This window comes from Schistocerca cancellata, chromosome 1 (genome assembly GCF_023864275.1).
Source record: "Schistocerca cancellata isolate TAMUIC-IGC-003103 chromosome 1, iqSchCanc2.1, whole genome shotgun sequence".
Taxonomy (NCBI): domain Eukaryota; kingdom Metazoa; phylum Arthropoda; class Insecta; order Orthoptera; family Acrididae; genus Schistocerca; species Schistocerca cancellata.
Window position 1 is genome coordinate 572,946,220 of NC_064626.1, and position 72,089 is coordinate 573,018,308.

General features: G+C 42.3%; 1 protein-coding gene across 1 annotated transcript; it reads right to left on the reverse strand.

The window, feature by feature from the left end:
- Window positions 1-3,421: 3,421 nt before the first annotated feature.
- LOC126181654 (dipeptidyl peptidase 1-like) lies at window positions 3,422-57,144 on the reverse strand. The gene is made up of 9 exons (XM_049924788.1): window positions 56,969-57,144; window positions 41,494-41,645; window positions 41,261-41,413; window positions 36,111-36,253; window positions 24,323-24,448; window positions 21,790-21,976; window positions 20,050-20,161; window positions 14,912-15,072; window positions 3,422-3,902 (listed from the first exon to the last, which is right to left on the reverse strand). Exons 1-9 carry the CDS (start codon window positions 57,129-57,131, stop codon window positions 3,717-3,719), a joined length of 1,383 nt encoding a protein of 460 aa, XP_049780745.1. The 5' UTR covers window positions 57,132-57,144; the 3' UTR covers window positions 3,422-3,716.
- Window positions 57,145-72,089: the final 14,945 nt, after the last annotated feature.

Sequence of the window (72,089 nt, forward strand, 5' to 3'; positions counted from 1 at the left end):
CGTGGCCGTGAAGCCCCACCATACGGTGACACGTTCACCATACAGAGGAACTTCACGCCCACTGACTGGAGGTGAATATCCCCACACTTGACAATTCTGTGTGTTCACCTCAACCGTCAGAGAAAAATGAGCTTCGTCTGTCCATAGGATGGTCCAGCGCTAGCCTTCGTCAGCTTCAGTCCTTGCGAGAAAGTGGAGAACTAAGTCAACAGGACTTTGTGAGTCCTGTGGTGCAAGCTGCTGTACGGTGTGGATCTTGTAGGGATACAATTTGAGAATGGTTCGAAGCACCTTATGTACAGTGGACCACGGGATGTTCAACTTTTGTGACACGGCACGCGCACTGCCTGACAATCGGCAATTGCTCGCAGCATTGTCTGCCATGACAACAGCTATTTCATCGACCACCTGTGGTGCAGTCGGTCGTCGGCCTCTTCCCGGAGCGACGCCCATTTCTCCAGTTGATTCGAACATCTTCATCGTACTCCGCACAGCAGGTGGAGAAAGAAGACCCTTCCGTAATCCCTTCAACCGGTGCTATTCTCGAAGTGCAGACGCAGCTGTTGTTTTGGTAACAGAGCTTCACCAATAATGCCCTGCTCCTTTTGTCCAAGCTTATATTGACACATCAGGAAACGCACTGCGACTAATCAGGTGTGCGAGACTATGAATCACGATGAATGATCACGGCACCTGGTGGCCATAGTTGGAATCGGACGGTGGCGCTGTGACACATTGAAATCATGTGCCCCATACTCTGGACATTAATGCTACCAAGTTTGGTACTCGTGTAGTAATTAGTTTCCACGTTATAACGTGTTAAATAGGGAAAGTTTAATTAAAACCATCCGGTATTTGAATCTGTTGGATTATTGAATTCTCGACGTGTCTCTTGAAAGCCTAGTGGAAATAACTTTGCTTACTTAATGCGAAGTTAATATAGATCATTTAATTACATTTGCTGTTACTCTACTTTTCTAAGTTATTTTTAATGTTTTCTTGTGTATCGTGTTGGTCTTTTCTCTGACGCCAGCTTGTGTGCATATGTTACAAGGCACCCCCTTTTGTCTGTTTATCAATGCAAAAAGTGCAGATGATAAATTAATTTTTTATTCAGCTAGTTTTCCCACATTAATCGTGATAAATATCCTGTTCTCTGCACGCAAATTTTCAGGTGTGAAGTTAAGTTTCGTCGTCGATTGCTGAATATAGAATTGCTGTGGCAGATTTCCTACAGCTCTTGTTCATGTTCCATTAAGCAACTTGCTCAGCGCATTGCATGGATGTGTTCAGTATTCAGTGATAGTTCTTGTAGATTCAGTTCTTTTGAACCACGTCGTTATTCAAATAAGCTGAAGTATCATCGTCAATTAGTATAAGGGGTGATCAAAAACTTCTCGTTTGACGGCGTTGCTGCAGCCTGTATGCAACGTAGCGCGACTTTGATGAGGATATATAAGCAACGACATGCAGGTAAGGGAGTAGCGTAGGGGTTATAACAATGGGAGATGCCACTTCCTACGCAGAGCATAACCATCAACTGAAGCCAGGGGCAGCATCTCGGTGAATGCAGGAAGTGAGTTTCTCAGTTAAATACCGTGTGACGTTTGCCCTCTTAGCTTTCGTACACCTAATCGGCATTCATTCCTGAATACGTATATTGATACAATATAAAGTATCGCTCCAATGCAGTATGAATACACACTCGACACTTACTGTTATGGACACACCAATATGGCGGCGGTGGCTTCACTTTTGCGACGTAAGGGCATCTACCTTATTCTAACCTCCTTGGGAATTAATGTGACTTTCATGTCTTTCCGACGCGCATGCGGTAAATGCTGAAACGTGAACTATGGCGATGTTATTACCAAATGTGTCAAAGCAGGACCAACGTGCTGTCATTCTTTTCTTGGCTGCTACAAAACCCGGTAGACATCCGTCGGAGAATGAAGAATATGTATGGGCCAACAAGTTTGTCGAAGACCTCACTTGTGGGATGGTGGACCAGGTTATTTGATGGTCGCGATGGGATACAAGACCCCAGTCGATCGCAGAATCTACTCCCGCTCAAGTGGAATCTCGAGCAACCGCCCTATAATCCTGATCTCTGGGTTCAAATGGCTCTGAGCCGGGACTTAACATCGGAGGTCATCAGTCCCCTAGAACTTAGAACTACTTAAATCTAACTAACCTAAGGACATCACACACGTCCATGCCCGAGGCAGGATTCGAACCTGCGACCGTAGCGGTCGCGCGGTTCCAGACTGAAGCGCCTAGAACCGCTCGGCCACATCGGCCGGCTCCTGATCTCTCCCCGCTTAAAAAAGGCGTTGAAGGCTCGACGATTCCTGTCGACTGAGGATGTGCAGCAAGCTGTTATGGATTTTCTCATGCTGCTGGAACACGGTGTTTTGTCAAACGAATATTCTCAACCTGGTGCGTTGGCGGGATGATTGCATCAATGCTCACTGCGATTTTACCTGATTGGCATGCTCTGTGATCGGCCCTTATAATTTTCATGTTTAAGGGTACAATGGTTACAAACAGGCACCAAATCCGCATTCCACACTTTTCAACTACAGGTTAGTCACGATTACACTCGTGTAGTTTTTATACAATTTTACTAGTCGTTTTTCGCAGGGGTTGATGTTCAGACATACAGGGTAAGATTGAATTTTATTAATGTGCGATTTCTTGTAAGTGTGAGCTGCAAAATTAATTTGTTAGCGTTTTCCAAAGTCAGATTACATTATGAAATTGTTTATTGGATCATGCATTGGATCAGGCATAGTTTCACCTAATCATCGTCTGGACATACTGCTTGGATTAGTAGTTGAATCTCCTGAGATAGCAGCCCATTTGCAAATTGGTGACACTTTCCATGATTCTGAACTAATATTCTATTGATTCCTTTACTAATTACAGTTGCAACTTCTTTCAGTTAACTGTAATGGAACTCAAGTTGGAATGTACTTTACACAGACATGCTGCCTTTCAGATCAGCCATCGCAAAACTGCAAATTCATTTAAACACAATAGAAGTGCTCGTAGGCTCGCCAACAGCTAACCAAACCACTCAGTTCGCGGCCACTATTCACAAGAAACATGTGTGGAGAGACATCTGGTACTATTTTAACATACTAGTAACCATTTTCTTGCCAAAGTCAAATTTCTAGAACTTTCTGAAGTTATCTCGTATCTAAAACAGTCCTCCAAAGTGGAAGTAGTGGTAGTGAATTAAGATCGGCATAGTAATATTGTAATAAACCATGTTCACAACATGAGAACATTGGATGAAACATGCTGATGTTGAAGGTACAATATTGAAGCTTTGACCTTCATTTAAACTGACTTAAATCTGTAAAGAATGAAGACTAAAGGAATAATATTGCATGCGTAAGTGTTAATTGCGGTCTCTTTATTTCAGTCACTGCTGTACCTTGAATTCTGTCTTATGTGACGGGAGTGCTTGAGTCATTTCGGGAAACATAATAGCGTTTGATGAAAATATATTCAAATAAATTATAGGCATAAAAAATGCAACTTTTATCGTTGCAGTAGTGGGAGTGGTAGTTCAGAAGGGACAAATGTTTAATTCGAGAACACTCGTCGTCATACATATTTCCAACCCACATGTTTATTGATGATAAACAAATCTTCGTATTTATTGAGTGATGTCCATGTCAAATGGCAACAGTTACGAGAATAGCAGTTCAGGCCGGGATGGGGGTCGCCTGGAAAGCAATGCTCTCGATGCCGCACTCGTTGGTCCCCCTCAGGATCTTGAAGTAGCCGGCGTCTCCCCAGTCGCCGCCCCAGCTGTTCTTGACGATCCAATACTTCTCTCCAGAGGCCTCGTCCACTCCGTATCCCACCAGCAGCACCGAGTGGCTCACGGACTGCACAGTGTGTGACACAGACATTTAACCACTAACAAATAAATTATTCGTAATTACCTGACATTGCCAGTAGGAGAGTGATCTCTCTATCATTGTAAAAACGCTTCCAAAATAGAAGTTTCATTGCCCAGATCGCAGTTGATACATACCCTGATCATTAGTTTCAGTGGAGTTATACTGCCATCTTCAGGTAATGGGATACATGAATTGTAAAGCACCTATGTGTGGTATATTTCCATCTGGCCATTGAAAACATGGAGCTAAACTCACAAAAAGACAGTCTCATGCAACAGAAAGTACACTAAAATGGAAGCCATAACTATATCAGCAAGTCACAAAGGTTTCATATACACTGTGTGATCAAAAGTATCCGGACACCCCCAAAACATACGTTTTTCATATTAGCTGCGTTGTGCTCCCAGGTACTCCATATCAGCGACTTCAGTGGTCATTAAACATCGAGAGAGCAGAACGGGGCGCTCCGTGGAACTCACGGACTTTGAACGTGGTCAGGTAATTAGGTGTCACTTGTGTCATATGCTTGTACGCGAGATTTCCACACTCCTATACATCCCTAGGTCCACTGTTTCCCAAGTAATAGTGAAGTGGAAACCTGAAGCGACACGTACAGCACAAAAGCGTACAGACCGATCTCGTCTGTTGACTGACAGAGAGCGCCGACAGTTGAAGAGGGTCGTAATGTGTAATAGGTAGACATCTATCGAGACCATCACACAGGAATTCCAAACTGCATCAGGATCCACTGCAAGTATTATGATAGTTAGGCGGGAGGTGAGAAAACTCTGATTTCATGGTCGAGCGGCTGTTCATAAGCCACACATCACGCCGGTAAGCCAAACGACGCCTCGCTTGGTGTAAGGAGCGTAAAAATTGGACGACTGAACAGTGAGAAAACGTTGTGTAGAGTGTCGAATCACGGCAGACAATGTGGCGATCCGATGACAGGGTGTGGGTAAGGCTATGCCCGGTGAATGTCATCTGCCAGCGCGTGTAGTGCCAACAGTAAAATTTGGAGGCGGTGGTGTTATGGTGTGGTCGTGTTTTTCATGGAGGGGGCTTGCACCTCATGGTGTTTTGCGTGGCACTGTCACAGCACAGGCCTACAGTAATGTTTTAAGCACCTTCTTGCTTCTCAGCGTTGAATAGCAATTGGGGGATGGCAATTTCATCTTTCAACACGATCGAGCGCCTGTTCCTGCACGGCCTGTGGCGGAGTGGTTACACGACAATAACATCCCTGTAATGGACTGGCCTGCACAGCGTCCTGACCTGAATGCTATAGACCACCTTTGGGATACTTTGGAACGCCGACGTCATGCCAGGCCTCACCGATCGACATCGATACCTCTCCTCAGTGCAGCACTCCGTGATGAATGGGCTGCCATTCCCCAAGAAACCTTCGAGCACCTGATTTAACGTATTCCTGCGAAAGTGGAAGCTGTCATGAAAGTTAAGTGTGGGCCAACACCATATTGACTTCCAGCATTACCGATGGAGGGCGCCACGAACTTGTAAGTCATTTTCAGCCAGGTGTCCGAATACTTTTGATCACATAGTGTGCATCAGATAGAGCGCATCCTCTATTATCAGATGCGCATATGCTGACAGCCGGTTATCAACATACACACATCTGACTGCAACGGACGTGCTTTATCTGATGTATCTGACACCTCTGTGCCTTGCTGATACAGTCATGACTTTCACTTTAGTGTACTTAGTGTTGCATGAGAGTGTCTTTCCTATGAGTTTACCTCCATTTTTTCAATGGCCGGATGAGAATATACCACACATAGGGACATCATAGTTCAAGTATCTGAAGACCTGAAGATGGCAGTATAACTTCACTGAAACTAGTAATCACGATATATACCAACTGCGGTCTGGGTATTAAAACTTCTGTTTTGGTCGCCATTTCACATAACTAAGTTATTCGTATTTGCTTATAGTATTTTGGTTCCTTCCATGCAACTAAAAATGCTTAACTTTTCAGTGCTAGGGTTCATAGACAAATAAATTGTTTTGAACGTTTTCATGGTCACCTTTTACTGTAAATACTATTTCTTCGTAAAATCCACGGTTGTGATTTCGGCCATGCGGCCATTACCAAATGGAGAACAGTGAAAATTGTGCTGCCGTACATACCAAAACTTGCAAAAATATCTGACACGCATATATGTCATCATCCGTTTAATACTAAACGTATGGACCATATGATGACATACATAAACTTCAGATATCTTTTAAAGTTTTGAATGTACTGAAGCATAATTTTCTCAATCGTCCACTTGATAATGGCCACGCGGCCACAATCAGAATAGTGTATTTCATGAATAAATAGTTTTTGTTGTAAATGGCAACCATAACGTCTTATAAGTAATATTAAGAATAGTGTGTTCTTTTTTTTTATGCCTCTCTTCCGCACTCGCAGTTTTACGAGTAGTGTGAGGGATATTATGTTTTTAGTAATTGTAATAAAGTCTTATTTGGACCAGAGGCCTTTTTCTTTATTTAAAAGGTCCTCTGTGATCTCTGTAACAACTATAGCTTTGCTTATAAATCGTTTTAACAAGGTCATATACAGTTTTCATGTTTAGTTTTATACTCACATGTTTTGGCCCCTACAGTAGTTCTACATGTTCTTTTACACACAGATGTTATATTTTTAGCACACTACAATGCACTGGCACACAATATCTTCTCGTTTTCATGTTACTATTAATCCACATTCACTTCATGTACTTTGTGTGATTTGTATTATCGCGCGTCTTTTATTTTCTTTTTGTGGTTGTGGCAGAGTCTGCTATTCCTCTTTTTTTTTTTTGTTCCTATGGGACCAAACTTCTGAGGTCATCGGTTTCTAGGCTCACACACTACTTAATCTAACTTAAACTAACTTACGCTAAGGACAACACAGGCACCCATGCCCGAGAGAGGACTCGAACCTCCAACGGGGGCAGCCGTACGAACCGTGGCAACGCGCCTGAGACCGCGTGGGGTAGAGGCTATTCCCCCGTTTGTGTTTAGAAACACACAGGAGAGTGGTAGACACTGCACATCCACAAAAACATCCATTTAAACAAAAGGTTTCAGATGTCATTAGATCGATTTATAAGCAAGGCCACGATTGTTACAGTGTCCATTGAAGTCTCTTTCAGTAAAAACGAGAAGCATATGGTCCAGACAAGACTATTATAGTCGCAAAAGACGGAATAGTACCAATGTAACTTAAAATGCGTTTTCATTTCGACGCACGGGTTTCGTTAAATTACTTTAAACGTCGTTGGTGTAGAATCAAACATTGGTTTGTGTTGTGGATTTGCAAGACAGCCACCCCACTATGACAGGAAGCCGAAAGGCACGCGTTTAAGCTCACGCAGGCTGGCGTGAGGTCTGGAACATGACAAGGAATTGAGACTAGCAAAAATAGTACGTATCTGTTGGAATACTTAACTTTAATCCATAATTGGTGAACATCGCTCTTGACGGTACATGTTTTACAGCATCAATAGTAACTGGTAATGGCGCCTTGCTAGGTCGTAGCAGATGACGTAGCTGAAGGCTATGCTAACTATCGTCTCTGCAAATGAGAGCGTAATTTGTCAGTGAACCATCGCTAGCAAAGTCGGCTGTACAACTGGGGCCAGTGCTAGGAAGTCTCTCTAGACCTGCCGTATGGCGGCGCTCGGTCTGCAATCACTGATAGTGGCGACACGCGGGTCCGACGTATACTAACGGACCGCGGCCGATTTAAAGGCTACCACCTAGCAAGTGTGGTGTCTGGCGGTGACACCACAGTTTGGTTGAATATTCAAGAACAGTTCGTTCAATAAGTTCTAGATGTATGATGAATTACTGCATTTTCGTCTGCTTTCCGTTTATGCCAGGAAATGTTATCTGCTTGCATATTTTTCAAGTATTCTTGTAGTTGCCTCTGGTCTTTTTGACCTTGTTTCACGTTCACTTGCAGCACTACCCATTTCATCTTGTAACATCTGAGTAAATGTTTTATTACTCCACAAATCGAACCACAGACCCGGCCATAGAGAAAACTACACGACCTGCTCGAAAGTACCTAGACACCTGTTAGAGGATATTAATGTCGGGTGTGTCTACCATTGAACTCTGCTGGTGGAATGGCAGCCCATTCATCCTCAAGACCCGAAACCAGAGAAGGAGTCAAGCTGGACGCTGGAGTCTTGAGCTAAGTCGACATCCTAACCAACCCCAAAGGTATTTCTTTGGGTTCAGGTTGCAGCTCTGGAGAGGCCAGCCGATTTCAAGGTATTATTGTCCACAAACCAATACCTCACAGATGTTGCTTTACGATGCAGTGCATTATCATGCTGATACAATCATTGCCTCCGAACTGTTGCTCTACTGTAAACAGGACGCACTACTGGAAAATGTGATCACATCCTTCCGCTTTTAGCGTTTTCTTAACTGCAAGAAGGAATCGACATTCTAACCTCGAAAACTACCCCCATACCATAATACCATCTCCACCACACTTCCCTGTTGGCACTACGCATGATGGCAGGTAACGTTCTCCAAGCATTCGCTACACCCAACCTATTCATCGAATTGCTACAAGGTATAGCGTGATTCATCACTGCAAATCACTCGTTTTCAGTCATCCTCTATCCAGTGGCTTCGCTATATACACCATCTCAAGCGTCGCTTAACACTGACCACAGAAATGCGTGACTTAACATGAGTTTCTCCACCACTGTACCACGTTCATTTTAACTCCATAAACATACCCACTTCGGAACTGAAAAGTGATTCCCTCGGCTGATTTCATGTGGTTTTTTTACCCTACCCCTGTCCGTTAGTACACGAGGTCTACCTCCTCTTGATTTAGCTGTGGCTCGTCGTTAATACACTCCTGGAAATGGAAAAAAGAACACATTGACACCGGTGTGTCAGACCCACCATACTTGCTCTGGACACTGCGAGAGGGCTGTACAAGCAATGATCACACGCACGGCACAGCGGACACACCAGGAACCGCGGTGTTGGCCGTCGAATGGCGCTAGCTGCGCAGCATTTGTGCACCGCCGCCGTCAGTGTCAGCCAGTTTGCCGTGGCATACGGAGCTCCATCGCAGTCTTTAACACTGGTAGCATGCCGCGACAGCGTGGACGTGAACCGTATGTGCAGTTGACGGACTTTGAGCGAGGGCGTATAGTGGGCATGCGGGAGGCCGGGTGGACGTACCGCCGAATTGCTCAACACGTGGGGCGTGAGGTCTCCACAGTACATCGATGTTGTCGCCAGTGGTCGGTGGAAGGTGCACGTGCCCGTCGACCTGGGACCGGACCGCAGCGACGCACGGATGCAGGGCCAAGACCGTAGGATCCTACACAGTGCCGTAGGGGACCGCACCGCCACTTCCCAGCAAATTAGGGACACTGTTGCTCCTGGGGGTATCGGCGAGGACCATTCGCAACCGTCTCCATGAAGCTGGGCTACGGTCCCGCACACCGTTAGGCCGTCTTCCGCTCACGCCCCAACATCGTGCAGCCCGCCTACAGTGGTGTCGCGACAGGCGTGAATGGAGGGACGAATGGAGACGTGTCGTCTTCAGCGATGAGAGTCGCCTTGGTGCCTTGGTGCCAATGATCGTCGTATGCGTGTTTGGCGCCGTGCAGGTGAGCGCCACAATCAGGACTGCATACGACCGAGGCACACAGGGCCAACACCCGGCATCATGGTGTGGGGAGCGATCTCCTACACTGGCCGTACACCACTGGTGATCGTCGAGGGGACACTGAATAGTGCACGGTACATCCAAACCGTCATCGAACCCATCGTTCTACCATTCCTAGACCGGCAAGGGAACTTGCTGTTCCAACAGGACAATGCACGTGCGCATGTATCCCGTGCCATCCAACGTGCTCTAGAAGATGTAAGTCAACTACCCTGGCCAGCACGATCTCCGGATCTGTCCCCCATTGAGCATGTTTGGGACTGGATGAAGCGTCGTCTCACGCGGTCTGCACGTCCAGCACGAACGCTGGTCCAACTGAGGCGCCAGGTGGAAATGGCATGGCAAGCCGTTCCACAGGACTACATCCAGCATCTCTACGATCGTCTCCATGGGAGAATAGCAGCCTGCATTGCTGCGAAAGGTGGATATACACTGTACTAGTGCCGACATTGTGCATGCTCTGTTGCCTGTGTCTATGTGCCTGTGGTTCTGTCAGTGTGATCATGTGATGTATCTGACCCCAGGAATGTGTCAATAAAGTTTCCCCTTCCTGGGACAATGAAGTCACGGTGTTCTTATTTCAATTTCCAGGAGTGTATTTCCGCTTCCCAATCAGAAATAGCTTACTTCGGCACTTTAGAAGAGTTTAAATGTCCCGATTAATTTTTAACTCGGGTGACATCTAGTGACTAGTGCACGTTTGAAGTCACTGAGCCTTCCTGAGCCGGCCGCTGTGACCGAGTGGTTCTAGGCGCTTCAGTCCGAAACCGCACTCCTGCTACAGTCGCAGGTTCGAATACTGCCTCGGGCATGGACGTGTGTGATGTTCTTAGGTTAGTTAGGTTTAAGTAGTTCTAAGGTCTAGGGGACTGATGACCTCAAATGTTAAGTCCATAGTGCTCAGAGCCATTTGAATCATTTGAGCCGTCCTGACCTACCCATCTTGCTGTTCCTGCTTCTAATACCACCGCCTCCACATCTAGTGGCCGACTCCTAATTACATATGGGTGTTTGAAGCCCTTCATATTTCTTAATGCACTAGAACAATTTTTCACCTCCAGTTCTGCATCCCTTAACAAAATTATCTCTGACAACCTTAGATAACATATTGCATTAATGGAACGATCCGTTATTTGACAACTGTCAAAAAGTAACACGACATTTCCATAGAAGGTAAATATTGACCTATATAACAACGCAGTAAATAAAAATAATTATGATTCAAGATGATGTATGGACGTCACTCTATCTAGACGTAAGTATAATATAAGATAAAAATCTTATAGAACAGTTACATAGACGTAGAATTAAACGCTTCTTAAATGTAATGTTTTGACGCCTCTGTAACTGAATGATAAATAATTACTCAGCATTTTCGGTTTGTTGCCATATGGCAACACTATGATCTTGCCAATGTAAACATAACCATTTTCCACATGGGCGGATTCAGTACAATGCTGTTTATTACTTTTATTTCGTAGACATAGCGTCAATTCCAGCTTCATGCTTCTACGATGGCATACATTCAGCGGCAATTAGGAATATTCCTGAAGAAAGTGACGATTCGAAATCGGGCAATACCGACAGTGAAGAAGTATTTGCATATGATTCAGAGGATGAAAGTGATGGACGTAATAGTCCTCATGGAACTTCGCTATAGTCGTTTCTGAGACTGACGATGACAGTGAAGGAGAACAAGAAGAAGAGGAAAAGGAACAAGAAGAGGAAGAACATGACGAAAATAATGTGTTACACTAAAAGGACATTGTAGCGGCAGCAGAAAATAGTGCTCCAAAACCAAATAAAAGGTCTGTACATGCATGTAGTTGGAAGAACTGCCGGAAAGTACTAGTCATGCCAGAATGGACTGTTACACTTGACATCCCTTCTCGTGTGAGAATATTTTCCTATGTTTCTTGGAAGCCAAATGTTGGACATTATTGTTGAGGAGTCAAACAGATTATCCGTTCAAAAAAATTCTGCAAAAGGGCTGAAACTTGACAGACAAGAATTAGAAATTGGATAGGAATGGTGTTCTTTATGTCTGTGATTAGACTCCCTTCTACTAGAGATTACTGGAATCTTGAGACTAGAGTTCCCATTGTAGCTGATACAATGCGTATACATCGCTTTGAACAAATAAAAAGTAACATACATTTTGCTGATAATTTGAGAACAATACCCAAAGGAGAGCCAGGGTATGATCCTATATACAAAATTAGAAGCCTTATTGACCATACTGTTTATAAGTGTAAAGTGCTTCCGAAGCCGGAAATTTCAGCCTTGACGAGCAGATTATACCATTCAATGAAACAGTACAATGCAAAAAAAAAAAAAAAATGAGATGGGGCTACAAAATGTTTGTACTATCTGATGTGAATGGTTTAGTATACAACTTTGAACTGTATATTGGCAGAAGTAACCAAAATGAACATCTTCCTGATAATGGAGCAAGTGGAATTGTTGTGCTAAGGCTAGCTGGTGTAATACCTGAGCACAAAAACTGTAAAATATTTTTTGATAACTGGTTCTGTAGTTTAGATCTGCTAATGAAACTGACAGAGAGAGGAATCTGCAGCTTAGGCACTGTTCGTTCAAATCGTGTAAAGGCATGTGTGTACGACTTTGAAAAGAAAATGAAGAGATCTGGAAGAGATGCAACAGATTAAGGCAGTGTTCTATGGGGAATATGCAGTTTCTAATGTAAAGTGGCATGATAACACTTGTGTGATATTACTCAGCAATTTTGTGGGAGCAAATCCAATGACTGAAGTGGAAAGATTTGACTAGAAGTTAAAGAAGTCAGTCAAGGTGTCTTGCCCCAGGGCAGTAATTGAGTATTATCAGTACATGGGAGGTGTAGATCTTGTGGATTCAGTTCTAGCATTGTATAGGACCAGATACGTTCCAAAAAATGTTATCACAGAGTATTTTTTCATATTCTAGACCTGATGGTAGTGAATGCATGGTTTCTTTACAGAACAGATGCACTATCAAGTGGAATGCATTGGAAAAGCACGCTTGCTTTAGTTGAGTTCAAGAAGGCCGTGGGTAGAGGTTTGTTGTTCCAGGGGAAAAGTGAGACAAGGAAGCAAGGAATACCTAAAAGTAATTCTATTGAGAGAGCTACACGGCGAAGAAGAAGAAAGGACCAACAGCTGCACTGCCTGAAAAAGATATGTGGCTAGATGGCATAGGACATTTGCCTATTACAGATATCAAAGGAAGGTGTAAAGTTCCATCATGCAATGAAATTTCGAGATTGAAGTATTTGAGATGCAAAGTACATTTATGTTTCACTGCATATAATAACTGTTTTTTTGAAATTTCACACTGAGTGATGAAATGAGGTATCGACCTGTTGAATAATATTACAAAATATTTTTTTGAAAACAGAAAAGTAGCAGTTTTTCACCAAAAACTATTCATAAATGTGTGTAGAATCACATTTGTGTGTCTTTCTTAAGTCATTTTACACATGTATGTAAATGAAAGTGTAGTGAGTCTTGTGGGAAGTGTGACATACACATGGTGTTACCATATGGCAACCATCCTAAATCATTGAATAAATCAAAATTACATCAAAATTTCTATGTTTAACCTATTACACAGTATTTTGTGTGTCAGACCCTACCCCCCAGATATGTATTTATTGAAATTGGTTTCCTAGGGGAAAAAAAGAGTCATGCAATAGAGAGTTAAACACGTGGTACTGAATTCTCCCAACTCAGACTGATATTCCTGTACATGGAATTATATTTGAACTTGATACCTATTTTGTCATCGCGAATGACTAGTTTGCGTATTAATTACAACAAAAATTATTCTATACTTATATATTAGGTACACTGAAAAAGTAATGTATTGAAGGTCCGTTTCTTTTTCTGTACAGTTCTGACGAAGCTGATTTGTCGTGGTGACTGTTAAATAGTTTCTTTCATTTTGTTCACAAGCTGCCACACCTTATAAACTTATTTCTTTTTAAGGCGAGAGAATCACGGTCTTTCTCGACTGTAATTTTGTCCAAAAAGCCATTCTGCATTCATAATGAAACATTTTTATAAATCTTTTCATCCCCTATTTCACCGCATTAGTGGCTGAATTTCCAGAACTCTGAGGCATGAGGCATGTATTTTTTTTTTTATTTCTAACCGAGAATTCAAAGATCACTTCTCATAGATATAGCTTTAGAAATGTCTTAGTAGTTATTTAATAGTGATTCATTTTCAAAAATATCACCCACAATTTCACCACCCTTGGGGTTGAATTTCCAAAAATTCTGGAACGTATTTTTTATAATTTCTGTCCGAGATATCAGATACTAATTTTCGTATTTCTAGCTTCAAAATTATCGTAATAGCGACATATTTCCAAAAAACATTTCATCCCCTGCTTCGCCATCTTGGGGGTGGAATTTCGAAAACTCTGTTGTTAAACGATGCCCATAGTGTAAGTTCAACGTTCTCTCCAAATTTTAAGTTTCTATCTTTAGCGGTCTGGGCTGTGCGATGATGAGTCTAGTAGTCAGGACGTTTCCTTTTATGTATAAAAAGTACCAGATTATTGAGAAAAATACCCTGTGTAGAAAGAATAGTATATAATTCTCTCTATAACGTTATCTCTGTTGACTACATGTAAAAATAACTATATTACTTTTGTTTTTGTACTTCCGCTGTTCTGAACCTATACTGTGCACAGTAAATTGTATGTGATTAACATGTATAAGTTTATTTGTAAGTGGACTACAAGAAAATCGTAAATAAGAGCTTTTTTTCCAAATTCGCCGTGAACTCTATATCAAGACCGATCATTACTTATAATATTGCTTTCGTTTATACAGGGTGAACATAATAAAACCGGCAGACTGCAGGTACGAATTCCTGACTGGAAATGGAGAGAAAATGGTCCTATGAACATGTATCCGGAAATGTGTCGTTGCCCAGTAGATGACGCTGATGAATGAAATAAACCTGTCCCTGCAGTTCGTCGGTTTTATTAGTATATTACAGTATATTACAGTAAAGGCAACAGAATAATGCAGCAGCTCACACATCGAAAACATAACGGACAAATTACATTACACACGAAAAACGCACTTGAAATGGAAAGCATGCCCAAAAACGCTTCGTGCAAAAGACAAATAAGAAGAAAGATTTGACTGGTAGCAGAAAAACGTTATTTTATAAACAGAAGATACCACCTTACCCCAGAAATATTTTGTAAAAAGGAAGTTAACTGCGACATTAATAGGGTAAGGGCGTCAACGTCAACTACTCACCACGAGTGGGTTGAAGTCAGACCTGGTGGTGGACTTGACGTGCTTATAGACGCCACTCGTGTAGGCCCGGAAGTCGTCGTAGACCATGAAGTCCACAGAGAGTGGACCGTTCTGTATCAGCGCCTCCTGCATCAGCACCTCGTTACAGCCACCGTAGTAGCCTGCAAACGAAACACAAACTAAGTTCCCCAAACTCTCCGCAACAATATACAGGCTGTTTCGAAAATTTTCATACCATTTCACAATAGCATAATTACTATATGAATGAAGACAGTAATTTTTGGTGATTTTTAACTTATGTGTAGTGTGTTGCGACACACTCCAGCGGTGGCAAACGGTTGTCGTCATATCTGGATCGGACTGACTACATCTTAGCGAGCCTTTGAGGCTATAAAAATATTTCTATATAAAGTAATTAATATTAACTATAATGTATTTGCGATTGTATATGTGTTACGAGGGCGGACAAGAGATACCAAACAAACAGTCTTCGCACATATTATAAAAGTAGATGTATTTATATATGTATGTACCATATGTCCTCCTAAACCACTGGATCCATTGCAGTCTAGCTTGGTTCACATAAAACTTACTGTCTGGAAAGAACCGATGTGGACGTAAGAACCACCTACCACTTAAAAGGGTGAGTGAGTGGGATGAAAAAGAAGCCTAGCTCACGGCGTGCAAATAGCCAGACTACATTCATCCAGTATTTGAGACTTACAGCGCTTAGTGAGTTGCAACAAACTTTACACATAAGTTCAAACCTTCAGGATGCTTTTTGTCGCTGACGTCCCCCACAAAATGGTGAAAGGTAAAATGTCTATCGCTATTCGTGTAGTAAAACGGCCGCATCAGGCATAACCTTTCAGTGTATTTCTTCTTTACTACTAACTGTATTTGCAACATAAGTTTTGGACAGTATTCACATATAACACTAAATGTACTTGCAAAAATGTATCATTGTACGACACATAGTTCATGACTTCATAAACACTGAGAAGCGTGAAAAACTGCCGCATTATATATGACGCTTTGATTTATTATTTCTTTACTACTAACTCTATATTCACAACACGTTTGGTAGACAATATCTACGTGTACCACTGAATTTACCTGCAAAGTTGTATCATTGTAAGTCATAGTTCAGGAGATATGAAGCCATAAATGTGTATGCACCTCAATGTCGCGTCAATACGTCACTGTACGGTGAAATTCGCTAGAGATATAGTTGAAATATACGTACAAATACATGTGAAATGTGTTAAACATAAGTGAAATATATGTGACATGTGCATACACTGACAAAGCCACGGGTAAAAAGGGACAGATGGGCAGAGAGAAAGAGAGAGGCAGGAGGAGATGGACAGTGAGGTTGGATGTGAACAGAGAGAGGGTGAGGATTAAATGGATAGAGTGTGGGAAGAGGAAGATGGTCAGGGACAGGGGTGAGGAAAAGATGGAGAGAGAGAGAGGGGAGGAGACGGATTTAGAGGGGGAAGGAGGACATGGATTTAAAGAGGAGCCATGGGATGGACAAAGGAGAAGATGTACTGTGGAGGGGGGGGGACGAGGAGATGGACTTACGGGGGAGAGGAGGAAATAGAAAGCAGAGCAGGAAATGGATACAGAGGTGGAAAGAGGGGATGGATAGAGGGAGGAGTACAGAAGTACAGAAGGTGGAGTACCAGATGAACAGAGAGGGACAGGAGAAGATGGACAGAGAGTGGGGATGCAGGAGGTGGACATATTGGGTGAGAAGAAATGGAAACAGAGGATGAGAGATAGAGAGAATGGGAACTAGAGCATGGACTCACAGAAGATGCGAATAAATACATAGCCGGGCAACGCCGGACAGTCAGCTAATTGCCCATACATTTTACCCATGGTGATTGCTATTAAATCAGAAGTTGGCAGTTTTCGCCAAGGTGCGTTTTCCATTGTGAGGGACCTCTTCCCTGTGCCTACTGTGAAAAATCCTTTGCGCATAGATACACTACAGAGGTGCCAGAGAAACGATCCTGACCTTTAGAGGAGGACAATGTTAGCTAGCCAACCTAACTTTGCAGCCTGCCCAAAATTGTGCAAATTAGCACTCTTGGGTTGGCTATAAAAGTGGGGCATTTCGTGCATCGGACGTTTTCTCCGTAACACGAGTCGTTAAATTACTGTTACAGCAATAGCTCTGCCTTACTGGGACCCGTCTTCTTCCACCATCAAGGCGTATAACCATTGCTGGTACAGTCAGTCTCCAGAGCATATGGTCCCACTTCAGATGCCATGTGAAGGCGGTTTCATAGAGTGCTACAATCACGAAGACGTCGCTCTAATACTACTGTCCGCTAGTTATGACAATCAAACAATCCGAAATTATGATGGCCACTAGTGTTTGAGACGCTAACTGGACCATTGTCGTCGCCATGTCGCCGCTAGGGTAATCTACTTCGTTCTGCTGCCGTGTACCGTCGCTAGACAGTATCTCTTTTGCTCACCCTCAATTACATGTTTCATTTGTTCCTCTTGCAAGTTTTCTCTAATCATTTATGTGTGTAGTTTTTCTTGACTGACTGGGCGTTGTAATCACTATCTTGTATTCCGGTACTTTTGCCACAGTACCTTTTCACCTTGTCTGAGTTTCATTGTTCACATAATTGTGTTTTCTTTTCAAATAACATCTATTTCAGTAAAGTTATGCTATTCCCTTCTGTCAGTAATCTATCATCACGCCGCACGTGCACATACAACACTGTGATACTCCACTCCAAGAATGAATCCACAAAACTCAGCCTGTTGTTGTTTATCCACATCAGGGGCTTATATGGCCTGAAAAATATACGTTGCCGCGAAACACATCAGGCTGACACAGGGTGAATGGTTAATTTTCGACCGGAATGACAAATAGACTACTGTATAATGCCCTCAAAACTCTTTTCAGTGCGCTCCACATCTTGAACGAGCACGCGGGGGTGACCAGCAATTTTCCCCTTTCACAAATAACCAGTGTCATGAAGCTGATGGAGCCATCGCCGAATGCTTTGAACTGTAGCAGGTGCACTGCTGTACTCACGACCAAAATAATGCAGCACAGCTGTTACTGAATCGGACCTGTGTAAACGAAGAACACAAAGCACCTTTTGTTACTCTGTTACCTACATTTCGACGCGAAGCACACTGTTTAAAGGAGAAGTGAGGAAACAAGGTATTTGAGCCAACAACACTGAACGGCAACTTACAACTGGTGCCAAGATAAACTACTTTCGATCCACAAGTCATAATTTAAGCACGTTTCTGTCTTCATTCGTGTGAAAAACATCATCGTAAAACAGAAATGTATTGAAGCATCCTGTACTAAATGGGCATTATTGTGATCCTGCAGACTGAGAGACAGTTTCTTGCTCTTTGCTCACCATAGTGCGAGTGTTTTGCAAACAGCTAGGTACTTCTGCATGTAGCGCCAGATTTGTATTCTTTTGTATGGCTGCCGAAATGAATAGGAGAGAGTGAAAAACGCTTTTCTTGCACAAAGGCTACTTCTGTAGCACTACGCGAACCGTCTAGTTAGTCGAATATTAACAGCGTCACATGACGCCACACAGTTCGTTATAAAACTGAGAACTCGTCACAAGCAGATGATAAAAAGCCGTGTGGCGACCACTGTTCCCCACCATCGTCCCTCTCGCCCTTGTGATTGCTTTGCTACGGCCCTCCGTGATTTCCGTCCCTGTGTCAATCTCTTCATCTCAGAGCAGCACCTGCATTCAACACCGTCTATTATATGCTGTATATATTCCAGTTTTTGCCTACAGATCTCTAGTACCATGCGAGTTATTCATTGATTACTTATCACATACCGTATCACCCTGCCCCTTTTTCTTACAGATGTTTTCCAAATGTTTCTCTCCTCGCCAATTGTCCAGAGAACATCCCGATCTATCATCATTTCGTCTAACTTTCAACATACTTCTACAGCACATCTCAAATGCTTCGGTTATTCTCGTTTCTGATTTTTCTACAGTCCATGGTTCACATCTACATGTTGCTGTCTCCAAAAGTACGTTTTCTGAATTTTCTTCCTCAAATTAAGAACAATGTTTGATACTCGTGGACTTCCCTGTAAGGAGTGACCTCTTTGGCTGTGCTAGTCTGATTTCTGTGTCCTCCTCGGTTCGTCCGTCACGTGTTACTTTGTTTTCAAGCTAGCATAATTTCTGCACCTCATCTGCTTCGTGGACCCCAGTTTTGATAAGTTTCTCGCTATTCTCATTTCTGCTATTCCTCGTCTTATCCCTCGTTCTAGTCATTGCTTTCCTCACCGGATCTGCGCAGACCCACATCTTTTCTCACTCCTTTTCAGTGTCCTCTTTTTTTTTCAATTTTCTCCCGTCCACTCACTTCCACAGACTTATCTGTTCCGCTTGAACGTGCTGTAAAACACCGTTCTCAAAGTTTAAGAGTTGTATAATACGAGAGATCACACTGTATGTATTCTGAGCAGCTGAGTTACGACACGGACGAGTTAACGTCGAACATACTTCTACAGCACATCTCAAATGCTTCGGTTATTTTCGTTTCTGATTTTTCTACAGTCCATGGTTCACATCTACATGTTGCTGTCTCCAAAAGTACGTTTTCTGAATTTTCTTCCTCAAATTAAGAACAATGTTTGATACTCGTGGACTTCCCTGTAAGGAGTGCCCTCTTTGGCTGTGCTAGTCTGATTTCTGTGTCCTCCTCGGTTCGTCCGTCACGTCACAAGCCAGACTGAAGATGGATCTGGAAGAAAATCAGGACACTGTCCTTTTCAAAGGAACAATCCCTGCAATTGCCTTAAATGGTTTAGGGAAAGAAAGAAAAATCTGCACATAGACATCCCACTGGAAATCTGAACAGCCGCCCCCCGGCTGAGGGAATCTGGTGGAGAAGATGCAGTGAATGGCGGTCGCATTACTTGTCAGGTTCCATCCGGTCTCAGCACGTCAGGCACATGCAGCCTCCACGAGAGAAATGATACAAATAATATCCCGTGCGATGTAATGATGCAGGAAAAGGGGATATTTCATAAAAGACAGAGATACATAAAATACCCTCCTGATAAGGTAGCTTGTACAGTGTCCGTATACACAAAAAGGATTGCTCACCGCCGATGAATTCGTAGGCGGACGAGTAGTGACGTGTACAGGTGACGTTTGTGGAACATTCCGTGTTGCTGCCGACATATGGGCTGCACGACTCCTCCACAAGACCGTAATCCTGCATGAAGGAGAAAAAACATTAACGTAATTACAGCACCTAAAATCTTATTGCACAAACATCATTTTAGGCCAGAAAAAGGCGACAAATCTGTTAGGCAACACACATCCTAGAGACAGGCCGTAACTTCAAATTTCGTGGCATCAAACAGTTGCTTCACACACGACGTAAAGGCCTGGCCCATGGACCTCGTGGAGAAACTATAAATTCAATATATGCAAATAAGATCAAGACAGAAACAAGATACTAAGTGAAGTAACGAAATTTAAGATGAAACATTTTCTCAGCAATTTCATCAATCGGATGACTAACTACCCACAGCACAAATATATTTTTATGTGGTAGTAATTAACTATGTTTAGTAAATATGTAATTCACCTACTGTAAACTATTAATTTATGGAGAACAGAAAGTATTTTCAAGCAGTTTCAATATTTTTGTTCATGCCAAAACATCAACGGAACTCCTATTCGACTTCATATGCAATGTTAAAGTGTCAGGATTGGCGAGGAAGGGAAAGCAGTGGGCACCCGTTGAGATGAAGAAGTTAAACATTTTATAAGGGAATGGAGATTTAATACAGTGAAAATGGCAGGCCTAGAGAAGCCGCTGAAACTGAATGGACTGCCACCCAAGAGAGCAGGAGAGGAGAGCCTCTAGTCGGGTCGGAAGCTGCCAGCAGAAGAGAACGGATGGCGTGTCCGCTCCCAGCGGCTCCACCCCACGTGACCACCTCCAACCCTCCCTATCGGACAGCCAAATTGTAGACGTGCACTTCGGTAGAATTACCTCGACAACAACAAGTGAGTTTAGCTGTGAGGGTAACATCGATAAGCCAAACTGTTGTACATGCGGTGAAGTACCCATCTAGCGACGTTCCATGTTCAACATTTGTCATCCGCTTTTGGGGTATTTACCGTCATTTGCAACACCAAAGTGTCTTATAACAAATTACTCCTCTGCGTGTTGTCACATCGCTTCTGGGATTTTTAAATTTTAATAAGAATCACGCTGTATAGTGCCTTGAATGAATGTGGTAATTTTTATTAATACTGTCATTTGTGGTTACGTAGCCATCTTGAAGAAACCGACCTCTGGCGTGCAACAAAGCCCTTCGTGACTGCTGTCACAACAAGCGTATTGGCCGATATCTGAGGTAGTGGTCTCAGACTGAAACTTCCTGGCATATTAAAAATGTGTGCCAGATCGAACCCGAGACATTTCTTTCTTCTAGGAGTGCTAGCTTTACAAGGTTATCAGGAGAACTCCTGTGAAATTTAGGAGGTCGGAGAAGAGGTACTGATGGAAGTACAGCTGTGAGGGTGGGTCGTGAGTTGTACTTACTGGGTGAGTCGTGAAACGTGCTAGAGTAGCTCTCGCACTTTCCCGTGAAAGACAAAGGTCCCAGGTTCAAGCCCACGTTCAGCCCAGAGTTTTAATCTACTAGGAAGTTTAAAATCAGTGCACACACAACTGCACAGTGAAAATTCATTCTGGTCCCAGACTATATGGGAAACACTATCCTAAGGCGCTGCGACTTTTGGTATTGTTAGTGTTCAGCGAAGGATCAGTGTGACAGTAATATTCATCAATTTAGGACTGGTAAGAAACCTGTGAGTATAATGTACCTTGCCATATCTGCCTGCAACGAGGTAGGAGAACCCTCCGGAGCAGCCCTGGTCGAGCGGGCTGCAGCTGACCACGTCCTGCGGCGAGAATACGGGCTGCTGCGTGCTGTTGGTCTGGATGCGGATGCGTGCCTCCAGCATGCCGGCCGCGGAGAATGCAAAGCAGCTGCCGCAGTTACCTTGGTTTCTGCAAAATAAAGACGCTCTCACTGTGCGACACTTCAGCAACAACGGGTTAGGCTCAGGCAGAATTTTTGCTTTGAGAGGTTGCTTTTCTTTTCATAATTACCGTACTGTGTTGTTATTTACGGTACCTGATGTGTGTAAATTTTATATGTGAAAATTATAGTGCTAAGGGCAAAGAGCAAACATTTCCCGTGTAATTCAGTGAAGAGAAAGCGAGAAAGAGTTTAAATAGTGTAGGAGTGACGTTACGGAGAAATGCTAAGGAATGGCGTGTGAATTTTTGTGGAAAACGATTTGAAAATACATGAGGTCAATTAAGTTCTATGGAAGAGTGTATGGAATAAAGCCCAAATGGTATACAATCAAGGAGTACTGACCAGGTGAAAATTCCTCAGTCAGTATTAAATTATAACTGGTTTATGTATTCCCACAGTTTAGAAAACTGTAAGTTACAAAACAGATAAGGAAGTTTACCGTTTCAGATCATAAGGTATCCGTAATTTAACGTACGAACTATGTTTCTTTGATTTTTGTTTATGTTTTCGTTAATGTGTGCACCAACTATGAAAATCTGAATTATCAATGGCATACTCTTGTCTCTTTCTCTCTTTCTGTCTTTTTTCTGTGTGTGTGTGTGTGTGTGTGTGTTCAAAAGTGGTTCAAATGGCTCTAAGCACTATGGGACTTAACATCATCAGTCATCAGTCCCCTAGACTTAGAACTACTTAAACCTAACTAACCTAAGGACATCACACACATGCATGCCCGAGGCAAGATTCGAACCTGTGACCGTAGCAGCAGCGCGGGTATGGACTGAAGCGCCTAGAACCGCTCGGCCACAGTGGTGTGTGTGTGTGTGTGTGTGTGTGTGTGTGTGTGTGTGTGTGTAGGTTATGAGCCCTGAACCAACGATGATGTAAAGATGCATTACTAGTAAAAAGCATTTTTTTTAATCTGGAGATCTGACTATGGAAGGACGTTGTCAAAAGTAGCAAATCAGATAGGAGGTCAATTTCAACTTACGACAGAATCAACCGGGTGCCTGATAAATAGCAGGACGTTGTTAAAAGCAGTCACACATAAAGAAAAGGAGATTAATTCCATTTGACGATAGAATTTATCACGTGCTTGCTTTGGGGAAGCATCTGAATACCCTGTGCGCACAACGGCAAACCTTTTACTGTGTTTCGTAATATTTGCCTAGCACAGTAAATTTCTTTCACCTATTTTACGTTCACTCTAAGAAGACTCTAGCTAAGCTGATGGTAGTGACTGAAATCGATATAAACTGACTGACATCGACCGGTGTTTACTTATTTATGGTCGCTGCTAGCTCAAAGTATCAGACAGTGCGGTATTTAATACGCCTGAGTCTACGAAAGCAGAAGCGAAACGCTGAGTTAACGACCACTGAAATGCTATATGTAATAGAGTTTGAAATAACCTTAATTACTGATTGCAGACGCATGAAGATGGATGCTAACCAGCCCGAGAAAGTCTACTTACAAAGTTCCGAGGACCATCTTGATATGATTACTACTATCCCTTACGTATCGTTCCAGTAGGGACCGGGAGGACAAGGTTAGATTAATTACAGCGCTCACAGAGAGATTTACAAACAGTGATCCTTTCTGCGCTCTATACGTGAATGGAGCGGGAGGAAGCCCTAACAACTGGTACAGTGGGAAAAAGTCTATTATGCACTTCATAATGATTTTCAGAGTATGATTGCAGATGTAGACGTCAACAGCGGATGTTTCAACATTTGTACAACTTTCTGACTCCACAATGAAGTGGAATGTAGGTTTCGAAAATTCCAATCAGATTAAAACTGTGCCTGATCGAGATTCAAGTCCAGAAACTTTCCTTTCAGGGGCATTGCCCTTACTGGCTGAGCTAGCCATGCACGACTCAGGACTCACGCTCACAGCTGCGCTTCGGCCAGTACCTCCATCACTTTACCGCCATTCACACTAACTCTCCTGCTTACACGGAAGACCTTTCCTGCCACGAAAGAGATCGCGGAGAAATGGCTTATGGATTATATTTTCAGAATGAATATTTCACTCAACTGCGAAGTATGATCTGTAATTAATGGCAATACTGAGAGTTGCTGTCTGGCACCCAGTTTAATCTCCTGGGTATTTTCAAAACATACTGAGTGATCGGATACCAATAAACAATTCATCATATGCGATCTTTACTAGTCTTTCATCTAACACATTGCCAGTCAACATAAGAAGACTGGAAGTTAAACTAAACCATTGACTGTCCTTCATCACCGTTCTTAGTGGCTTTGTAGCGTTCAACTTAGCAGCACACGCTAGTTGGTCAGGATTAGGCTCACCTGACTGGAGACACGTAGTTGACTCCGTCGACGTCCCTCCAGTCCCACTGCCTGGGCAGGTAGGAGGCGCGTCGCTTCAGCTCCGCCGTCACAGGTGCGGGCTCCGGCCTCTCTGCCAGCCACGTACTGCAAAAAGAATATACACCCGCCCGCTGTCACTCGTGTTCACTGCATCGTCTATTCAACTAGTGTTAGCACTCTTATCTTGCTTTTATAAGAGAAGCCGACTTCGTATGGGTAGTACCAAGCATATAAGGCCGGGCCACTTTATTAAAATTGACAGAACAACGTTAACTCTAAATTGTAGTATTACTTAAATGATTTAATCATCACAGGTCAGAAAAGTTCTCATAAATTACGACTTCGTCGGCAAATATCGTCTTAGTTCAACTAACTGACACGAAATATGTATAAATTGTACACAAAAACCTTCCTCGTGAAACAGTCTGTCTGCGTGAAAACCATACCTACAGAAACTCCTGAGATTAGCCTAAACACACAAAAAGCAAAACGCGGCGGGCGTCTTTATAGATGCGTATACAGGGTGATCCATCGACTGTGACCGGATCAAACATCTCACGAAAAAAGCGTCAAACGAAAAAACTACAAAGAACGAAACTTGTCTAGCTTGAAGGGAGAAACCAGATGGCGCTATGGTTGGCCCGCTAGATGGCGCTGCCATAGGTCAAAAGGATATCAACTGAGTTTTTTTAAATAGGAACCCCTATTTTTATTACATATTAGTGTAGTACGTAAAGAAATATGAATGTTTTACTTCGACCACTTTTTTCGCTTTGTGGTAGATGACGCTGTAATAGTCACAAACATATGGCTCACAATTTTAGACGAACAGTTGATAACAGGTAGGTCTTTTAAATTAAAAAACAGAACGTAGGTACGTTTCCCTGCCTCCCTTCTCCCCCCTCCCCGAGTCCTTATGCATTCCCCTCCTCTGACTTTCCCCACTCCCTGTCACGTCTGCCCAGCGCCCGCCCCCCCCCCCCCCCTCTTATGGGTCGTCGTCCTCCATCGGCTCCTCTCCCCCCTCCCCCCCCACTTCGTTTTTTCCTCTCCTTCCCCCCCCCTCCTTTCCCTTTCCCGTCATCTGTCCAGGTTCCCCCCCCCCCCCCATCTGCCCTCGGCTATGGTATATCATATAAATTTTTTAGTTCAGTATTCAAGTGAATGTTCAGTGTTGTTTGTCTTTCCAAAGTGTTTCGAACAGAAACTATGCTGTCGCTGGGTGTAAATTTTATATCTCTTGCGAACAGAAACCAGACTGTCGCCGTGTTTTTCTTGTTTTTTAATTGTACGTCTGCTTCTTATGTATTTTATTAGCATCATCAACCCTTTGTTTATGTTTTAAGTTCCACGATTTTCCGCCATTTTACATTTAAGTCACCGATTTTATCCCCCGTTTTTATTATTTACTATCTTCATCTTTTTAAAACAAGTTCTGTAGGCTGAAGAGCGGCGTAATAAGTTGCTGCCAGCCCGCCCCCTCGGGGGGGGGGGGGGGGGGGGGAATCGAAACTCAATAAAGGATAAAAAAAGTAGGTACGTTTGAACAACTTATTTCGGTTGTTTCAATGTGATACATGTACCTTTATGAACTTTTCATTTCTGAGAACGCATGCTGTTACAGCGTGATTACCTGTAAATACCACATTAATGCAATAAATGCTCAAAATTATGTCCGTCAACCACAATGCATTTGGCAATACGTGTAACGACATTCCTCTCAACAGCGAGTAGTTCGCCTTCTGTAATGTTCGCACATGCATTGGCAATCCGCTGACGCAAGTTGTCAGGCGTTTTCGGTGGATCACGATAGCAAATATCCTTCAACTTTCCCCACAGAAAGATATCCGGGGACATCAGAGCCGCTTCAACCGCACGCGAGCTATGTGCCGGACATCCATCATGTTGGAAGTACATCACCATTCTGTCATGCAGTGAAACATCTTGTAGTAACATCGGTAGAACTTTACGTAGGAAATCAGCATACATTGCACCATTTAGATTGCCATCGATAAAATGGGGTTCAATTATCCTTCCCCCCATTATGTCGCACCAATCATTAACCCGCCAAGGTCGCTGATGTTCCACTTGTCGCAGCCATCGTGGATTTTCCGTTGCCCGATAATGCATATTATGCCGGTTTACGTTACCGCTGTTGGTGAATGACGCTTCGCCGCTAAATAGAACGCGTGCAAAAAATCTGTCATCATCCCGTAATTTCTCTTGTGCCCAGTGGCAGAACTGTACACGATGTTCAAAGTCGTCGCCATGCAATTCCTGGTGCATAGAAATATGGCACGGGTGCAATCGATGTTGATGTAGCATTCTCAACACCGACGTTTTCGATATTCCCGATTCTCGCGCCATTTGTCTGCTACTGATATGCGGATTAACCGCGACAGTAGCTAAAACACCTACTTGGGCATTATCTTTTGTTGCAGGTCGTGGCTGACGTTTGACATGTGACTGAACACTCCCTGTTTCCTTAAATAACGGAACTATCTGGTAAACGGTCCGGACACTTGGATGATGTCGACCAGAATACGGAGCAGCTTGCACAGGACACGCCCGATGGGCATTTTGATCACAATAGCCATACATCAACACGATATCGACCTTTCCCGCAACTGGTAAACGGTCCATTTTAACACGGGTAATGTATCACGAAGCAAATACCGTCCGCACTGGCGGAATGTTACGTGATACCACGTACTTATACGTTTGTGACTATTACAGCGCCATCTATCACAAAGCGAAAAAAGTGGTACAACTAAAACAGTCATATTTCTTTACGTACCACACGAATATGTAATAACACACTATCAATGGAGCACCCCGTATAGCGCGATTCAGCTACCCCTACCTATGGGTTTCATATAACCTGTAACGCCTTCAAAAATCGCGTACGATATTTTCATAGTCTCTTGTTCGTTACGTGGAAACTGCTAGTCATGCAGGAAAAAAAGAATAAGACCTTTTCATGGGAAACTTAATGTAGTTAAATTTTATACTGGGATTCATTTCCGCTAGAGGCCGCTGTTTTCGAATTATTCAACAAAAACCCACAAAAATGACCATAAAGGGCGCGTCTCTTCAGCTCCAACCTTGAAACACGTTTCTCTTGAATAATTCGAAAACAATGGCCTCCAGCGAAAAGGTGTCCCGGTACAAAATTTAACTACATTAAATTTCCTACAAAAAGGTCCTGTTCATTTTTTCTATAGGACTAATAGTTCCTACCTAACGAGGGAGGGAATATAAAAATCTTGATTGTGATATTTGAATGAAATGCGGGTTGCATAAAACCCATAGGTAGGGACAGCTTAATTACCCTGTATATAAAGATATGTAGTAGTATTTAAGTCAATATTGATTCACAATTTCTGAAATAATAATCTGAATTACAGTCGGGAGTAGCCTGGACACAAACATGATGAAAATTGTTGTAAGATACCAATATATTGCCTATTCCATGAGATTTCGCGATTTCACCCGAAAGTTGTTAACTTGCTGGAACGACTTTTCCACTGACAAACAGGCAGCCATTCGCAACTGAATTTTAGAGTTGAAGAATGTCAGTACTGTTAGATATATTTATGCGGCGCATTAACATCTTGTCAGAATCGCCACCGCTGTAGAATTTAGCACCTTTAATTACGCAGCATATCCCGATAATGCGAGCTGACCTCGTCACAGTGGTCCAAAACGTGTCTAACCATAGGCATACACAAGGAAATGGCGGCGAGGAGATGGTTGCCGGGAGGGAAAGGGGGGGGGGGGCGGGGGAGAATGAAAGAGGTGGCACTTTCTCCTCTTGGAATCTGGGGGTACAGGCTTTTCATTCACTACAAAACCATCTGAAAAATGTTCCTATCGAAGAGCACGAAAAATGTGAATATGTTCCTGTTTATTTAAAAGCTACGACTCAATAGTGGGGCACCAGCTGCCTCATTCTACCTTCCTCAGCACCTTTAAAAATTTTCCCAAAAATGTTGACATGCGAACGTATTCGCGCTTTTTTTTAAAGAAAACTGTCACAAGTTATACTAAGTGTAACTCACTCACACCCTCTAGTACATCGCTGTAAGTCGCCCATACTCATCCACTCCCAGTTGCCCTTTTTCACTCATTCGTTCAGCCCAATTCATTTCATTATCTCTCTTTGCCTCTCTGTCATTGTCCGCCGCAGTTCCCTTCGTTTTGTCGTACTACTACAGTCTCCTCTCACTTTCAGGGTCTCCCTACTGCTCTCGCTTGCTGCTAATATCTCATTCCTTTCTTCCTACGTCTGCTCTCTCTTCTCACTGTCGCTATCTCTCTCTTCCTCGTTGTCACAGTCATATACTCTTTCTAATTATCACTGGCTCTAACCCACTTGCACTTTCGCTTTCTTTTCCTTCCTCCCCTCCCCCTCCCCTTTTCTCTCATGGCACTGTCTCCTTCACTCTTGTCCTAGCACTGTTCTGTCACTGTCATTTCCACTGCTACTGTATCCCTCTTTCTCTCACTCTAGCATCACTTTTCCCTCTATTTTCCACTACCACTGTCTTCTTCTCTCTCAGCATAAAAAAGAGCAAATATTTTCACAATCCAAAATTCTTGGGAATAATTTTAAAGGCGCTGAGGAAAGTAGTAAGAGGCAGCTGATACCCCACTTTCCAGTCGGTCTTTTTAATAAATAGGAACATATTTTTTGTGCTCTGATAGCAACATTTTTCCACTGGTTTCCTTCTCTTCTCTGCTGCAACAGGGCATGTAACTCATACGGAAAGAAATGTAATGGTCAGTAAAATTTAGGTGGATTACTTATGTGAAACTGAAATAACGCAAAACTTATTTTATACCACAGACCGGATTTTACGTGCAAAAAAATTTTGCCTATGTTTCATTACTACAACATGGAATTCCCAGATGGCAACGGAGAGCGCAGCATATCTCTCCTGCTACGTCACTTTATGTACTCAGTTTCTACCTCACATCGGATTCTATGTACGTATTTTATGTGTACAACTAGAGTTACTTTGAACCTCTGTACCTTGGAAACGGGTAAAGATATGAAGGAAATTTACAGGGTTGTTCAAGATCGGGATCTTAGCCATTTGCCGTGCGTAGACGTCTTGGATTCCGCGGCCGGGTTTTGGTCCCCTGGTAACTGCGAAAATATAGTAAAAAAAGCCTTTGTATTGCGGTTTTCCGAGAAACCGTCCATGAACCAATGATGACTTCTTAAGTCGCATCAGGCACACCGTAGACCACATTAAATGCAAAAAGAACCAACCGAGGTTTGTAACGCCAGAAATGCATATACTCTTATTTACATCTATTGTACTATAAATTTGTTTCCTTATTTTTGTTACCTGAATACATGACATTTCTGTGTCTTTATATATTGTAATTGTTTTACTATTTGTATATATATATTTATGCATTTATGTCGATGTATAATTGGTTGTTTTGTAAATATTATTTGTATTTTTACGCTGGGTCTTGCCTAGGGAAAACTGCTATCGAACGATTACATCGATAGGTCGTGTGAAGAATCAAAGTGTGTAGGATCTTTGGTAGTGTTAACGCTGTCGCGTGGAGCGCGGGCAGAGAGAGAGTCTGGCTGGAGTAGTGCAGTGGAGCAGGTGTGTTGTGTGAAGCTCCAGGGAGTTGCCGCGCTTTCGGGGTTTGGCAGCATGTAATTGCGCTCGACTTGCGATGATAGTTTCTGACATGGTGTCGCGGACGGGAAGCATTAGCTGGCGCACATCAAGAGCCCGTTTCGTCTGGTGGCCATGTCGAGAAGAAGGCGCGCCAACATCCAGCTTCTGCAACAGCGACGGCCGACAATGAGTGACTGTCGCCACCTCCTCGATCGACGGCTTCAAACCTTCAATCAACCAACAAGGAAGACTGGAAGCACGTAAAGTTTTAGAACTGTATGGCAGACCTCAGCTTTTCAAACTGTTCAAATCACAAAATTACAGCAACGTAGCATGAACCTTTGTTGCTCATTGTCCCAATTGCATTACCAAGCAGGGTCCGTTCCTGTTCCTGAATGAACCCGAGTGTCGTTGAAATTCAAAAATCATTCGATTTCACTGCTTTAATTTCAAAGATCAGTTGAAGTATTCATAGCTGGCTACAATATTCAGATTACACAAGCACAACTTAAGAGTGCGAGTTTTGTTACCGTATTTTAGCTTACCTGTGACTGCAGCTCAGCTTGGTACGTACTAAATTTTACTACTGTTAATTGTTCAGAATCATTTAATTCAAGTTCAAAGTTAAATCCCTTATTTCTAAATTGCGTAGTTTCAAGTAGCTTTTGAAATGATTGTTGAGGTAGTCCAAGACTAACCGTATTTTACTGAATTTCGATGTGCTTCAGAAAGAAAGCTCACTATTAACTTCAGTCACTAAATTTACTTTCGATTTTCCTGTTTTATTAATTCTTTTGCTAAATTAAGTCAGAGTGTAGCGAAATTTATTACTTCTGACAAACTTTCAGTTTTCACACTGCACGTGTCAACCTTCAGTTGCCACGCTTCTAGTGCTAATTATATGTGTAATAACCTTTCTTTTTCAGTTACTATAGTAATTGTCCTTAGGACTGGCGACCCTAATTTCCCCCAAATCTCAAATATCTAATTACCGCTAGTTGATTGTTAACGTAACGGCCGCACATTTACTTTCTTTATTAACTTTACCCCTTTTCAAAATTAATTTCCACGTGTTTCATTAGCATTTTTCCTTTCATTTAGATGTAACCCTTTCCTCCCTCTTTACCGACAGATTAACTTCGGTGACGATTGCTTTTCCCAAATTTCCATTAGGTACACGCAGTTTAATTTTTCACTGTCATTAAGGTCGATAAGTGAGGGGGAGGTTACAGGTTCCTCCTGGGTATACAAATGGTCCCTGCCCAAGGGATATCCGTAACACTTGACTGTACCTTTGTATCATCAACAGAACCCAAGGTATGAACACCGTAAGATCCCATTTTTGCGCACGGCTTTTTGGAACATCTTAGGTACTTTCCAGCAGTGATTGACTGCAAATGTTCTAACCCACAAAATGAGAATTGCCGAATATGACAGAAAGTGCTGTGGCTTCAGTACTGATTATAAAATTTAGATTTGTGTCGTTGCCATGCTATTCACAGGAAATTATGCCGATTCCTTGGCTCGGCGACAGTTTCAGCGCTGTTCCGCACTAAAGCCAGATGCGAATCTTTAAACAACTGAGTCTCCAGTCATTCCTCTGGCTACTCCGTCGCACAGCGCCTATCGAGTCGCAGAAAAGGCTAGGAACAAAACTGTGGCGTCGATTCCCAGGACAGTATAAAGATAGCAGCAGTGTGCCTACCCCACATCCCAGAAGGACGCCCCTCTTCCTCCTACGGCACAACTTCATCACAATAGTAGTTTATTGTGTTCATACAGGAGACAGGTGACGGTTTTAACGACACAGCTATTATGTCAGGTCCTGAAAATTACGGCCTTGCTGTACTACAGATGTGTACATTTGTAGACCTAGATGATTCAAATGGCTCTGAGCACTATGGGACTTAACATCTGAGGTCATCAGCCCCCTAGAACTCATAACTACTTAAACCTAACTAACCTAAGGACATCACACACAGCCATGTCCGAGGCAGGATTCGAACCTGCGACCGTAGCGGTCGCGCGGTTCCAGACTTGTAGACCTAGATGCAACAGTAAACAAGAAAGTTTAAAAATTGTGATATCAAGGTCTAAAAGATACCCAAGAATTGCGACACATTCAACAGACTCTGAGGTGCAACAAAGTGTAACATGTAGTCATAAAGTTACAAATGCTGCAGTCCAGTCGCCATGGATACACTGCGATGTGTCAGACTAGAGAGACGAAGACCGTTTTGGTCCAATCCTAGGCTGTTAAAAGTCGATTCAACCGAAATATATGAGGTGGTTTTAGAAAGCTTCCAACATTCACCTAATCGAAACCTGATCCTGGGTTACATGTTTCCCAAACAACGCAAAAATATGGCTTTCAAATAATGTTTTGTTCAATCTTGATTACACCAGTCAACATTAAATAACGGAAGATACGGAAATTAATGCAATAAATACATTAATGTGATCATATATTAACTTTTGTACGCAAACTAATTGTTATGGAAGCACTGATGTGCAACAAGCAATTTCTTTTTATTTATCTCTCTTCCTCCAGTTTAAGGTGCCATACCTTGCTCGTTATTTTTTTGTTACCCAACTGCACTTTTCATTCTGATTTTATTTCTATTTTCAATTTCTAATTTTCAGTATCTATCATACATTATTAATATACGAACAAAAATATTTTTGTGAATAACCAGTTGGATAACATGGAATAATTTCAAATCGTTGAACCAAAAAGATAACATTCATATTAAAAAATGTATTTCGCACATAGTAATGAAACTTGCTGATAAATTAGTTATTAAAGGAATCGAGCGTAAAAACACTGATTGCATACAAATTAATCGTTCAAGTCACAATGAGCGTAGTCTACTTCATGTCAAATTTAGGTCTCAAGCTCAGCAAATCAGTTTCATCAAAACTGGAATATTGAGAATCAAGCGCATCTGGGGTAAATTTCAGAGGACGCCAATGACTATAGCTCCGCTCTGAAAGATGCATGTTTCATCGTCTCAGTCGATTTCCAATGCGAATTTTCCATTAACGGAACAGATTACTCTTCAGATCACTTTTTAAGTAACTTATAGTTTCAAATTAAAACAACACACGGTGAATTTCATTATTTAAAAAAGTAAAGTTTGTGCATATGAAATAAAGTACTAAACCAACACAGAACTGATTCTCACAGGGTTTCAAGATAGCCTTATAAGAAATTGCACTTTAAAACAGACCAGTTAAAGTTTCTAGGGTACTTTTGAACATAAATATAAATGAGTAAGACTTGCGATATGGCCTGGTGCCTCTTTTTAAGTGCACTACGTAAGAATCAGTAACGGCTCGCTGTTTGATTGCACTTAAAACGCACTACATTGGGCAACAACCTTACTCAATAAGTTATCAAACTCCTTGTTGCTGCAAGTTCCATGTTCTGTCGTAGCTTTGTTCTGAAAAAAATGGTTCAAATGGCTCTGAGCACTATGGGACTCAACTGCTGAGGTCATTAGTCCCCTAGAACTTAGAACTAGTTAAACCTAACTAACCTAAGGACATCACAAACATCCATGCCCGAGGCAGGATTCGAACCTGCGACCGTAGCGGTCTTGCGGTTCCAGACTGCAGCGCCTTTAACCGCACGGCCACTTCGGCCGGCTTTGTTCTGAACTTAATTTACAAGTAATTCCTATTAGCTTTTGAGTGCCGAAATTAATACTCCTTGCTGATAGAAACATTAATGAGCGTCAATTTGGATTTATGAAACTTTGTAGGCTTCCCTTCAGGAGTGCACTGTTCTATTTCGATGTCATCAGTGCGACTGAGATATTCTGTGGCTTGCCTTAATATGCCCGAACATCCCTTCTCGGTGTGTGGTCTATTACTCCCTTATCTCGCTCTTTGCCTTGAATTCTAAAGCCATTCATTTTCCCCAATTGAGCAGTGGACCTGGTCCTCACACGAAGGTCCGATTTTTTTTCTGGATAAGGGTCTCCTCGGGATAGTGAGGATAATATACTGTATTTTATCCATAATGGATGCCTTTGAACTCCGTGACTGTTCATTTATAGAGTGCAGAACAATAACCGTTACCAGTCAAAATAGAAGGTGATTTTAACACACGATCGGTTTCAGGCTTGTGCCCATCTTCTGGTGGTTTACTTTCATGAACGTGTTTCCCTACTCAGTGTTGGAGAGCATTGTCTAAATTAAAAATAAATAATGTGATTATGACTAAAAAACACAACTGAAGCATTTGGAAGTGGCTAAACGACATGTGTTATAAAATATTATAGTACTTACAAATAGCTTATGTATCCATATCGTCTTCACATTACATGTATCATATCTTTACAAAAATATTTCGATTTTGAAACATTAACTGTATCTTAGTCATCGTGCTAATTATTGGTGCTTCCATATTATGTCTTTGATCAAGTAGTGGTGCTTTAGATGTTAGTAACTTCAGAAGCACTTGTAGTCTTAACATCGAATGTGTTTACATTGGAAAACAGAGGTAATGGTCAAAGAAATTAGGTGAAAGAAGTACAGAGATGTTGCACATAATTGATCAGAAAGATAACAGACATTACAAATTATCATAATGAAATAGTTACAAGATTGTGGAGCCACACCGTCGTTTATAACATATAGAATGGTTTCTGATAAATTACACAAGATTAAACGCTCATTGTTATCTTTTTTTAAAAGTTGCTTATTGTGAGGGTGCCATGTGTTAAAGCTTTTGATTTTTTAAATATTTCAATAAATATTTGTAGAAACGAGCTGTTTGCAAGGTCTACTTGTGCACTGAGAATTAGGTGTGGTGATTTGGAGCTATGGATGTAAATTACGAGTTTTTCAAGAAGATTCATTTTCTTTCCTTTGCTGAAAGTGTGTAGTATCTGCAGGTTGTTTTTATTGGCTGTGGCTGGGTGGCCACTTTTTTCACATCTGTTGCAAAAGTGGATTTATCAAAATTATTTAGCCAGAAAGCATCCATGGGTTCCCTGTATCTTATAGTGAAACTCCCTCCTGGCTTATGTAGAATTGTGGGAAATTGTCACATGGAAATCTGTAAGTATTTGATTTGCTGTGGCATTGGCTATTTGTCTTGTTGCAGTGAATGATGTGCTGTTGAAGCTTATTAGTATTGAAACATATTTGAATACCACTGTTACGAAAAGGTTAGCTACATAGTATGAAATTTTTCCTAGGAAGGGCATGCGACCAAATGAGTGTTACTGTTCTTGTGAATCTGATTTCGAAAGTGTGCATCGTTTCTTTTTGATTTTGTTGTGAAGTTTAGCAGTTACATCGGGGTTGTATTCATTCCTGTGGGCAATTCCTTTCATAATATTATTTTCCTTCTGTTCATCAAGAGGATTGAGTGGAACTTTCTGTGCGCGTTAAGCGTAGATCTGAATAATGCCATTATGCGTTGTATTGGGTGACGGGAAGAGTTGTTTATGGCAACATTACTGGTGGTGAGTTTTCGGTAAATTTTTGTTGTTTACACTAGAGATTTTAAGATCAAGAAAATTGATGCCTTTATCTACTTTATGTTCTACAGTGAAGTTAATGTTGTTGTGCATGTTACTGAGAGCATATGCAAGCTTTTAAAGCTCTTCAGTTTTACCACTGTACAGCATAACTGCTTGAAGTATGTGCAATGGCTACCATGCCGCTATCAGACAACGGACGGCAAAAAGGCATAATAACCATGAGCCCCTTCGGCACGGTTTGTCTATCTTGTGCACGGAAGACGCACTGTTAGGTACTTTGAAAATTCGAAAATATATCTCAAGTTATTCTCATTATTGAGAATGGATATCATTTGACAGGCGAAAATATTGCATTATTGAGAAGTATTAGAATAAGTCATGCTATTTAACAATATATTATACTTAGTTTATATCAAAACTTTGTAGTGTTGCACTCTGCCTGATTTTTAGCGACCTATCAAGGACCTCATAAGTTGATGGTAAACGATCATTGTGTTTCGATGGACATGCAGAGTTGTTAGATGGTCGTCTGAGACTGAATAATAGCTAATTTATTCTTTCTGGTTGTTGAATGAAAAGATTAGAATCTTAGCCATTCCAAAATTCTCCTGAAAGTAGGCTTACCTTTTGCCTCCAGCCATATTAGTGAGCTCTTCTCTTGTCATTCCTACAAACTTATCGTATACCTTTGCTTTCCACAACTTCTGCGACTTGTTTATTTCAGCAACCAAACGTGTCTCCTGCAAAACGTCAACTATTTGCGCCATCTGCAACAGGATGGTAACTTAGTCATATTACAATAAATGCTCGTATGTAGTAAGCATCGAAGATAAACATTTGAGTTTCTGAACTGCCTAGGTCTATTAGATAAAGCCTGAAGATTTAGTGTGCACTGTCAAACATTTTGGTATCATCGTAGTGGCAAAGATTACAAGTTATTAGAGTACACTAAAAACTAAAATATCACTTATTTTCCTAAATGTTCGTCGAAATTATGCAATTCAAAAATTTTTATGAAGATTCCATAAGCAAATTTAATGCGAGATGCTGAAGTGTAGTTACGTGATACTAAATAAACTTACAAAGTGTCAGTCAAATTACATAAATGTGCTGAATCAGGTCGTTGTGATATGAATGTAAGTTTCTAAATGGAACCCCACTACCATGAATGATTCGTGCCATTAGTCTCAATCCAAACGAAATACAAACCGTTACAGCAGTGTGCCGAATGATAACTGATAATAACAGTACTACGATTTTCATAAACTGCTTGCAGTAAATAACTGTGTTTTCGTAAAAATAGTTGCCCAGAGTCGTATGAGCGCTGTAATGATGGCTTGTACATCTCAGAAAGCCTCTGGCAAAAAGCTGAGAAGAAATGTAAATATAATTCATATTCTGTGCTCTAATGATTACGCTAATTAGAAATTGAAGCAGAAAAGACGCTCCGCAAGCGTGCAGATCAATGTCAGTCCATATGTAAATTTGCAGTGTTCCAAAATATACATAACTTTCCCTTATTGGGGATCGAGGTGGACGGATTCGAATGTCCGTATAAGATTGTTGCTGAAACACTAAGTTTGTGTTATGTCATTATGTGCAAGATGATTCGCGATGGAGCAATATGAATATTGGTAATGATGAATAAAGATATTACAAAGTGATTCTTTGAATTAGCATGTTGTTATTCAACAGGAGTAAAGTGACTCAAGCACTAACGACAGTTAGAAAACCTGTAGCACCGGAATTCTAATTGAGCACTCCCTACATTGTATTTCCGTGTTATACCGCTTCACCATCTCACTCTCTGCTTAATGTGAATTTATGATACTTTAACTCCTTTCTAGGCCTCAAAGGGTATAAGTCTGATTCTATAGTAGTCTGAGGGAAGATGCCAAATGAGGCACAGTACGTACCAAATTTCTTGATAAACACTATCCGATCAAAGCTATCCAGACGCTATTAGTGGGCATAAATAAGGAGTGTATACGCTCTTCGCCTTTATGACGGCTTGAGCTTTGCAGGGAACACTTTCAACGAAGTGTAGGACGCTGGGGTCTGGGGAGAAGGTGATGTTCCAGCTCATCCCAGTGACGATCCATTGGGTTCATATCGGGACTATTGACAGGACATCCATTTCAGGAATGAGAGGATGCATTGTCATGAAGTTTCAAACATTCTTTGTCTCTGAACTGTTTCTCTACTGTACGCAGTAAGCAATGCTACAAAATGTGATCATATCCTCCCCCGTTTAGCATTTTCTTAAGGGCAACAGGAGGCAACATCATAAACACGAGAAGCACCTCCATACCGTTACACCACCTATTCCGTACTTCACTGTTGGCATTACTCACGACGGCAGGTAAGGTCCTCCAGGCATTCGCCAAACCCAAACCCTTACATCGGATAGCCACAGGATCTAACGTTATTAATCACTCGAAATCGCCCGATACCTGTCACCTACTGTTCAGTGGCGTCGATCCTGTCGTCACATCAAGCATCACTAAGCAATAACTGCAGTACAGCGTGGCTTACGAGCAACTGCTCTAATATTGTACCTCATTCGTTTTAACTCTTACGCGTGGTCATTGTGCCAACTGGACTTCTGGTAACAATTTGGAATTAACAACTGATTCCTTTCTGTTGACTTCACGTTACTTTTTACAGCCACCTCCGCAATGCTCGATGGTCCCTCTCGTCAGTATGTGAGGTCTGCCTGGTACTGGTTTCTCTGTGGTTGTTCTTTCACGTTTCCATTTCAAAATCACCTCCCCAACTGTCGATTTGGGCAGCTTTAGAAGGGTTGAAATGTCACTCAAGGACTTCTTATTCCGGTGACGTCCAGTTAAATAGTCCATGTGTGAAGCCACTGGGCTCTCATGGCCAACCCATTCTGTTGGTATTGAACCTCTTCTGACAACACAATACTTGAAATAGGAAAATTTTTTATATAACAGTTTAAGTAGTGACTAACAATACAAGGAAGAAACAGTATTTACATGTCACGTATAAGATAAATATCAAGCGATAAGGCTTCAGTCACAAAAATTTAAAAAAGAATACATGGAAGGCGAGCCACTATGGGCTGCTCATTCATATAATTCCACAGGTAATAACAGACTGAGGCGCCCGCGTTAGCAACTGCGGGCAGGTGAACATGGTACCAAGAGTGCCATCTAGTAGCCGCAAGTACAACCTGGCTACTTAACATTCAAATAACGACAGACGAATATCATGATTAACATTATTCAGTGCATGACGTAAAAAGGTAATATTTTGTTTGACAGCAGCAGATAAGGTAACATTTTCTCTACATCAGAGCTTAGAAGTACAGTGTAAAGGATGAAAACACCATTACACAAAATACAAAGAGGGCTGAATGACAAAACCTGTAGAAAAACGATATAACGTGAAATACAGCCAATATAAACCATTTAATAAACGAAACATTATGAGCTGATTTATATTGAGAAAACATTTCGGTAACTGCAAGAGGAAATCCGAAATCAAATATCAAGTAACAGCTTTATACAGTTGAAGAAATGTTATTACTTAATTGTACCTGATCATGGGAATGAGAATATCAGTTAGAGAAAGATGTTTACAAATTTCTAATTCTTCGAGAATATCTAATCTACGCCCTTTCTTCTCGGAGTGCAAAATGTTGATATCGTGAACAGTTTTAGGCGCGTGACCTGTAATCAGAAGATGGTCGGCAAAAGACAAATTTTGGGTGCTAGTGCCATTTTTTCTTAAAAGATGTTCTTTATATCTGATTGTAAAGGCACGTCCTGTTTCTCCTATGTAGTAAGAAGAGCAGGTGTCGCAGAAAATCTTATAGACGCCAGAATTTTCCAAAGGGGAACGAGTCGTTTTTAAATTATGAATGAAGTTTTTCTTCAAATTATTATTGGTAGAAAAGGCAACGTTATGGTTATATTTACGACGAAAAAAGGCATTGAATCTAATACGAGATGGGCCCCAAGAAAGGGATAGAAAAATGCTTTTTTGAGTTATATTCAATGATAGAGGTGCCGAGAGTAGTAACTCTTTTAACAGTTTTCTTTTTAGGAATGTCATCCACTAGGCCAGGTTTATATTCGTTACTAACTGCTATCGTTTTGAGTAAATTAATCTCTTCATTGGATTTTTCTTTCGAGAGTGGAATAGAAGTAGCTCTATGAATAGCAGAGTGAAAAAAAAGCGTTTTTATGAGTTTGTGGTTGCATGGAAGACGGAGGTACGATCTGATCAGTGTATGTTTCTTTACGAAAAACATGGAATGAGATTTTATTTTCCTCTACTGTGAGCGTCAAGTCAAGAAAGTTTAATTGACAGGCCTCGTTTTCGAGTTAGATGGTGAAAGAAATTATGAATTTCATTAATGAGATTGAAAATACGGTCAATGCCATCAGCAAGTCCCTTGTAAATGACTAAAATTTCATCAACGTATATGAAATAGGATAGAATGCCTAGTGCTGTAGCTGAGAAACAGTTGAAAAACTTTTCTTCTAGAGAGTTAATGAAAATATCAGTAAGAATACCAGCTAACGGATTTCCCATAGCGAGACCGTCGGATTCCTGGCACAATTGTACATTAAATTCAAAATAGTTATATTTGACTACGACTGTGATGAGATTCATGAAGTCTGTGATTTTTTTCATCTGAAAGATATTTTTCGGAATGACGTAAATTTTTTTCTACGATTGTAAGCGTTTCTTGTACGGGAACGTTAGTATAAAGATTTTTGACGTCTTGTAAGAACTTGGTATCTGAACTGCATTCTAAATCTTTTATTTTGTGGACTAAGGCGTGACTATTGGGGATGGAATAATTATTCTTGAAGAAGAATGATTTTTTCAGAGTTTCATGCAGAAATTTGGTTAAATCATGGTACGCGCTAGTCATAATATTAGAAATCGGCCGTATCGGATGGTTAGGTTTGTGAATTTTAAATTGAGACCGAAGTTTTGGGGCTGAGGGTTCATGTTGATAAGCATTTTCTTCTGAAAAGGTTTGATTAGAAATTTTGCGTTATTGATAGCTGACCTGACTTCTTTTTGTAATTCTGGAGTCGGATCCTCATGCATGTGACATGTAAGTACTGTTTCTTTCTTGTACAGTTAGTCAGTACTTACACTTCTATATAAAAATAAATTTACCATAATTTTGTACTTATGTTATAGGCCAATTTGAATATTTAATTTCTGATGAAGGCACTCATAGAAGAGTCGAAACCTGATCAAAAGACTTAAATTTCGTGACCGAGGGCTGTAATTGCTTTAACTTCAACACAATACTCTTCGCCTGCTTTCATACTGGCGGGTCTGCCTCTCGTGACATCTAGTGGACAATTCCGCATTACACAGAGGTATGCGAGTACTTTCGAACATATAGCTGTAAGAAAATCATTCCTCGTTTAGAAATACTGTAGTCACACTATAGGCTTCTGCATGTCTTGCTGTTCCTTTGGCACGAAGGTTAGCCGCCTTCCATGGATACTTACTGGGTGGATATCCATTGGATATGAATTCGCTAAAGGAATGTACATATTGTATATATTCGATTGTTCGTATTGTATTAACTTTCTATTAACTCAGGCAAAAGCAGGAATGATTCCTTAAGAACGCCATAGCCTTTCCCTTCTCCGTCCTCCTCTACGTCGCCTCTAGAAAGCTTAGTCATCAAAACGCTCAGGTCTATCCTTCATTCCCTTTTTTAATAGAGTGCGGATTGAACTAGTACAACTTCACAATAGAATAGCGTATCTTACCAGTTGCGGCTTTGCTGCGAACGGATCCTCGTGGGTCTTTTTGGAGACTGGCGAGTTCTTGACACCATAGTAGCAGGACCAGTGCCTCTGCGTGACGTCATGCGACCAGCCATTGAAAGTACGGTCGCAGATACTAGTTACTGTGCCGTTATCCTGGAAACATCAGATGTCAGCAGTGAGCATACTTGGACCCACGTTAACGATCTAACCTACTTCCGTAAATCAAATCTTACCGAGGTGTAGTAGGAGAATGCGAAGTAGCTCCTGCCGTTGACGGTCACTTCAAAGCCCTGGTTGTATATCAACGTCCAGGTGCCCACGTTTCCAAACTGGTCAGTAGCGATGTTGGGGTACGTCAAGTCGACCGTAACTGTCTGGACGGCATCTTTGGACAAATAAACAAATTTCTTTCAAAATAATGAAATACAACCATTTCTTGTGACAAGAGTAGATTGAAGTTGGTGGAAGTTGCATAAATTATTACCTATCCACATGCAAGCCTTTCACAAAATGTAACTGCTTCCCCGAGGTACCTCCACGTCTTCGTAGACCATGAATCACACAAAAATACATGTATAAGCTTCCGTCTATTCTAAAAATATTATACCAGATTCCAACTTCTACAAACGGCAAATTTCGTCGTTTACATACCGAAATCGCTTTCGTGGCCAATACTACAACAAAATCTAAAGCGTGCTTACGTGCTATTTGGGCACAAAATACACACTGATGGAAACGGAAAGTGTTATACCATGAGCAGCAGTCCGATTTTTATCAAACTTTGTGAATATGTTCGTTACATCCCGGATTTACTTGATAAAATTTTCATTAAAGTTGGAACTGATGTCAAACTTTAGTATGAGGTATCCCAAACGGGTAGGAATACATTCTTGTACCGGGTTTTCATAAAGTGCAGCTACGGAAAGAGGTCCCATATGGCTTGTAACTATCGATATATGATGAATTATCGAACTATAATTACCGATTTATGATGAAAAAAATTAGTTCTAGTTTTGGCCACCAGAAGCGAATCTGGCGCTGTGAAAGCAAGAGAGACGAAGGGAAATGTTTCCATACGTAATGAACTAGGTATAAGACGTGGGCAAAAAAGGCCAAACAAATGACAAAACCGTAATCTTGATTTTATTACTAACTGCTGCTTCCATAGTTTGTTCCATATGAGCACAGGAGACGTAGACAGCGTCACATTTGCACCTGGTGACCAAAATTGGAAGTAATTTTTTTTCCAGAGCAAATCGTTCCTATTTAAGTATCAGAATATCTACCAAGTTTCACTGCCATACTATAATTAAAGACCACAACGGACCTCTGTAAGCAGCTCCACTTTAATTATAATCACCTGGCGTTTGTTGTGGCATATAAGGAAAAAGCCTCCGGATGTCACTGTGAGGATTTTGAGGAATTCCTTACCATTCCTGAAACACACGCTGTATCATTTCAAGAAAATTGCTGGCTGGAGACATCCCAGACATCCTCTAGGAGACCGGGTAGGCGAGTCAACAATCGGTACATTCCCCAAGACGTTCATGGTCTGAACTGTAATATGATGTCTTGCATTACCTTTCGGAAACAACCATTTGGCACCCTGGTCGTAAAGGGTACAGGAACAGGGCTTACCACTCTCGACAAATAACATTCCACCTCCCTTCGGCAGCTACAGCATCAGTCCTGTTGTCATATCCAATAGCTTTCCACACCACGAGTCCACAAGGTGGACCTTTCACCAGGTCGTCTACGGCCACGCTGGAGACGATATGACCGCCACAAATAATCGTCTGTGGTATGGCGTCGGCGGTAAACGACGCATTGCAGCTCTCTGTCTCAAACCAGCGTTTACTAGTCTGTTCCCAACGGTACGTAGTGACACTTCCCCTGTAACCAGCTGTTGCCAAACGTCTAACCGTCGGAGCCTGTCGAACAGTCCTACCATCTTCTCGTAGTGGGGTCCTTCTGAAAGACTCATCCCCGCTGTTCTTGTCACACTGTTGTCCTCAGTCCATCTCGCCACCACCCTTCTGCAGCCATTAATCGGTCTGTGTTCTCTGTCGGTCTGATGCTCCCGTATCACTCGTATAATTAATTCAACCTTTTTCAAGGTCCGAAAGACAACAAGAGCTGTACATGTGTACGCCCTCTGGATACAGCGTGTTACGAAATCCACCTGAAAACAGCTTGAACGATATACACGAACACACGCACACACAGCAGCCATGACATATTCCCTTTACTCGTCATCTGTAGGAATGGCTTTTTACTGTACTAAATATAATCTCGTAAAAGGAAGGAATCTACTTCAGCAGGCACGGAATACTACAGTACCAATTTGATGGGGTTCGGTCAAGAAATTCACGGTCTACCGCTTTCCATTTTCGTCTGTGAATCGGCACTGCACTTCTCTTCGTCTGCATTATAATCACACAAAACACGTTCGCAGAATAGAAACATTAGAATATAGTTTTCGATCATGAAGAAAAGAATGTAAGAATGCCTAGCAGAATTAATAGGATACAAAGTGAAACATAGTTTAATTTGAAACCGATGAAACGCATAGGGACATGCTAGAGGAAATCGAAGGTACGTAACATTTTTCATATGTCAGTGAAATATTCTTATATATAATTAACTTTTTGGCTTGACTGAGGCTGAATTCCGGACATGTCCTTGCGCAGGTTGCATTGTCTAAGTTACAAACATCGCGGTCTAGGAGTAGCGATTCTGAATTAGTAACCAACACGTTCTTGGTCCAGGGTTCGAACTTAACACTGCGTAAATTTTGAATAAAAATCATCAGCAATGGCGGTCGACGGTTTGCGTCATAAGAAGTCCCCTCATTCAGCCAACGGTTTTGCAAAAGAGGGCCGACGAGCGGAAAGCTTTTCAGGATACTCTCTTGCCCTGCGTGTGGGAAACTGCCCCTAAAAGACGGAAGAATAAGCAATGATCAACGGTATGAGGATGAAGAAGGAAATGGAAACCACTGCATTAAATACACATTATGTGTACCCACAGGACATGTGGCTCGTAACTGAAAAAGTGTCAGTATGATCTCTCGTTTGGCAAATGATTCCGGACTAGTCCCCCATTCGGATCTCCGAAAGGAGTCCGCCAAAGGGGAGGTGACCATGAGAAAAAGACTGAATAAACAACGAAAGGACAAAGTTCTACGAGCTGCACAAGACCGAAAACATTAGTTTAGGTATACTTGCGACGTTGCAAGCATATGATCAAGAGATAGGGAATGACAGAAGTCTGGACGTGGTACGGAAGCTAGAAAATTTGAAAAAGGAAATGGTAAGGCTCGATTTAGATATAGTGGGAGTCACTAAAGTGAAATGGAAAAAGACAAGGATTTCTGATCAGACGAGTAAAAGTAACATAATCAGCAGCAGAAAATTGAATAACAGCAGTAGGATTCATTATGAATAAGAAGATAAGGCAGAGAGTGTGTTACTGTGAACAGTTCAGTGGTGGTATTGTTCTCATCACAGTCAGCAGCAAACCAACACCGAAAACATTAGTTTAGGTATACTTGAGACGTTGCAAGCATATGATCAAGAGATAGGGAAAGTATCTGAGGATACTGAACGAGTTATTCTGTAAGTAAAGGGAGATGAAAATCTAATGGTAACGGGGGATTGGAATGCTGTTGCAGGGGAAGGAGTAGAAGGAAGGATTAAGCGAGAATATGGACTTGGTTTGGTAGTAGGAAAGAGAGAGGAGAAACAGTAACTGAGCTCTGCAAAACATTTCACCTAGTAATAGTGAATACTCTGTTCAAGAACCACAAGAGGAGGAGGTATACTTGAAAAAAGGCCGGGAGATGCGGGAAGATTTCAATAAGATTAGATCAAAATCAAACAGAGATTTGGAAATCGGGTTCTGCATTGCAACAAGTACCCAGGAACAGATATAGACTCAGATCACAATTTATTAATGATGAAGATACTATTCAGAAAGAATCAGTGTGCAAAGAAGCGTGATACGGAAGTACTAAGGAATGAAGACATAAGCTTTAGGTTCTCTGAGAGTATAGATACTGCGATAACGAATAGTTCAGTAAGCACTTCAGTCGAAGAGGAAGGGACGTTTCTAAGAAGAGCAATCACGAATTTTGGACAGAGACACATAGGCACAAGTAAGATAGTTGCGAAGAAACCATTGGTAAAAGAAGAAATACTTCAACTGATCGACGAGAGAAGGAAGCACAAAAATGTTCAGGGGAATTCAGGAATACAGTAAGACAGGTCACTAATGAACGATATAAATAGGAAGTGCAGGGAAGCTAATGTGAAATTTTTACTTGAAAAGTGTGACGAAATCGAAAAAGAAATGATTGCTGGAAAGGCTGACTCAGCGTACAGAAAAGTCAAAACAACTTTCGGTGAAATTAAAACTAATAGTTAATACATTAAGAGTCAGATGAGATTCCCACAGTTTAATGTAGAGGGCATAGCTATTAGGTGGACAGAGTACACTGAGGGCCTCTCTGAGGGAGGGAGAGGATTTGCCTGATGGCTTACAGAAGAAACAGGAGTCGATAAGAAAGAGATAGGGGATCTGGTAATAGTATCAGAATTTAAAAGAGCTTTGGAAGACTTAAGATCAAATAAGGCCGAAGGGACAAATAACATTCCATCAAAATTTCTAAAATCTGGCAACAAAACAACTATTCATATTGGTGCATAGAAGGTATGAGACTGGCGATATTCCAACAGACTTTCGGAAGAACTTCATCCACACAATGCCGAAAATAGCAAGAGCCGAGAAATGCGAGAAGTATCGGACAATCTGCTTAATAGTTCATGCATCCAAGTTGCTGACAAGAATAGTACACAGAAAAAGGGAATAGAAAATTGAGGATCCAGTAGATGACGATCAGTTTTGCTTTATCTAAGGTAAAGGCACCGGACACGCAGCTCCGACGTCGCTGTTGATAATGGATGCGCGACTGAAGAAAATCACACATTGTACACCTGCATCTACGTGCGTATTCCACAAGTCACCGTATGGTGCTTGGTGGAGCGTACCATGTACCACTACTGATCATTCCCTTTCCCGTTCCACTCGCAAACAGAACCAGGGAAAAACGACTATCTACAGGGTTGTCCATTGATAGTGATCGGGCCAAATATCTCACGAAATAAGCATCAAACGGAAAAACTACAAAGAACGAAACTCGTCTAGCTTGAAGGGGGAAAGCAGATGGCGCTATGTTTGGCCCGCTAGTGGCGCTGCCATAGGTCAAACGGATATCAACTGCGTTTTTGTAAAAATGGGAACCCCCATTTTCTATTATATATTTGTGTAGTACGTAAGGAAATATGAATGTTTTAGTTGTACCACTTTTTTCGCTTTGTGATAGATGGCGCTGTAATAGTCGCAAACGTATAAGTACGTGGTATCACGTAACATTCCGCCAGTGCGGACGGTAATTGCTTCGTGATACATTACCCGTGTTAAAATGTACCGTTTACCAATTGCGGAAAAGGTCGATATCGTGTTGATGTATGGCTACTGTGACCAAAATGCCCATTGGGCATATGCTATGTACGTTGTTCGGTATCCTGGACGACATCATCCAAGTGTCCGGACCGTTCGCCAGATAGTTACGTTATTTAAGGAAACAGGAAGTGTTCAGCCATAGGTGAAACGTCAACCACGACCTGCAACAAATGCTGATGCCCAAGTAGGTGTTTTAGCTGCTGTCGCGGCTAATCCGCACGTCAGTAGCAAACAAATGGCGCGAGAATCGGGAATCTCAAAAACGTCGGTGTTGAGAATGCTACATCAACATCGATTCCACCCGTACCATATTTCTATGCACCAGGAATTGCATGGCGACGACTTTGAACGTCGTGTACAGTTCTGCCACTGGCCGTAAGTGAAATCACGGCTCGATGACCGATTTTTTGCACACGTTCTATTTAGCGATGAAGCGTCATTCACCGATAGCGGTAACGTAAACCGGCGTAATATGCTCTATTGGGCAACGGAAAATCTACGATGGCTGCGACAAGTGGAACATCAGCGGCCTTGGCGGGATAATGTATGGTGCCGCATTATGAGAGGAAGGATAATTGGCCCCCATTTTATCGATAGCAATCAAAATGGTGCAATGTATGCCGATTTCCTACCGATGTTACTACAAGATGTTTTACTGCATGACAGAATGGCGATGTACTTCCAACATGATGGATGTCCGGCACATAGCTCGCGTGCGGTTGAAGCGGTATTGAATAGCATATTTCATGACAAGTGGATTGGTCGTCGAAGCACCATACCATGGCCCGCGCATTCACCGGATCTGACGTCCCCGGATTTCATACTGTGGGGAAAGTTGAAGGATATTTGCTATCGTGATCCACCGACAACGCCTGACAACATGCGTAAGCGCATTGTCAATGCATGTGCGAACATTACGGAAGGCGAACTACTCGCTGTTGAGAGGAATGTCGTTACACGTATTGCCAAATGCATTGAGGTTGACGGACATCATTTTGAGCATTTATTGCATTAATGTGGTATTTACAGGTAATCACGCTGTAACACTATGTGTTCTCAGAAATGATCTGTTCACAAAGGTACATGTATCACATTAGAACACCGAAATGAAATGTTCAAACGTACCTACGTTCTGTATTTTAATTTAAAAAACCTACCTGTTACCAACTGTTCGTCTAAAATTGTGAGCCATACGTTTGTGACTACTACAGCGGCATCTATCACAAAGCGAAAAAAGTGGTCCAACTAAAACATTCATATTTCCTTACGTACTACACGAATATGTAATAAAAATGGGGGTTGCTATTTTAAAAAACGCAGTTGATATCCGTTTGACCTATGGCAACGCCATCTAGCGGGCCAAACATAGCGCCATCTGGTTTCCCCTTCGGGCTAGACAAGTTTCGTTCTTTGTAGTTTTTTCGTTTGACGCTTATTACGTGAGATATTTGGCCCGGTCATGATCGATGGACCACCCTGTATATGCCTCCGTACGAGCCCTAATCTCTGTAATCTTGTCTTCGTGTTCCTTAAGCGAAATGCACGTTGGCGGCAGTAGAATAGTTCTGCAGTGCGCGTCAAATACCGGTTCTCCAAATTTTCTGTATAGTAATCCTCGAAAAGAACGTCGCCTTCCCTCCAGTGTTTCCCATTTGAGTTCCCGAGGCATCTCTGTAATACTTGAGTGTTGTTGGAACCTATCGGTAACAAATCTAGCAGCCCGCGTTGAATTACTTCAATGTCTTCTTTTAAACTAAACACTCGAGTAGTACTCGACAATGTGTCGCTCTAGCGTCCTATATTCGATCTCATTTTCAGATGAACCATGTTGTTGTTGTGGTCTTCAGTCCTGAGACTGGTTTGATGCAGCTCTCCATGCTACTCTATCCTGTGCAAGCTGCTTCATCTCCCAGTACCTACTGCAGCCTACATCCTTCTGAATCTGTTTAGTGTATTCATCTCTTTGTCTCTCTCTACGATTTTTACCCTCCACGCTTCCCTCCAATACTAAATTGGTGATCCCTTGATGCCTCAGAATATGCCCTACCAACCGATCCCTTCTTCTAGTCAAGTTGTGCCACAAACTCCTCTTCTCTCCAATTCTATTCAATACCTCCTCATTAGTTATGTGATCAACCCATCTAATCTTCAGCACTCTTCTGTAACACCACATTTCGAAAGTTTCTATTCTCTTTTTGTCTGAACTATTCATCGTCCACGTTTCACTTCCATACAAGGCTACACTCCATACAAATACTTTCAGAAACGACTTCCTGACACTTAAATCCATACTCGATGTTAACAAATTTCTCTTCTTCAGAAACGCTTTCCTTTCCATTGCCAGTCTACATTTTATATCCTCTCTACTTCGACCACATTCAGTTATTTTGCTCCCCAAATAGCAAAACTCATTTACTACTTTAAGCGTTTCATTTCTTAATCTAATTCCCGCAGCATCGCCCGATTTAATTCGACTACATTCCATTATCCTCGTTTTGCTTTTGTTGATGTTCATCTTATATCCTCCTTTCAAGACACTGTCCATTCCATTCAACTGTTCTTCCAGGTCCTTTGCTGTCTCTGACAGAATTACTATGTCATCGGCAAACCTCAAAGTTTTTATTTCTTCTCCATGGATTTTAATACCTACTCTGAACTTTTCTTTTGTTTCCTTACTGCTTGCTCAATATACAGATTGAATAGCATCGGGGAGAGGCTACAACACTGTCACACCCCCTTCCCAACCACTGCATCCCTTTCAAGTCCCTCGACTCTTATAACTGCCATCTGGTTTCTGTACAAATTGTAAGTAGCCTTTCGTTCCCTGAATTTTACCCCTGCCACCTTTAGAATTTGAAAGAGATTATTCCAGTCAACAGATGAACCATACTTCCCCAAAATTCTCCCAATAAACCAAAGTCGACCGTTCTCCTTCGCTGCTACAATCCTTGCTAGCTCATTTCATTTCATCTTGTTTTGCTACGTTACGCCTGTGTATTTAATCGACGTGACTGTCTAAAACAGCACACTACCAATGCTGTAGCCGAAGATTACGGGTCTGTTTTTTCCCACTCATCTCCAGTAATTTACATGTTTCTTCATTTATACCTGGCTGCCATTCATCACACCAACTAGAAATTTTGTCTAAGTCGTCTTGTATCCTCCTACAGTCACTCAACGACGACACCTTCCCATACACCACAGCATCATCAGCAGACTAAGCACACTGCTACTTACCCTGTCTGCCAGATCATTTGTACATATAGAAAATAACTTCCCCTGGGCACTCCTGTCGATACTCTTATATTTGATGAACACTCGTCGTCGAGGACGACACACTGGGTTCTGTTACTTAAGAAGACTTCGAGTAGTTCACATAGCTGGGAACCTACTCCTTACGCTTGTACCTTCGGTAACTGTCGGCAGTGTGGCACCGTGTCTAATGCTTTACGGACATCTAGGAATATGGAATCCACTGTTGCCTTCATACATGGTTCGCAGAATCTCGTGAGAAAAAGGCAAGCTGAGTTTCCCGCGATCGATGCTTTCTAAAACCGTGCTCATTTGTGGACAATGAAATTTGTTATATTCGACTGAGAATATGTTCAAAGATTTTGCAGAAAACCGGTCTTGAAGATACTGGTCTATAATTTTGAGGGTCCATTCTTTTACCCTTCTGATACACAGGAGTCGTCTGCGCTTTTTTTCCAGTCTGATGAGACTTTGCGTTGTCCGAGAGATTCGCGATATATGCAAGCTAAGTAACGGACCTGTTCTGTAGACTACTCTGCGTAAAACCAAATTGGGTTCAAATGGTTCAAATGGCTCTGAGCACTATGGGACTTAACATCTGTGGTCATCAGTCCCCTAGAACTTAGAACTACTTAAACCTAACTAACCTAAGGACATCACACACATCCATGCCCGAGACAGGATTCGAACCTGCGACCGTACCAAATTGGGATTCCATCAAGACCTGACAACTGATCTGCTTTCAACTCTGTTGTTTCTCTCCACCAGAGACGCATATTACTATGTCCTCCATACTGGGGTCTGTACGACGATCAAATGACGGTAAGTTTGCACCATTCTCCTGCGTTAACGATTTCTTAAACGCGTAGTTTAAAACTTCAGCCTTTCTTTGTCTTCTAATGTCAATCCACATTAGTCAACTACTGACTGGATGGAAGCCTTTGACCCACTTAGCGATTTTACTTTGGACCAAAATTTTCTCAGGCTCTCGGCAAGATCTGTTGCTGAAGTATGACGAGGTAGTTGTTGTAAGCTTCGCACGTCGATCTTTTTACAAAGGCAAGAATTTCTATTAACTTTAGCCTGTTGTCATTTGCGCGTTCTTTTTTGAACCGCGAGTGCGACCAACCTTTGCTTCCACAGCATTTTTACGAATTTAGCTGTTAATCTAAGGTGGGTGTTTTCCGTCCTTAATCCACTTACTCGGCACAGTATGATTTGCACTCCGTTCAATTTTTGCTTCTAGTTTCTCTACGTCCATCGTACTGGAACTAAATGACGTCAGTTCATTGTGTAAGTCGGATGCTAGCAACTGTCTAGCTGCTCTTTCCAGCAATAATACTCTCGTAGCCTTCTTGATTGACTTGTCAAATTTACTATCCAAAGCCGCTATGACGACGTCATTGTCACTAATCTCTGTACACGGATACCGTCGATTATGTCAGGCTTGTTTGTAGCAACAAGGACTTTCATAGGATTTCTCGGCCTTGACAAAGCGTTCGACAGTGTAAAGTGGTGAAAGACGTTCGCAATTCTCTGAAAACTTGGACTAAGCAGCAGAGGATGATGGGTAATATGCAACATGTACACGAACCAAGACGGAACAATAACAGTGGAAAATCAAGAACGAACTGCTCGAATCCAAAAGGGTAGTTTTTCACCCCTACTGTTCAATGTACACATCGAAGATGCAATGACGGAAATAAAAGAAAGTTTCAAAAGTAGAATTAAAATTCAAGGTAAAAGATATCGGTGATAAGTTTCGCTGAGGACATTACTATCCCAAGTGAAAGTGAAGAAGCATTACAGCATTTGTTGAATGGAATGAACAGTCTAATGAGTATAGAATATGGATTGAGAGTAAATAGAAGAAAGGAGAAAATAATGAGAAGTAGAAGAAATGAGAATACTGAGAACCTTGACATCAGAATTCGTGATCACGAAATACACGAAGTTAAGGAATCCTGCTACCTAGAAAGCACAATAACCTATGATGGACGGAGCAAGAAGGACATCAAACACAGACTAACACTGGAAAAAAGGGCATTCTCGGCCAAGGGAAGTCCACTGATAAGAAACAAAGATCTTAATTTGAGAAAGAGATTTCCTGATTGATTGATGTTTGGTAAGTGTGGCGCTCAACTGCGCGGTCATCAGAGCCCATACACAGTCCCAATTTTGACACAGTCCAGGTTTTACACAGTCCAGTTAGTTACTGCCACGAATGATGATTATGATGATGATGATGGTGAAATAATGAGGACAACACAAACACCCAGTCCCTGAGCAGAGAAAATCCTCAACCCGACCAGGAATCGACCCCGGGACCCCGTGATTCAGAGACAGCAACGCTGAGATTTCTTAGAATGTGCTTTTGGAGCACAGCATCGTATTCTGGTGAAATATGGACTGTAGGAAAACCGGAACACAAATGAATCAAAGCATTTTAGATGTGATGCTATACAAGAATGTTGAAAAATAGGTGGACTGATGAGGTAAGTAATAAGAAGGTTCTCCGCAGAATCGGCGAGGAAAGGAATGTATAGAAAACACTGACTATAAGAAGGAACAGGACGATAGAATATGTTAGAATAACAGGGATTAAATTCCATGGGACTATAGAGAGCTGCAGAGGATAAAAACTGCAGAGGAAGACAGATATTGGAATTCAACCAGTAAATAATAGAGGACAGAGATTGGAAATGCTACAGTGGGACGAAAAGTTTGGCACAGCAGGGGAATTCGTGGCGGGTAGCACCAAACCTGTCAGAAGACTGACAATAGAAAAAAAAGACACATCTCATGGTGCCCCTCATATCTGAAACGTGCAGTCGATAGGAAGATGGTCCAAATACCCGTCTAGGCCGTCCAGATTTAGTTTTTCTGTAGTCCCTAAATCGTTTAAAGCAAATTCCGGAATTGTTTCTTTGTAAGAGACACGGTCGATTTCCTTCAAGGCGCTTGTCCAACCCGAGCATGTGCTCCGTCTCAGAAGACCTGGTCATCGACAGAAAGTTAAAGGTTAAACTTCTTTCCTTCCCTTACCTTCAGTCTAGCCGTACTTGTCTCCTACTTTCCAAATATCCATAGCTTTGTGTCCAACGATGGACTACCAGACCTGGAAGAATGGAAGAAATGGATCAATTAAAGTTCAGACGAAGTTGTTTTCGCAGCGAATATTTGTTCAGTAGCAGAGAGTAAACTGTTATAAAATTCACTGGCAGATTACAACCTCATGTCGGAATCGAACTCGAAACCAGATCGTAGACGTCCGCGGTCAGTTCCTTCACCAGTGAGTCCTTTCTCATCTGTAGCGACTTCTTGTGCAGTCTACAAGCTCTTGACCAGTGTAACCCTCGCCATCCCTTGGTCATTGCTATCCAGGATTCCCAGTATGCCCTTCAACAATGTGGACGCTCAGTGACCTTCGTCAAGTTCCTGACCACGTCGGAATACTGGGGAATTGATACTGGGGATTGGCAGGCTGGCCAAACTGCCTACCAATAAGCTGACTCTTCAAATCAGTACTCAAAAAAATGGTTCAAATGGCTCTGAGCACTATGGGACTTAACTTCTGAGGTCATCAGTCCCCTATACCTTAGAACTACTTAAACCTAACTAACCTAAGGACATCACACACATCCATGCCCGAGGCAGGATTCGATCCTGCGACCGTAGCGGTCGCGCGGCCAGACTGTAGCGACTAGAACCGCTCGACCACCGCGGCCGGCTCAATATTCAAACTTTAGGGTACTGGAATACGGAATAGCTCTCTTTCACTTCATCAAATAAACTACAGGCAATAAAGGAGACTACAAATCTACAAGGTCCTCCATACAGGCCGCTTGCAAGGACTCTACCATCCTTTGCCTGCTTCGCATTGGCTATACTTGGCAGATTCATGGTCATCTCCTTTGCCATGAGGACCCAGCCCACTGTTGTTGTGGTTCTCATTTCACAGTGGTTGACATTTTGCTTCACTGTCCCAGCCTGGCGGCCCTGTGGTGGACTCTCAATCTCCCTCACTCGCCACCCTTGGTATTAGGAGACGATGCCTCTGCAGCAGACTTAGTTTTACACTTTGTTCATAAAGGGGGCTATTACCACTCCCTTTAAGGAAGGGAAATTAACCTTATCGGCCCATTGAGGGAGTTTTCATGAAGGGGGCTTTTACCTCTCCCTTTAGGGGATGGCCACTTAACCTTATCGGCACACTGAGGGGTCGACACAACATTGTGTTGCCTCCTCTGCCCAGACTGGGCTGCAGCTGTCTCGGCTTGGTGGTCCACCCTACCCCTAACCCTACCTGCTCTTCCCCCCCCCCCCCTCTCATGTGGTCTGTTTGACTTGCTCGTCGTATGTCTATCTGTGCTTATCTTACTCTGCCGTATTGGCAGTCTTTCCCATGCAATTTCTGAGTTGGGTACCTCTGGTAAGTGGAGGGGGTTGGGGCTGTATGTCCCCCCGTTGTATTCCACTTTTGGGGGCTTCTTGCTGCTCCCCAGATGGGGCATCATGCCTGCTTTTTTTCATCTGTCTCCCTTTCCTCTTCTTTTGTCCTTTATCTCGCCTTCGCTGACCTTTGGTACACCTTGGGTTTTTCTTCCCCTGAGTTTTGTGCGGTAGGTTATCTGTTCGAGGAAAAGGGGACTGATGACCTAGCATTTCGGTCCCTTTAATCATCCAACCAACCAGCCAGCTAACGACTCCCACTTTAATTTATATTCGATATTAATGAAAGCTTTTCTTCTTGTTGTCAGTCCGCATGTTACACACTCTGTACTTCGGGCGTTTCCACTTATTTTGCTGTCCAGACAGCTAAACTCGACAAGTACTTACCATGTCTAATTTCCTAGTCCGAATCGCTCAGCATTATCTTAATTCGATTACGTTCTATTACCCTTGTTTTACTTTTGTCAACTAAGAATCTCTTTTCAAGACACTAACCATTCCGTTCCACTGCTCCAAGTCCTATGCCGCCTTTGACATAAATCACAATTTCATTGGAAAACATCGAGGTTTGTATCCTTCCTTCCTGAACGTAAATTCCTTTTCCGAATTTATCCTTGATTTCCTTTACTTCCTGCTTATTGTACTGATTTGATAACACCAGGGACAGGCTATGTTCATCTCTCACTCCCTTTTTGACTACTTCGTAACCTTTTTTCATCTCTCTCAACTCTAACTGCAGTCTAGTTTCTATACCAGTACCTTTACCTCGGATGCAAGCCCAGAAGCGTTGCAACTATCAATTTCGGCGAGAAATTCTGATGGAGTATATCTCAACCCACATAGAAATAAAGCTCTCGTATTAAATACACACAAATCAAAAAAAGTTTTGCATCACCTCGGTTGCGAGAGTTCCGGAACTTGTACAGAAAACTGGAATAGAGATCAACATAAACATCATTTCTGCTCATGAAAACCACACATTGCATGTTGTACCACCCAACAGCGAGACCATCACAGGTTGTGGTCCAGATTGCTGTACACAACGGTACCTCTAATACCCAGTAGCACGTCCTCCTGCATTGATCCGTGTCTGTTTTCGTCGTGGCATACTATCCACAAGTTCATCAAGGCACTGTTGATCCAGATTGTCCCACTCCTCAGCGGCGATTTGGCGTAGATCCTTCATAGTGGCTGGTGGATCACGTCGTCCACAAACAGCCCTTTACAATTTATCCCAGGCATTTTCGATAGGGTTCATGTCTGGAGAACATACTGGCCACTCTAGTCGAGCGATGTCGTTGTCCTAAATGAAGTCATTCACAAAATGTGCACGATGAGGGCGTGAATTGCCGTCCATGAAGACGAATGCCTCGCCAATATGCTGCCGATATGGTCGCACTATCGGTCGGAGGATGGCATTCACGTATCGTGCAGCCATTGCGGCGCCTTCCATGACCACCAGAGGCGTAAGCTGGTCCTGCATAATGCCACCCCAAAACAGCAGGGAACCTCCACTTTGATGCACTCGCTGGACAGTGTGTCTAAGGCGTTCAGTTTGACCGGGTTGCCTCCATACACGTCTCCGACGATTGTCTGAGTGAAGGCTTATGCGACGATCATCGGTGAAGAGAACGTGATGTCAATCTTGAGCGGTCCATTCGGCAGTTTGGTGGGCCCATCTATACCGCACTGTATGGTGTCGTGGTTGCAAATATTGACCTCGCCATGGAAGTTGGGAGTTAAGTAGCGCATCATGCAGCCTATTGCGCACAGTTTGAGTCGTAACACGACGTCCTGCGGCAGCACCAAAATCATTATTCAACATGGTGGCGTTGCTGTCAGGATTCCTCCGAGCCATAATCCGTAGGTAGCGGTCATCCATTGCAGCACTAACCCTTGGGCGGCCTGAGCGAGGCATGTCATCGACAGTTCCTGTCTCTCTGTATCTCCTCCATGTCCTAACAACATCTCTTTGGTTCACTCAGAGACGCCTGGACACTTCCCTTGTTGAGAGCCCATCCTGCCACATAGTAACCATGCGGACGTGATCGAACCGCGGTATTGACAGTCTAGGCATGGTTGAACTACAGACAAGACGAGCCGTGTACCTCCTTCCTGGTGGAATGACTGGAACTGATCGGCTGTCGGACCCCCTCCGTCTAATAGGCGCTGTTCATGTATGGCTGTTTACATCTTTGGGCGAGTTTAGTGACATTTCTGAACAGTCGAAGGGACTCTGTCTGTGATACAACATCCACAGTCAACGTCTATCTTCAGGGGTTCCTGGAACTGGGATGATGCAAAACTTTTTTTAATGTGTGTACTATTGATACGACTAATTTGCCATTTCTTGTTACATGTTTTGTTAATGTGTGTTATAGATGCTGACTATATTTACAGCAATTAACTGTGAATTTATTTACAGGACAATAACAAATAGATAACATCGTTTTGCTATAAACTTTCTGTTCAGCTACTTACCAAACGAGTCGCAGGTGGCGGTATTGTCGAGATTCCTCTCGCCTTCATAGAAAGTCCAACTGCCCTGCACGTCACTGTACAGGCAACTCGCTGGAGTGTCTGCTGTGACGCCCACCAACAGTAGGGCTGCCACTACCACCGAGACGCACGGGTATGTAAACATGGCTGCTGTCTCAACTCCTGCAGCCAAAATTAAATATAAGATACTATCCATCACCAAAGTATTAAACAGATCTCTTTTCAAATTTCCTGTACACTACACATTAGGATCTCTTCCAGTTCCATTCGCGTAAGAAGTGCAAGAAGAATGTTTGTCAAATGTCCATACCGGAACAATGACGCTCCAACCAAGGTAACATTCAGAGTCATTCCTAGTAATAAATCTTCAGACCAAGCTTGTCTGATCAACCCACGTGATTGTAATTTCGTCAATAAGCGTTATTGTGGTACTGAGGATCAGCACAACACGTGCACTGAAAATCGTGTAGCTATTGTTCCTGCTGTTCCAGTACTTCTACAGCCAGACTTCAAAACCTATAGCAAGGCAGGCCAGCTACAAGATCATTCTGCCAAGGCTGGAATTTTGTTGCTATTTCACAGAGCAAGGGCCTGGCCACTGCAATGGTGGCTCGAATTAGCCCGAGCCAGTGACCAGCGTTGCTTCCCCTTTGTTAACTACGTGACCAAAATGGAATAAATAATTGTCATAAAAATCAGACCAAGTGAGTACAAGTACTGGTCGCTCGCACGTAGCAGTATCTCGTCTCCGACTGTTGTCTGCACTGAGGCCTACTCCAAGGTAGACAACCGTCCCATATGGGCCACTCAGCTTTATCTAAGTCGAGCCACATCATCCACCAACTACTGGCCTACTGGCCAGTGCTAGACCTGCTCCTTCCGGGGCTTGAGCACCAGCCATCAAGAAGGGATCCACCTTAAGGATGACCTCAGCAGGCTTTTTGGACGTCTACATGGGGCATAGGTGCAGTAACAGCACACGAACCACGCGCCTAGCCCACTACAGGTACTGCAGGGCTGTGCTAAACATATGCCTACTATGGGATATATACAGACCCTGAAGCATTCATCACAGCATGTGATAACACAGGTTATATGAGTTCTGGCGGAGTCTCTGGTGGGGAGGCAGTTACCATTTCAGATCAGATTAGCAATTCGTAACTGCGCGTTTAAAAACATACAAATGCGTGATAACACAGGACAGATAACTCGTGGATCCTGAACGGAGCCGATCGTCCACGATGTATGTTGAGCAAGGCAACCAATGTCACATCACCAGTTCGTTATGTGGCCCGTATTACCCGTGCGACCCGTGTCTGTAAGCCAGACGGCAGCAAGGGGCGTATGCCACCGCTGCTTTGTTGAGCCACCGTTCTGCTGCCCTTGCGTCCTCGACTGGTGCAGGCAGAACACGCTAAGGCATCCACCGCTCCATGGGCACCATGCCCAGTGTCGAGCCACCGTCTTCAGATACTTTACGACCATCTTGTTAAATAAAGAACTCTGTCGTTAATCGAGAATTTCTGATTCTACGACGTCGAGCAGCTGGTAATATGCACCCAACGTCAACGTCCTACACAGCATTCTCAGATGGCCACCCTGCATACAACAGTGTCCGAGTCTGCGGCACAATTACATTCCGTGCAGTCAGTTCCACAATCGGAATATCACGAGAAATGACAGCTGAGTTCGACACTCCATATAGGACAGTTCTTCATGATGAGGTTCCAACCGTTAACCACGAGATCGACTCCGATGACAAATGGTCCCCCCCTCCTCCCCGCAGCATTTGTCATGGGCACATCGATAGCTTTGTAAAATTACTTCCGCTAACGAAGTCACAGTGACTTGCACATTGACAGCAACCAAGATATTATACAGATCTGATGCTGAACTTTTTATCACAGTCCTACCCCACATTCAGGCACAGAAATACAGTCACGATTTTCAGCCAGTACAATAGTGATATTGGGAGAGATCGGGAAGTGCGATCTGTCAAATACAATGCCGCAGCCTGTATGATTTTTGTAACTGATGTGAGTTTCATCGAAACTTAACGACAGGTTACATGTCCAACAGGCTGCCTCACGTTCCATTTCAAATCTTTAATCGGCCAGGACCTACTTGAGCTGACATGGAGGTATTACAGTAAAATAACTACAAAACGAAACAACTAATTCATTTCAAAAAATGGTTCAAATGGCTCTGAGCACTATGGGACTTAACATCTGAGGTCATCAGTCCCCTAGAACTTAGAACTACTTAAACCTAACTAACCTAAGGACATCACACACATCCATGCCCGAGGCAGGATTCGAACCTGCGATCGTAGCGGTTGCGTGGTTCCAGACTGAAGTGCCTAGAACCGCTCGGCCACACCGACCGGCTAATTCATTTGAGTAACAATTGTTACTACCCTGCGCGCTCATCCTATGCAATGCATGACTGTTCTTATTTTAAAAGTAGGGAACATTTACAGCTTGGATGGTGAAGCCAACTTGTTCACCTCATCTTGCAACTGACAGTAGATACCTAGGCAGACAAGATACTGCTAGGTGCAACCTACGCAGTAAAATAACGAATGACGGATGGAGCAAGGAGGACATCCAAGGCAGACTAGGAATAGCAAAAAGGGCATTCCTGGCCAAGAGAAGTCTACTAATATCAAATATCGGCCTTAATTTGAGGAAGAAATTTCTGAGAATGTACGTCTGGAGTACAGCATTGTATGGTAGTGAAACACGGTCTGTGGGAAAACCGGAACAGAAGAGAATCGAAGCATTTCAGATTTGGTGCTACAGACGAATGTTGAAAATAGGTGGACTGATAAGGTTAGGAATGAGGGTGTTCTGTGCAGAATCGGAGAGGAAAGGAATATGTGGAATCACTTACAAGGAGAAGGGATAGGATGATACTACATCTGTTAAGACATGAGGGAATGACTCCCATAGTACTACAGGGTGCTATAGAAGGCAAAAACTGTATAGGAAGACAGAGACTGGAATACATCCAGCAAAAAATAGAGGACGTAGGTTGCAAGTGCTACTCTGAGATGAAGAGGTTGGCACAGGAGAGGAATTCGTGGCGGGCCACATAAAACTAGTCAGAAGACTGAAGACCCAAATAAAAAAAAAAAAACGTGTTACAACCTGTCATTACTTTGTGCAACATGGGCGACTACCCGCCCCGCTTAGGAACATATTGTGTGGATGTTCCTATCATCTGGAGAGATATACCGCTTAAAAATTGTTGAGGACGGCCCTCTGTGCCCACGCAGACAATTAGAGAAACGAACGGTTAGCCCAGACTGACGTGAGTCAAGCGTACCTGACAGAACTACAGTGTGCAGGTAACCCACAGCTCACATTCCAATTATGAGATCCAGAGGGCCCTGGCGTCCAGTATGTTGTATTCCTTTTTTACCGCAATGCTTCGATACAATTCCGAATCGATGTCGAGTGGACAAAATACGAGAGCAAATGGATTCAGAACTTCGTATCAGATAGAACTCAACATGTCGTTCTCATTGGAGCTTAATTCTCGGATGTAAAACTAACTTCGGGAGTACCGCAAAAGAACCGTTACTGTTGACTATACGTACAAAACGTCTGTTCGCCGATCGTGCTGTTCTGTACAGAGAAGCCGTGAAGACAGAAAACTGAAACGAAATTCAGAATATCCTGCAGAGGAACCACTCTTTTTGAATGGAGAGACAGTTGACTTGCAATGTAAATAAAGAAATAGAAAGAGTCTTTTATGTTCGAAAATATTTCTAGTGATATGGCAAACTTTGAAAACTTTAAAATATCTACGAATGACCGCTCAAATCAACCTAAGTAGAATAAGCATATAAAATTAATTGTACTAAAATCAGATGCCGGGATCAGACTCATAGAAGGAATATTAACGAAGTGAAATCTGTTCTTGTCGTGGTCTTCAGTCCTGAAACTGGTTTGATGCAGCTCTCCATGCTACTCTATCCTGCGCAAGCTTCTTCATCTCCCAGTACTTACTGCAACCTACATCCTTCTGAATCTGCTTCATCTTTTAACCTATCCATTTCCCTTTTTAAATTTTCTAACCTACCTGCCCGATTAAGGGATCTGACATTCCATGCTCAATCCGTAGAACGCCAGTTTTCTTTCTCCTGATAACGACGTCCTCTTGAGTAGTCCTCGCCCGGATATCCGAATGGGGGACTATTTTACCTCCGCAATATTTTACCCAAGAGGACGCCATCATCATTTAACCATACAGTAAAGCTGCATGCCCTCAGAAAAAATTACGGCTGTAGTTTCCCCTTGCTTTCAGCTGTTCGCAGTACCAGCACAGCAAGGCCGTTTTGGTTAGTGTTACAAGGCCAGATCAGTGCAATTTATCTATTCAAAAAAGCAGATAAAAATTCACTTGACGCCTTCTGAGACACAATCTCCACTCATTCCAAATTAATAACAGAAGAGTAGACCAGATTAGGCTTGAAGTCAAAGACATAGTATCGGCAGCAATTGAGAGATTTATATCAGATAAATTAACAAACGACGGAGCTCATCCTCCTTGGTTCACAAAACGAGTTAGAACACTTTTGCAGAAACAACGAAACAAACATGCCAAATTGAAACAGACGCACAATCCCCAAGATTGGCTATCTTTTACAAAAGCTCGAAATTTAACACGGACTTCAATGCGAGATGCTTATAATAGTTTGTACAACGAAAATTTGTCTCTAAACTTGGCAGAAAATCCAAAGAGATTCTGGTCGTATGTGAAGTATGTTAGCGGCAAGAACAATCAATGCCTTCTCTAAGCGATAGCAATGGAGATACTATCGAAGACAGTGCTGCCAAAGCAGAGTTACTGAACATAGCCTTCCGAAATGCCTTCACAAAAGAAGACGAAGTTATAAATATGCCAGAATTCGACTCGAGAACAGCTGCCAACATGAGTAACGTAGAAGTAAATATTCTCGGAATAGTGAAGCAACTTAAATCACATAATAAAAGCAAGTCTCCTGGTCCAGACTGTATACCAATTAGGTTCCTTTCGGAGTAGACGATTTAGGAGACAATCTGAGCAGCCATCTTAGGTTGTTTGCAGATGAAGCTGTCGTTTATCGACTAATAAAGTCATCAGAAGATCATAAAAAACTGCAAAACGATTTAGAAAAGATATCTGAATGTTGCGAAAATTGGCAGTTGGCCCTAAATAATAACGAAAAGTGTGAGGCCATCAACATGAGCGCAAAAAGGAATTCGACAAACTTCGGTTACACGATAAATCAGTCTAATCAAAAAGCCGTAAATTCAGCTAAATACCTAGGTATTACAATTACGAACAACTTAAATTGGAAGGAACACATAGAAAATGTTGAGGGGAAGACTAACCAAAGACTGCGTTTTATTGGCAGGACACTTCAAAAATGTAACAGATTTACTACCCTTGTCCGTCCTCTTTTAGAATACTGCTGAGCGGTGTGGGATCCCTACCACATAGGACTGACGGAGTACATCGAAAAAGCTCAAAGAAGGGCAGCACGTTTTGTATTATGGCGAAATATGTCACAAAAATGATACAGGATTTGGGCTGGACATCATTAAAAGAAAGGTGTTTTTCGTTGCGACGGAATCTTCTCACGAAATTCCAATCACCAACTTTCTCCTCCGAATGTGAAAATATTTTGTTGATACCGACCTACATAGGGAGAAACGATCACCACGATAAAATAAGGGAAATTAGAGCTCGTACGGAAAGATATAGGTGTTCGTTCTTTCCGCGCGCTATACGAGATTGGAATAACAGAATATTGTGAAGGTGGTTCGATGAACCCTCTGCCAGGCACTTAAATGTAATTTGCAGAGTACCCATGTAGATGTAGATGTAGATCCACGAAAGAAGTGTTTCACAAAGAATTCCTTCGACCATTATTGAGTCTTGCCCGTCAGCCGAGGACATTTTTCAGGAAGGATAACAAGTGACACAGATTTAACGTAGAATGGGATGTTTTGTCACAGATTCATTTCGTTAACACGAGAGCACTACGGAGACAAACAGTGCCAGTGTCTCCACAGCAGAAGCGTTCTTCATCATGCAAAGGTTTATTGTTAAAATTCCGACAGCGGAGGACATATTATTTCCACATACGTCCCGCAAAATGACTAAGACGGAAAAGTCAAATAAATCAGAGTTAATTTGATGGCTTACTTGCTGTCATCCTTCCCACGCATAGTTCGCGATAAGAACAGGGAAGGGCAGAAATGACAGGAGGACCTGAAATGCACTCCGCCACAGATGATAATGTGGCTTGTTTTGTATACAGGGTATTTCGAAGTCCTTGCAACAAACGTCTCGGGGTGACAGATCACATCATAGAGAACAGCTTATGTTAGAGACAAACTGTTCGCTGACACTCTTCAGCGACACTAGACGTCGGACAAGTCTGGTTTGTGCCCTGATAGGAAGCACGGTGTAGGCACTCTGCAGCGTTCATATGCAGTGTGTGTTGCCTGCCATTCGGTCATCTGATCCTCTTGAAAGGCAGTAGGCCGCGCAAAATTAAAGTTCTTGAATCGCTTCTGAAAGGTTCTGATGGTTTTCTTGTAGAAAATCAGTACCAATTTACTGCGATAAATAGTATGCTGCACACTTGGTTGGTAGACCTTGCTAGTTCAATGAAATCTCGTCTCCAGAGCTGGCGAATACTAAAGGACACCTAACATCGTTGGGAAGCGCCAGCGCATCTTTGCCTCTAATAAACGTTATTCCCCGTGACATCAACTATCACCCTTAGACGTTCGATTCACAGATTTGAAACACCTGTAATATGCATGTGTTATCAATTGTTTCGTCTCAACGCTCCACCACCGTGAAATTCATTTATTTTAATTTTTAGGTGTAATTTTTGTTTTACAAAAATTTGCACTTCCTCAATGTGAGGTGAGATCATTCTTTTGAGATTCACTTAATATTTTACAACCATTAATCACTATAATAGTTGTATAATGAGTGTTTGACAGGGCCTGTTTCAGGAAACGCAGGCTGACTTTACCTAAATAACTGGTAGAAGTAGTTAGTGAAATGCTGTCCTCGTTAAAAATACGATTTGGTAAGTACAAAATCTGAACGATTATGACCGTGCAAAACCTATGTCGTTTCGGTTACGTAACGAGAATATTTACCTTGTAAAACTACGCTATAGAAAATTAGGCGCATTTGTGCCAGCAAGGTTCTTTTCCAATACACAGTCAGCCACGGATTGAAAGTTTCAGTGTGATAGGCACACCAATCCTTACCAGCTGGTCGCTGCTCTTATTGTTGTTTTCGTAGGCTTCAGTCCCAAGACTGGTTTGAGGCAGCTGTCACGCTAGTCTAACCTGTGCAAACCTCTTCATCTACGAGTAACTGCTGCAACCTACATTGATTTGAACCTACTTACTGTGGTAAAAGCTCCGTCTCCCTCCAAAACTAGTACCCCCACGCACTCTTCCGTTACTAAACTCATGATTCCTTCATGCCTCAGGATCTTTCCTGTCACCATATCCCCACAAGTCTCTGTGTGGCCATCTTTACAGAGATGGTTGCAGGACCTAAGCTGTACAGTACAGACTGTCGAAACAAAACACCTTTCAGACGTCTAAATTTCCAGTTATTACATTACTGAGCAACCGGTTTCGGCGATATATTACGCCATCTTTAGGCCCCCTGACCGACGTGAAGGAAGATTCTCATCTCTGGTCCAGCCAAATAGGAAGCAGCATTCACTGTCAGGTATCCGTCAGTTTGTGACACAACGATCCCTTCGATTATCACAGTCGGCAAGTAATGATTCAATGGATAGCTGTGTCAAAAACCGACGGATACCAGTCAGTGAATGCTGGTGCCTGTTTTGACTGGACAAAAGGTGAGAATCTTCCTAAACGTCGGTCAGGGGGCCTGAAGATGAAGTAATATATCACGGAAACTGGTTGCTCAATAAAATAACAACTGGAAATTTAGACGGCTGGAAGATTCAGATCCGCACAATTTTTTTTCTCCCCAAATCGATACACTTTTCAACTGCTCGATAGTTATCTGGCGTATCCATCTAATCTTTAGCATTGTTCTGCTACAAGAAGATAAAAGGTTATGCTTTTACCTGAGCTGTTTATCGTAGACGTTCCACTTGAGTACAAGGCTACGCTCTAGACGAGTACCTTTAGAAAAGACTTCCTAATATTTGAATTTATTTTCGAATTTAACGAATGTCTCTTTTTCGGGAATGCCTTTCTGATTATTGCCAGTCTATATTTTATGTCTTTTCTATTTCGGCCATCAACAGTTATTTTACCGCTCAAATAACAAAATTCATCAATTACTTTTCGTGTCTCATTTCCTAAAGTAATGCCCTCAGCATCGCCTAATTTGACTCTACTACATTCAAAACATTCCCTGTAAACACTGCTGCATAACTTCAATGTATTTGCAGAACGGCACCTAGTGGTTAGTAGAAAACTGTAACAGACAATGTACGCATGCATAAGTGACGAATGCTGCAACTAATAATAATTATGTACTTGACGCCAAATGACCTTCTGTTAAGCTGATGTAAAGGTATCCTTGACCTGAGGATAGTCACTTGACCAAAACCGTCTGTCGATAGATAAATACACATTACAGCAGCTTCTGCTAGTTTCGCAAAGCTGTTTTTTAAATGTACTGCACTCCATTATACATTTCATTACCGCTGTTTTACTTTTGTTGATGTCCATCATATAAATTTTCACGAAGGTACTGTCTATTCCGTTCAACTGCTCTTCCGAGTCCTTTGTCGTCTCTAACAGAATTAGTCATCCACAAACCTCAAAGCTTAATTTCCCTCACTCACATTTTAATATCATTGATTCTGATATCGTGCTGTAATTGTCAAAACACGTCTTACATGAAACAAATCAGGGATGAATGCTGATCTATACTTACATACTTTCAATTTTCCTCGTTGCGAAAGGAAACGGGAATCTATTGTAGACTAATAACTAAAAGAAGGTAAGTCTGTCCTCGACCTAAAGGTAGCTTTGAACATCGCAGTTATCTACTGGCACAGTCCTATTGGATATGGTGCGTTCTTTTCTTCCTTTGAAGTTACTTACACCACCAGTTATAGAGAGATGGACAGTTTAGCGTGGTTTACAGACAGCGCTGCAAGATGTATAGAAATTATTTCCAGACGTGAAAGATACGACAAGTAACAGAAAGAATCCTAGGACTAATTGAGGATTGAATTCTGACCATAAGGTTTAGTAATCTGTCTTGCCCGTTTACCGAGCCAGACCGTAATTGAAAATTGCCGCATGGGCCTGTTGACATAGGAATTAATGTGGCAGTATTTTCATTGGCTGTAATCCAAAACTCTCTAAGATTTTTATTATTTGTTAATGTTTCATCGAAATTTCACGTCAGATAACAAATCAACCGAGCCTACCTCACATTTCGATTCAAATCTTTAATCTGCCAGGACGTCTTGGAACCGACATGAAAATATTGCCGTAAAATAACTATAAAACGAAATGAGTAATTCAAATGGTTCAAATGGCTCTGAGCACTATGGCACTTAACTTCTAAGGTCATCAGTCCCCTAGAACTTAGAACTACTTAAACCTAACTAACCTAAGGACATCACACACATCCATGCCCGAGGCAGGATTCGAACCTGCGACCGTAGCGGTCGCGCGGTTCCAGACTGTAGCGCCTAGAACCGCTCAGCCACCTCGGCCGGCTTGAGTAATTCATTTCAATAACAGTTATCAAATGCTATCATTCTCAAAATTTATCTTCACTAGTAACAAATTGTTGAAACTTCGCCATCTCATTGTACTAGTATGATTTAAGTTGTGCCTGACGAACGGTAATCCACGTTATGTTCATTGTACCGTAAACAGTCCGAAAAAAAGAATTTGAATTTGTGCACTGAAGTACGTGGCACCTAGCATATCTCCTGTTCCCATAATGGTACAGCAAGTCCTGGTGTAATCCTGAGTCAATGACACAAACAGTAAACATAGTTTGTTCATTTTGGGGCATAGTAAGGGATCTGTAGACTTTCGAGCTTTTTAATCGCTGCGGGAAAAAAGGGAACATTGTCTACAGGTAATAAAGGCAACGCTTGTCGCAGGAGAGCAACACACATATCCGGGATCAACATAGGCTATCAGTCTTGGAAAATAACAGAAATTAAAGCCTCCTGCTACACTTACCTTTTGCCTGACGTCGATGATGGCCAGTTCTGTAAGGCTGGCTTTATACCCACAGACTGATAACATCGGTTGACATATTGATGGCTATCGTCCAGATAGAGTAATGTCAGATATTGTTTTCACTTTGTTCTGTATCGAGGGACTACTTACTTACCGTACCCTGATGATGTGGTGCACTTAGCGTTATCAATGAAAGGCGAGTAAACGCGCAGCGTTTAGACTGACTCAGAAACTACTCCACGTTGGGCAAAGAGTGAACAGGCAAAGCTATTTACTTCAGGCAATCTAATTTAAACAATTTTTTTTCTTGAGTTTTTGTCTTCCCAGAGCCCTAAAAATACTCGAAACAGTACACGAATTTGTACTTAGTTCTTCGTCTTCTTCTTCCTCTTCCACTTTTCTCTGATATTGCGATTATTATCACTGTACAGTTTACTAGTAATAGCCTCCCAACCTGATATTGTTTTCTCTGCATATACACAAAAAAATTATTATTTCATTTGGATACCTTGACTTCATATTTGCTCAAAACATTTTTCGTGTCGTAATGGATTCGCAGTTACTTAGCAGAATAAATTTCAAATTTATAGGGTGAAAAGTAAACAAACTGCGCCTTGTTCCACTAACATTTGTTTATTACTAACCATTTTTCGGCTCATTAGACAGTCAACTAAAGATAACTATTGCACAGAATGTTTGGTCATGACATAAGGCAGAAATTGTCAAATCGCGCACTCATCGCTCGCATTTATACATAGTGAATCCGAACTCTGTCGACAAAATCTAAGAGGTTATTCAGGGATATTTTCCGAGTACTTTAGTATAAAAATCAGTCGAACGAAACGAGGCAGAATAAATAAATAATTCGTCTATTATTTCAAAAGTAATCGCCATAACTGTTGATACATATATCCCACTGCGAAACAAAGCGTTCCATACCTTCATGGAAAAATGTTTGCGGTTACCTGCGGACTCAGGTCTGTACACATGCTAGCACCTCTCCATCCGAACCAAATCGACGGCCACAGATGTCTTTCTTCACGGCTCCAAAAATGTGGAAATTACATGGAGAACTATCAGGAGGATGCGTAAGGGCCTCCCTACTTCTCACGGAAGGGATATCACAATCCTTTCTGAAACAAACTCCATTCAAATGTGAGTTCTGAATGAGAAACTCGGTGCATAATCTTCCCTTTTACACTGAGGTGAGAAAAGTCATAGGATAACGATATGCACATTTACAGATGGCGGCAGTATCGCATACACAAGGTGTAAAAGGGCAGTGCATTGGCGGAGCTGTCATTTAGGCTCAGGTAATTCAGGTGAAAAGGTTTCCGGTGTGATTATGGCCGCACGGCGGGAATTAACAGATTTTGACCGTGGTGTGATAGTTGCAGCTAGACTCATGGGAAATTTCATTTCGGAAATCGTTAGGGAATTCAATATTCAGCGATCCACACTGTCAAGAGCGTGCCGAGAATATTAAATTTCAGTATTTACCTATCACCTGTATCACCACGGATCACTTAACGAACTAGAGCAGCGGCGTTTCGTAATGTTTTCAGAGTTAACATACATGCAACACCGCGTCACATAACCGCAGAAATCAATGTGGGACATACGACGAACGTAACCGTTACGACAGTGCGGCGAAATTTTGGCGTTTGTGGGCTATGGTATGTAAACAAACGACTGACGCGAGTGCCTTTGCTAACAGCACTACATCGCCTGCAGCGGCTCTCCTGACAGTATCGGTTGGACCCCAGTCGACTGGAAAACCGAACCCTCGTCAAATAAGTCCCTGTTTCAGTTTGTGAGACCTGATGGTAGGATTCGACTGTGGCACAGACCCCACGAAACCATAGACCCAAGTTGTCAACAAGGTACTGTGTAAGCTGGTAGTGGCTCCAGAAGGAGTGGGCTGTGTTTACATGGAATGGACTAGATCCTCTGCTCCAACCAAACCGACAATTGACTGAAAATGGTTGTGTTCGGCTGCTTTGAGAACGTTTGCGTCAATTCATGGACTTCATTTCATGTTCCCAAACAACGATGGAATTATTGTGGATAACAATGCGCCACGTAACCTGGCCACAGTTGTTCGCGATTGTTTTGAAGAACTTTCTGGACGATTCGAGCATATGATTTGGCCACGTAGATAGCCCGAGATGAATCCCATCGAGCGCTTAAAGGATATAATCGAGTCCTACATCGGCAACATTTTCGCGATTGTGAATGGCTACAGAGGCAGCATGGGTCAATATTTCTGCGTGGGAGTTCTAACGACTTTTTGAATCCATGCCACGTCGAATTGCTGCACTACACCGGGAAAAAGCAGGCCCGACATGACGTTAGGAGGTATCCCGTGAGTTCTGTCAGCTCACTATATGCAGAACGAAGACAACGTTGATCCTTCCTACTCTGTTGGGTTGGATTGGAATGCTAATGACTTACACGTTTATTAATACATTATACGAGGGTAATCCCAAAAGTAAGGTCTCCTATTTTTTGTAAGTACATAAACCTGTTTATTTCTACAATGATTTACATCAGTTTACAGCTTGATCATTTAGCTATTTTTCGACATAATCACCATTTCTGTCGATGCATTTTTGTAGACGCAGTGGCAGTTTTTGTATGCCCATGTCATACCAGCTCGCCGCCATGCTGTTTAGAAAGTTATGAACCTCTTCTTTCACCTCGTCGTCGGAGCTGAATCGCTGGGACCACAATTAACGGTGACAGGTACTGTGAGACTCTGAACAAACTCGAACGGGCAATTCAGAACCGGAGGAGAGGAATGTTGAGCAAGGGAGTATACATTCTCCACGAAAACGCCCGCCCACACATCGCTCGGCAAACCCTTGCTCTCCTGCAACAGTTTCAGTGGAACATAGTCACCCTCCCACCCTATAGTCCTGACTTTGCGCCCAGTGACTATTACCCGTTCCCTAGGTTAAAAGAACATTTGGCCGGGAAGCTATTCAGCGCCGACGACGAGGTGAAAGAATTAGCACTCATACACAATCGCTCACTTGACGTAAGGTCTGTTCCTAAAGACGGGAAAGTAGCACAGGTCACACCAATATTCAAGAAATAAAATAGGAATAACCCACTGAATTACAGACCCATATCACTGACCTCAATTTGGAGTAGGATTTTGGAGCATATACTGTACTCGAACATTATGAATCATCTTGAAGAAAATGAGTTATTGATACATAATCGACACGCACTCAGAAAATATCGTTCTTGTGCAACACAGCTTCCCATGAAGTAATGAGTGCTGTCGACAAGGGAACTCAGATCGATTCCATATTCCTAGATTTCCAGAAGGCTTTTGATACCGTTCCTCACAAGCAACTATTAATCAAATTGGGAGCACATGAAGTATCGTCTCAGTTGTGTGACTGGATTCGTGATTTCCTCACAGAGAGGCCACAGTTCGAAGTGATAGACGGTACATCATCGAGTAGAACAGAAGTGATATCTGGCGTTCCGCAAGGTAGTGTCATAGGCCCTCTGCTGTTCCTGATTTACATAAATGATCTAGGTGATAATATGAGCAGTCCCCTTAGATTGTTTACAGGTGACGCTGTAATTTACCGTCTAGTAAAATCATCAGAAGATCAATTCCAATTACAAAATGGTCTAGAGAGAATTTCTGTATGGTGCGAAAAGTGGCAATTGCCACGACACAAAGATAAGTGCAAGGTCATCCACATGAGTACTAAAAGAAATCCGATAAATTTTGGGTATACGATAAATCGCACAAATCTAAGGGCTATCAAATGGTTCAAATGGCTCTGAGCACTATGGGACTCAGCATCTTAGGTCATAAGTTCCCTAGAACTTAGAACTACTTAAACCTAACTAACCTAAGGACATCACACACATCCACGCCCGAGGCAGGATTCGAACCTGCGACCGTAGCAGTCCCGCGGTTCCGGACTGCAGCACCAGAACCGCACGGCCACCGCGGCCGGCTAAGGGCTGTCAATTCGACTAAATACGTAGAAATTGGATTGACGGAGGTCATCGAAAAAATGCAAAGAAGGGCAGCTCGTTTCCTGTTATCGCGCAATAGGGGTGAGAGGGTCACTGATATGATAAGGGAGCTGGGGTGGGAGTCACTGAAACAAAGGCGGTTTTCTTTGTGGCGAGATCTGTTTACGAAATTTCAATCACCAACTTTCTCTTTCGAATGGGAAAATATTTTGTTGACGCCCACCTACGTAAGGAGAGATGATCATCATAATAAAATAAGAGAAATCAGAGCTCGAACGGAAAGCTTCAGGTGTTCCTTTATCCCATGAGCCATTCGAGAGTGGAATGGTAGAGAAGTGTTATGAAAATGGTTCGATGAACCCTCTGCCAGACACTTAAGTGTGAATTGCAGAGCAACCATGTAGATGTAGATGTAGATGTATCTTACACTTCGTCTATCTGTGACGTGTGTTTTCGAGGCACAAGTAACATTCGTATCGTTGAGACTTACTCAGCTTATTGATAAAGATTACATGAATTTAGGCAGAGACTCAGTGCTTGAACTGCAGAAAGTGTGCTTATTTGATGTTTTATGGTATAAATTCCCTTTGCACTGCGTATGGCTATAAGCCACCTTGCTCAAACGCTTTTACGCTTGAGATATTTCGTATGACTGCTCATACTTACTTGGAGCCAATTTCCTTCTATAACCACTATAAATCATTACATTTATAAAGAACGTGTTCACTGCATAGGTAATTTTCTATAAACTCTTCCGGTCAGATGCCGTTACTAACATTAGTTCTTGGGTCTGAATTTGGTATATGAGAGGGCATAGTTTTCAACTCAGGTCTTATGCGGATTTACTATCATTGGTAATCCAGTTTTCAAAC

Coding starts and splice junctions, on each gene's coding strand:
- LOC126181654 (XM_049924788.1), bottom strand. CDS start 57,131: ATGTTTACATACCCGTGCGTCTCGGTGGTAGTGGCAGCCCTACTGTTG. Junction 41,646..56,968: donor CGCCACCTGCGACTCGTTTG/GTAAGTAGCTGA, acceptor ATTTGTCCAAAG/ATGCCGTCCAGACAGTTACG. Junction 41,414..41,493: donor CATTCTCCTACTACACCTCG/GTAAGATTTGAT, acceptor TGATGTTTCCAG/GATAACGGCACAGTAACTAG.